General features: G+C 38.1%; 2 protein-coding genes across 3 annotated transcripts; both read right to left on the bottom strand.

The window, feature by feature from the left end:
* Window positions 1-25,763: 25,763 nt before the first annotated feature.
* LOC145074794 (staphylococcal-like nuclease CAN2) lies at window positions 25,764-28,087 on the bottom strand. Of its 2 annotated transcripts, XM_079021118.1 has the most exons (9): window positions 27,809-28,087; window positions 27,589-27,644; window positions 27,299-27,413; window positions 26,929-27,039; window positions 26,611-26,798; window positions 26,470-26,526; window positions 26,224-26,383; window positions 26,082-26,150; window positions 25,764-25,991 (listed from the first exon to the last, which is right to left on the bottom strand). In XM_079021118.1, exons 1-9 carry the CDS (start codon window positions 27,980-27,982, stop codon window positions 25,893-25,895), a joined length of 1,029 nt encoding a protein of 342 aa, XP_078877244.1. In that variant the 5' UTR covers window positions 27,983-28,087; the 3' UTR covers window positions 25,764-25,892. The 2 variants fall into 2 exon arrangements, with proteins under 2 accessions (XP_078877244.1, XP_078877245.1); XM_079021119.1 differs by lacking the exon at window positions 27,589-27,644.
* A 1,642-nt stretch (window positions 28,088-29,729) lies between these two features.
* On the bottom strand, window positions 29,730-32,036 carry LOC145074591 (staphylococcal-like nuclease CAN2). The gene is made up of 8 exons (XM_079020949.1): window positions 31,712-32,036; window positions 31,510-31,565; window positions 31,262-31,376; window positions 30,795-30,905; window positions 30,502-30,689; window positions 30,357-30,413; window positions 30,052-30,280; window positions 29,730-29,963 (listed from the first exon to the last, which is right to left on the bottom strand). The coding sequence occupies exons 1-8, from the start codon at window positions 31,883-31,885 to the stop codon at window positions 29,865-29,867; spliced, it is 1,029 nt and encodes a 342-aa protein (XP_078877075.1). The 5' UTR covers window positions 31,886-32,036; the 3' UTR covers window positions 29,730-29,864.
* Between the last annotated feature and the right edge of the window lie 31,545 nt (window positions 32,037-63,581).

The following is a 63,581-nucleotide window of genomic DNA, read 5'->3' on the forward strand; positions in this document are numbered from 1 at the left end:
GATGGGTGCCTCAGTACTTGATTTGGCACTTGAAGCCGATCTTCGAGATGACTTTGACTTAGCCAGTCTTTGTTTCACTGGAGCATCTCTTGGATTTGGCTTCTTAGCAGGCATTCCCTTCTTGCCCTTGGGATTTTGATTCTTGTCCTTGGAAGATTGATTCTTGGCCTTCATGACATTCCATTCGGCATTGTCTGAATGTGACCTTGAGGGGTTTCTTTGGAAAAATCTCCCTCTTGGCGCGTTCTGCCATCCTTGTAGGCAGTAGGGAACGTATGCACGATTAGGACAATTTCTGGAAATGTGTCCAGGTGTTCCCCAGTGAAACCAAGTATTTTTCTTCACTGTGAAGTTATTTATTCCTGCCCCTGGTGGCGTATCCTTGCCTTGTCTCTTGTTGTTCCCACATGCATACTTGCCACAAGAACTCTGTTGCGTTGGAATTGGTGGCCTGTATTTACCAACGACAGGTTGATTAGAAGCAACATATTTAGAGTTCAAGGGGTCGTTTGTTTGTTCAGAAGAACTCTCCTTGTTCTCATCCTCTGCTACTTTACCTGCACATGTAACTGAAACATCAGTATTTTCAACATTAATAACTCCTCCTGACACAAATCCAACTCGTTTGCCATATTGAAGATGTGCCTCCCTATCAATTTCTTTCTTTGTCATGGGGATGGATGTGTAGTTATGACTGAAAGGAGGAGGAACACTATCATACCCTAGACCCTTGTTTTGATTCCTTTTAAACTGCATGCTTTGGTCTATCATATTTGCAACCACCTCACTTGAGAAATCATATTTTCTAACATCAAATTTGGCGGTTTCTAACTTTCCTTTCAAAGATTCAACTTCAACCACTAGCTCAGCATTTTGTTTGACTACATAATCATAGTTTTCACATTTGTTACTGTAGTCTTCCTGAAATTTCCTAAAGTCCTTGGTTTTTGCTTCCAACTCAGCCTTCAGGGGTTTCTGTCCTTTCCTGAGTTGATATCCTTCATATCTCAGGTCCTCAACTTCTCTTTTAAATAAATCAATTTGATCCCGAAGAAATTTAATCGTATCTTCACATGATTGAGAACATGAAACTTCACATGAATGAGAACATGACACTTCATTGACCGAAAGGTTTACAGAACTCTTTAAAGCGTCAAGCTCTTCAATTACTTCAGCAATACTAAGACGATTGAGATCTTTCGTCTTCTTGATGACAGCTACATTCATATCCCACGATTTTGGAAGTGAATTCAATAGCCTTTTGTTTATCTCAGATTTGGTCAAAAAGATCCCAGCAATATTCATCTCAGTAGTGAGTGTGGTAAATCGCTGCAACTAAGCTTCGAGGGTTTCTCCAGTGATATAATCGAACATGTTGAAATTTTGTCTTAAAATCTCCTGACGATTCTCTTTCATGTTTTTTAATTCCCTCGTAAAGCACAACTAGACGTCAAACTTTAAATTTAAAAATGCCCCTTGACTATAAACCTCAAAAGTCAAATTTAAAAAAAATCAAACTTGAAAGTCAAACCGAAAAGTTAAATTTGAAATTTTTTAAAAAAATTAAACGAAAAAGTCAAAGTTTAAAGTCAAAAGTCAAACTTGAAAGTCAAAGTCAAAATTTGAAATAAAAATAAAAAATAAAAACAATTTTTTATTTATTTATTTTGGATGAAAAAAAAATTTAGAATTAAAAGAAATTGAGTTTTGGGTTAAAAGTGTCAAAATAGGAAAAGTGGTGCGACAGGGAGTGTTTATGAATAAAAAACGAAAGGAAAGATGCAAATGGCAATGTAGACCAACTGGTAAGCTGCTGGTCTTCTATGGAAGAGACCCGGGTTCGAATCCCGGCACCCCTTAATTCCGTTTCGATTTTTTAAGAGTGAACTGAAGACACTGCTGCCATGCGAGGTGCGAGGCGAGGACGAGGTGCGAACCGAGACGATCTAGACCGAGCCGCAAATTCCGAGCCGTATACTTCCAACCGAGCCGCAAGCTCGGAAACCCTAGCCGCAAACACGAACTCCGCCGCCGGCCGTGAACTGTTTCCGGCAGTAAGCTCCGGCCGAAAACCCTTCAACGATTATGTGAAAAACAACGATTTTTCGACTTTGAAGCTCCAAAACTCGATCAAAAGCCTTTTTAATGAAAAACACGAAGAACAACCCCCTTTATTTTTGCGAGATCTATCCAAAAACGCAAAAATATTTCGAAAATAAGATCAAATAATGCTCCAAAATAGGGTTTACGGCCCAAGAACTCGGTGTTTACGGCCGTAAGCTTGGACCGGAAACACCAATTATTCAGATTCCAGACGAAACAATAAATCCTTTTGACTGATACAACCAGGCTCTGATACCAATTGTAAGTCCCTAATCTGCCTGTGTATCAATCAGATCCGTTTGATGGTGCGGAATCCCAATCAAACGGATGATGTCAGATCAAATAGAAGAGAAGGAGAAGAAGAATAATATGAATCTCTGTATGAATTGATTAGAATTAAAGTTCCAGATACAATAGATTCACACACATACACTCCTTATTCTCTCTGGCCGTAAACTCCTTCTAGTTCATCAATCTCTACTCCTCACCCTAACACATCTATTTATACTTGGAATATGGGTCGGATAACACATGGGTCGTAAATGAGTTTACGGTCGTAAGGTGTTTACGGCCGTAAGCTTGGACCGGAAACACCAATTATTCAGATTCCAGACGAAACAATAAATCCTTTTAACTGATACAATCAGGCTCTAATACCAATTGTAAGTCCCTAATCTGCATGTGTATCAATCAGATCCGTTTGATGGTGCGGAATCCCAATCAAACGGATGATGTCAGATCAAATAGAAGAGAAGGAGAAGAAGAATAATATGAATCTCTGTATGAATTGATTAGAATTAAAGTTCCAGATACAATAGATTCACACACATACACTCCTTATTCTCTCTGGCCGTAAACTCCTTCTAGTTCATCAATCTCTACTCCTCACCCTAACACATCTATTTATACTTGGAATATGGGTCGGATAACACATGGGTCGTAAATGAGTTTACGGTCGTAAGGTGTTTACGACCGTAAGCTTGGACCGGAAACACCAATTATTCAGATTCCAGACGAAACAATAAATCCTTTTGACTGATACAACCAGGCTCTGATACCAATTGTAAGTCCCTAATCTGCCTGTGTATCAATCAGATCCGTTTGATGGTGCGGAATCCCAATCAAACGGATGATGTCAGATCAAATAGAAGAGAAGGAGAAGAAGAATAATATGAATCTCTGTATGAATTGATTAGAATTAAAGTTCCAGATACAATAGATTCACACACATACACTCCTTATTCTCTCTGGCCGTAAACTCCTTCTAGTTCATCAATCTCTACTCCTCACCCTAACACATCTATTTATACTTGGAATATGGGTCGGATAACACATGGGTCGTAAATGAGTTTACGGTCGTAAGGTGTTTACGGCCGTAAGCTTGGACCGGAAACACCAATTATTCAGATTCCAGACGAAACAATAAATCCTTTTAACTGATACAATCAGGCTCTAATACCAATTGTAAGTCCCTAATCTGCCTGTGTATCAATCAGATCCGTTTGATGGTGCGGAATCCCAATCAAACGGATGATGTCAGATCAAATAGAAGAGAAGGAGAAGAAGAATAATATGAATCTCTGTATGAATTGATTAGAATTAAAGTTCCAGATACAATAGATTCACACACATACACTCCTTATTCTCTCTGGCCGTAAACTCCTTCTAGTTCATCAATCTCTACTCCTCACCCTAACACATCTATTTATACTTGGAATATGGGTCGGATAACACATGGGCCGTAAATGAGTTTACGGCCGTAAACTCAGCCGTAAACATGACCATAAACTCATAAATATTACAGAAAAATACAATTGCCCATAAAAGTAAAGTATAAACCATATTTTGACCCAACAGTTATATACTTGAATTGATAGTAGCACAACCCTTTTGGGTTGCCTTCACTCCAACAACTTGATAGGATGACTTTTAGACAGAGAGGTTGAGTTTAATATTTGGAATAATAAATTGGTGTATAAAATGATTTATTAATATGTTATGAGAATAATATATTAATTAGAATCATGTTATTTAATTCATATCAAATTAGAAATTAATTTGGAATTAATTTTTGGATTAAATGAATTAATTAAAAGTGCATGGGCTGTTTTGGAATTTATTGATAGTTGTGAAACTGGGCTACTGGACCCCTTAAGAAGGAGTTGAAGAAAATTATAGGGATGCCCTATAAGTTTTCGTCAAAGGCCTTGAGAATGGGAAATTAGGGTTTCCTCCAGCAAACCCTAGCTTTGGGACTAAGCAACCTCAACTACATAAAGAGCATCACCCCTCACAATTTCATATACATGCTATCAAACCATAATAGAGTCGAATTCTTAGGCCTCCTCCTCCTCTCTCCTCTCATCGTCTTGCATAGAGTGTTTTTAAGCCATTAGAGGTGCCACATTTGAGGCACTTGCTCTCAAGGATTCAAGATCTTCAAGGATTTATTGTCATTGTTATATAACAATCAAGGTATGTATCTAAATCCTATTTTATGTAGATTTCGAAAATAGTATGTCACTCCTAGGATTTCTAGATTTGTGTTCAATGCTTGTATGTCTAATAGAGAAAACATAGATTCAAACAATTAGAGTTGCATGCACACATAAGATTTTTTGCTATGTATAAACCCCATCAAAAATCACTCCAAAAATGTCTTAAAACTTCTTAACATAACTCAATGGGACCCAAATCAAAACCCTAAGTCCCAAACTTCATCAAATGACTACCAAATCATGCATGAAAAGTTTATAACCATCAAGATCCAAACTTTATGACTCCATAACCTCAACAAGGACCAAATATGAAGCTCAAAGGTTTTGTAGTAACTTCTACTCACAAGAACCACCTCAAAGGGACCAAAACCATAACAAAATACCACTTAGCTAGATCTATGTGAAAGAGTTGTCAAAGGTTGAGACTTTATACCTCCAGAAGATACACCTAGGTGCACAAAGCCTAGATCCAAAAGCTACAATCCAAGCAATAACTCTTCAAGAAGTTCCTTCTTCTTCCTCAAGTACCAAAAACACACATAAATCACTTTGAAGCTCAAGAGTCGCTCAAATGGAGGCTAGGGTTTCATTCTTAGGGTTAGAGAGGATGGAGGATGAAGGAAATGAGGGTTGGGGTGAGTTAAGGTCTTTAAATAGGGTCCAAGAACCTAAATTAGGGTTTTAATCTAGCCTGACGAACGTAACGCGTTCCCTTAAGGAACACAGGGCGTTTCCAAATGCACTCACGTCCAAATTCCCGTGTACGCCATGCGTACCACCCTTGTACGACATGCATACCCGTTTTGGTCCAACACCCCTCTAACTTCAAATGGTCATAACTTTTGCATCCCTTATCCGTTTTCGACATTCTTTATATCCACGAAAAGGTAACGAGAAGCTCTACACTTCTATAAACTTTATTTAGTATGAAAACCAACCGAAATTAAATCTAAAATTCAAACCAACGCCTTTACCGATACTCTTGGGCTCCAAAACACAAACCGAATACCCAGATCATCCAAACTACATCATTCACCTCCAAATGAGCTCAAACTCAATTCTTCAAGGGCTATAAGCCTGCTAATATCCACTCCTTGATCACCACCCCGCAATGGGAAACGATTTGAAACAGGGTGTTACACACATGTGGGTCTTTTATATATATATATATATATATATATATATATATATATATATATATATATATATATATATGCATTTTTGTGAGTGTTCTTGCATTAATCATTTTTTTTATTTTCTTTTAGATTTGTAAGAATTTATGGAAAAAACTGAATATGTGAAATGATAATTTAAAGAAAATACGGAAATTTTGATACGAAGACCTAAATTTTTTTTGAAGTTTTGTAACATTTTTTATTTTTTATATATTTATTTTGTATCAAATATAATACTTTTACTATTCTATTTAGATATTAGTAAAATAAAAATGAGTTTTTTTTAAAGTTTACTTACAAATATTATATTATAAGAAATATGCAAATATTCACTTGAAAAATATGCATATATGCACGCAATACGTTGATTTTTTGGTTAAAAAAATATTTTTTTTTAACTATTCCACATTTATTTATAAAAATTTATTGATTTTTTTTAAAAGTTGCAGTTCTTTAAATAAATCGGTTTTTTTTTTAATTCATATTTTCTAAAAATTTATTGATCCAACGCTCCACATTTAATTGGCGACTCTTGGGAAATATGAGTTCTCAACGTATCTCACCCACCCACACACACACACACACACACACACACACACACACACACATATATATATATATATATATATATATATATATATATAGACAGAGAGAGAGAGAGAGAGAGAGAGAGAGAGAGAGATAGAGAGTAAACTACACAAATGGTCCCTATGGTTTAGCGTAATTTGCACGTTTGGTCCTAACTTATTTTTTTAACTCGGAGGGTCCATATTGTTTGTTTAACTTGGATTTAGGAGAGAGGTTAGAGAGAGAGTAGAGAGAGGAAGAAAAAGCTTCAAATGAATGTTTAAACACGTTTATATAGGTCTTAAAACTTGGACACGATGGAATTTTACCCGATACCGGCCTTAAACGGGGCTTTAGGTCGCACCCGATTAAGTTTCCGTCACCCGGCGGGGACGTTTCTAACCTTTTTGAAATAAATGTTTTCGGGCTAGTTTCATGAGTTCCTAAAAGGTTTGGACACTCATTGGATTATAATAAACATATAAATTTATTTAATTTAACCCAAAACGGAAACGAAACAAATTGATTAACGACGTATTTTACGGGTAGAACGGGTTTTTCGACAATGGAAAACTTCGGGTTGTTACATTATCCCCCCGTTAGAGGGAATTTCGTCTCGAAATTCAAAGAATAAGATATAGATCATGAATTTGGAATGAGACACGAATGGATTTGTTGCCTCGGATCTTCACTTTCTCAAGTGGAATCAGGTCTCTATTGGGCGTTCTAGCGAATTTTTACTATCGGGACGTGTCTTTGATTTGCACATTGACTCTCTCTCAATCTACGATATCAATCGGTTCTCTCATGGAAGTTCCAACCCTGGACGACTTCGGTTTCCTCAAAGGAATCACTAGGGTTTCGTTGGGTAGATGCTTCTAAGGATTCGAGACATGATGTACTGGATAGATGTTACCAAGCTCTAAGGGCATCCGAAATCTGAAGATTGCAGAATCGATTTCCACGAAGATCTCGAAAGGTCTGATGTGGAACTAAACTAGACATTTGAAAGAAATTCCCAGGAATTCTTCGGGAAAAACATTTAGAGGAAAGAGCTGCTAACTTCCCGTTTCTCAATGATCACAGAAACGAGGGATGCGTGGTAATTCATATCAGGGAAAAACTTTTGAGTTTTAAGACCTGGAATGATACGAAGGTTTGATGCTGAAGATCACGAGAACCGGGTCGAGGAAAAGATCTAGACGAGCGACCCTTTCGAAACCGAGGATAACAACATGAATGAGACTCGGTCATTTCATGTTAAACATAGCATCAAAGCATTTTCGTGAAAAGTTCCCCCCTTTAAAATCGAATGGAACAGAATAATCCTTCGGACTGAGGATTCAATCTATAGGTACGAAGTTAGTGTTCTCTATCTCGCGGGTTAGCCGTCTCGATTGTACTCGATTTCGATTACAAACAAAGGATTAAGTTTAGAAATTATTCGGATGGATAAATAACAGGTTTCCCTTTTTGTACTAGAATCGAAAAGAGTTGCAGGTATAAGAATTGTCAAAGAGAAGTATACCTGCGGCGACAGAGGGATCAGTGATTGTAGCTGATTTGGGGCAATTTCTTTTGAAGTGCCCTGCTTTGCCACAATTGTAGCATGCCGGACTGATTCCCGCTCCGGATGATTGGTTCGTTGATTTGGCTGGTTTTCTGCAGGTTCGAGCAAGGTGGCCCTTATTGCCACAGTTGTCGCAGATCCTTTCGCGACATGGACCAGGAATGCAGTGGTGGTAGCTGCACTTACCACACCAAGGATGGGTACCAGTGTATCCACTGGCGGGAGTTTGGGCTGTGGAACCGACAGCCGAAACAGCAATAGGGGCAGTAGCAGCATGGACTGCTACTGTTTGCTGTTTCTTAGAAGACCCTTGCGTACTCGGGGCCTTCCGCTTGTTCCAAGATTTCTTTTTGCTTCCGCCTCCACTGGTGACTGGCTCGGGGGTGGTAGCCTCCTCATCAGAGTTGTCTTCGTGATCGATCAGAATTTTCGCAAGACATTTAGCGCTGTCATAGGTGTCTGGCTTCGCAGCCAAGACATTCCCTTTGGTTGGCTGGGTCAACCCCCAGATGAACCTCTCAATCTTTTTACTCTCCGGGGTAACCATTCCCGGACAGAGTAACGCCAGATCATCGAATCTTGAAGTATAAGCGGCTATGTCGGAACCCTTCATCTTAAGGTTCCAGAGTTCGTGTTCTAGCTTCTGGAGTTCGCCCCGAGGGCAATATTCTGCGAGTAGAAGCTCCTTCATAGCTTTCCAACCCATAGCATTTGCTACAGGTAGAGTTAGGGATTTGACTCGGCCGTTCCACCAAGTCAGGGCCTTATCAAGGAAGGTGCAGGCGGCGAACTTAACTTTGTCAGACTCTGCGCAGACGCATATTTCAAAGATTGATTCGATTTTCTCGAACCATCGGGTAAGGGAAATGACACCTCCAGTGCCATCAAAGGATGTGGGCTTCGCGTTTATGAAGTCTTTATAGGAACCCCCTTTTTGGTGTCCCTGGCTATCTTTTGGGTTTTGGGGCTGGGGACCACCTCCTGAATTACCAGGGTTCATTTGCGACATGGCTGCTACCATTGCAGCAGTCAGAACTGTCTGAAGTGATGCAAGATCAAGTTGAGGAGGAGGTGGTGGCGGAGGAGGATTGCTGTTGTTCTTTGAGTTGGGTCTCTTTCTTGGAGGCATCTTGATCTAAAAAGATCAGGAAAGAGAGGATCATAAGTCCTCTGAATTGAATCAAGAGATATGGAACAGGGGATATCTCATCAAGACAGATATAACACTGTATTAAGCGATAAAGCAGGAAAGAGTTATCAAGACAGAACATTTTATCGCTAGAGAAATGATCAAGGAGCAACGCTTATACGAGGATTTTCTACAAAGGATTGACTCGAGAAATACTCCCATAGTATTTCATGATTTACTGCAACGACGACTCATTGTTTGGGGTATTGGGTAAGTTTTAGGTATGCCGCATACCACAGTCACTCCCAAGCACATGTTGGCCGTGTCTCGAATGAATATAGTTGGTTAGGCTATATTGACCCTAGACACAACTACATAACTACCCAGGTTTAACTGCAGCGTACAACACCCATTTATTTATGTTTTGTTCTACTTGTAGTTACGGATCTCGACGGCTCGGCATACTTAAATACTTTTGAAAATACTTATATTTTGTAGGATACTTTTAGTTCAGAGCACTTAGGCCCCTTAATGTTTATAGTTTTATACCATGTAAGGTTTGGTATACTCCGTTCACTATAAACAAGGGCTCTGATACCAATCTGTCACACCCCGAAAACCATAGGCGGAAACATTTCCGGGGTTGACTCCACGTTGAGTATCAAATCCAATGTACATAGTAATCACAGTAAACAACCATTACATTACATATATTTGAAAGTTTACATTTGTTTCAAAAGTAAATATACAAGTGTTATACATATATCATATGAAAAAAAGTTGAGACGAGTCTTCTGAGCACTCCGTCTTCTCCAAAAGATATCGCCGGGTACCTGTCTAATGTGGACCTGAGAATACAAGCAGTTTAAAAATCAGCATAAAGCTGGTGAGTTCATAAGCGGTTTTGTTTTATGAAAATGTATCAGTTTCCTTTAGTTTTCCGAAAAGGTTTGTTATCCAAGAAAATCCCATATTTTCTTATGTAAAGTTAGTTTGGTTATCTTTTGTTACAGTTCAATTACGCGATATATGTTAACCCCAGGAAAATCCCATATTTTCCTAAATGTAAGATTGATTGAATAACACAGAGTATAGTTTAATACACAAAACTATATATTGAGAAGCATGGGATTTCTATCCCGAATTAGATATGAAATACTATAATAAACACGAATTGTAGATAGAAAGTAGTTTGAAAACCTTGGGACTATCATCCCGAACTATACAAGATAGTTTGATATACTTGAAATTTTAGATTAAAAACCATGGGACTACCATCCCGAACTAGGTATAAGATTGTTTGATAAAACCATGGGATTACTATCCCGAACTAAATATAAGATAATTGGATAAAGTCATGGGATTACCATCCCGTACTAGATATAGTTTCAAAACCATGGGATTACCATCCCGTACAAGATATAGATTGAAATCATGGGACTATCATCCTGTACTAGATATAAGATATATACATACTGAAAACCATGGGAATAACATCCCGCACTAGATACAAGTTTGATAGACTGAAAGCCATGGGACTACCATCCCGGACTAGATATAAATTCTAAAATCGAAGCTGTGAATAAACTTATATTAATACATATTGTGAGTCAGGTAACCATGCTGATACGACAACGAGACCTCCTTGACGTTTGTCAGACGTCGGACGATATCCAGAATTTGTCACCCCAGGCGTGCCCGCCTAACTGTAGCTAGCAGTTAAGGTGTGGGATTGTCAGTCCCGAATAGATCTATTCACAAATTCCTCGCTCTCCCTCCAGGAGACTCTGGTTACACTTCCGGGGAGGATTTACTGATCATCCATAAAGGGTAGTGACAAACTCACAAGCTAGTACTAAACTATTCACAGGGTTCTCATACGATATCAAACATACAAAAGATTATGAAACATAATACATTGAATATAGATACATACAATGAAACTATCTGGCAATACAATCAAATGATACGGAGATAAACTGAATCAGACATAGTTTATCTAATAACTTTATACACATATCAGTACATGATAAAATGAACGCTAAAGACCCCAAATTATTCCCATAATAATTTGATTAGTTTGGTTATTTTCTTAACTAAAATCCATTTAGTTGTAATTGATAAATCATCCCTTATGCTCAGCATAATACATAAGGAGTAAAAGTGTTTATAAATTTGCCAGATATTATTTGAAACATATCAACGTTATGTTTTTGAAAACAGTTATAGTTTGCTTGTATTCCCCCCTGAAAACATTGAAAAACACGGAAAAAGCGTAGGGGTATGAACTCACCAGACGAGAAACGTGACGATTTCGGATGTTAAACGTTGGTACGGGACTTGCAAACGCACAAGGTTCCTAAATATAATACAAAGATACACATTTGTATCTAATTAGGACTTAGATTAATTGATTGTTAGGGATAAACACTTCTAGTTGCGGAAACACTCCATATCAAGTGTTTGGAAGGACCCGGGTGGCATTTGGGGACACATTTAGCTAGGATATTGAATTGGGACTTCAAGAGTAAACTCCTTAGGGAGTTTACGGCCCTAATGACCCCCTACCCATGAGTTTACGGCCGTAAACTCATGGTGGGGTGATTTATGGTGCAATTTGGCTTCAAACACTTAGGGAATAATTTCTAGGTTTGGTTTAAGGGCTTGGAATAATTTTTAAACACCAAATGGACATATTTAAGGGAGTTTACGGCCTAGCATAGGACTCATGGCCGTAAACTCCTATATACCCATGAAAAATTGTGTAAATGACTCCAAACAAATCACATGTGATTGCTAAAACTGTTTCAAGGCCTTACATGAATTTTTAGGCATAAAATGACATGTTTTTAGGAGTTTACGGCCATGGAACACATTCTATGGCCGTAAACTCTCAAATGATGAGTTTGGTTGTTTTTAAAGCCCTTAAACTATTTTTGGTTGGTTCTATGATTTATTCCAAGGCTTTTGGTGGTGTTGGATGGCTTTCTAACACCTTGAAAATGAATTTACACCCAAGTTGGAGGAGTTTACGGCCCAAGCACATGCCTTGGCCGTAAACTCATATAAATCCCCCAAAATTTATGTTTAAAGTGTTCCAAGGCTAAAGCAATTATTCTAGAAGTCATATCCATGTCTTGTTGAGGTTTAGGAAGGGTTTAAGGGCTTAAAAACCCTATAATTATGAGTTGACGGCCTAAACACCATCCTTGGCCGTAAACTCATATACAAGTCTCCAAATTATAGTTTAAGGCATTCTAGGTCCATTCCTTAAAGCCATCTAGCCATATCTAAGTCCCAAAATTGTTTAGGAGGGGTTTAAAGGCATAAAAACCCACTAATTATGTGTTTACGGCCCAAGCTCCTTCCAGGGCCGTAAACTCATCTACTAGGTCTTAATTCATGTTTTAATCTCGAATTTGAAGGCCAAATATGCTATACAATGAGTTTAGAAAGGTACCTTAGAGATTTGAGACCTTAAAATTGAGTTTTGGACCCTTAAACTTGGATTTAGGAGAGAGGTTAGAGAGAGAGAGAGTAAAGAGAGGAAGAAAAAGCTTCAAATGAATGTTTAAACACGTTTATATAGGTCTTAAAACTTGGAAACGATGGAATTTTACCCGATACCGGCCTTAAACGGGGCTTTAGGTCGCACCCGATTAAGTTTCCGTCACCCGGCGGGGACGTTTCTAACCTTTTTGAAATAAATGTTTTTGGGCTAGTTTCATGAGTTCCTAAAAGGTTTGGACACTCATTGGATTATAATAAACATATAAATTTATTTAATTTAACCCAAAACGGAAACGAAACAAATTGATTAACGGCGTATTTTACGGGTAGAACGGTTTTTTCGACAATGGAAAAGTTCGGGTTGTTACACCTGGCACTTGTATGTAATACCTAGGGTTTTGGCCCCCATCCCGACAAGAAAGACCATGATATGGCTCGTGGCATAATGGTAAGACTACAGTTGGCACATATCACCCTCTATGATATGTATGATTGTATGATATGCTCGATATGTATGGTATGTGGTATTTTAGGGAACTCACTAAGTTTTGTGCTTATAATTTGTGGTTTATGGTTTTAGGTATTCCCGTTCGAAAGGGAAGGGTCCGGCTTGATAGCAACGCATACACCTATATGTTTTGCAACTTTGAGATTTTAGGATTGTACTATGATAATTTTTTTGTCTATGAAATACTTTTAATGGTTGTTTAATTAATAAATGGTGTTTTAATCATTTTTAAAAAATGAAAATTTTACCTTGATATTTTGGGGCATGACAAGTTGGTATCAAAGCCTTGGTTTGACGGATTCATGCATACTCTTGGGTATGCCTGCAATCAAACTGAGAGTTTGGTGAAAATTTTCTTAAAGAAAATGTTTTATTAAAAAGGGTTTATAATCAAAGAAAGGGGTGTGATGTGTGAAATCGGCTGAGCTCAAGTAAGTGGTTCCCAGAATACCAACGCATGTTTATATGATATAAATGTGTGAATTGCATGCTAGGTTAGGGTTAAGGATTTGCTCAGAATTTCATGATAAGAGAGATGCCTTTATATGCCTAAGTGTATGAGCTTTTAGAACTGCATGCTAGTATGGTTTCCCTATAAGTGGATAGAGTGGCTTGATTAGTGTATGTTGGTTAGATTTTTCGTTGTCTGAATGCTGCTTACTTTGTGCTTTCGGACTCTTAGTAATGTGAAGTGGTTGCTAAGTGAATATGCTAAGTCATATGTGGCACAAGTTAAATAATCTCAGAGTGATGGATCTGACCCTATTTCCTGCAACTCTGGTTTACGTCCAACCGTTTTAGGGTTGAGTCTTTTACTCGAAGGATTATCTGATCTCTGTTTCATGTGACTATATTCATGAGGTAGCTAATTGACATTGGTGGGAAACTTTCAGCAGCTGAGGGTTGGGTGAGGTCGGGAACCTAGGGGAGCCTAGGATATGCTTCAGTGGGTTTAGTTGCGTTGTTTAGTGAGTTTTTGGTGCATCGTTTTGGGTAGATGACCTAGAGGATTCGGGATGATTCTTGAGGAAAGTATGGATAGGTGTGGAAGGTATTATTGGGCTCGTACTACTCAAAGCACGGGATCCATACTCGAACCAAGGAGAATCTCGAAGAATCTAGGAAGCTTGTGGGGTGAGGATTCCTGGGTATGATCTGATAATTTCCATGTTGTATTTCAGTTTGATGATGAGCACTCAGGGAGGAGGTTCGGGTTCTGGTTCTGGCTCAGGTGCAGGTACCGAGCCGATTAGCGAGCATATGTGGGAGTTCATCTGGTCTGAGATTACCCGTGGAATTTTAGATCAGAATCCTGTGATATTTGGTATGGTCAAGGAGGCATTCTAGAGATCTTGGATGAGCACTTGGGCGCGTTCCGTGATGAGATTATGGCTATTGTTGGAGCTCACACTCTTTCTTTCCATGAGTTACGTGCGTGTGGAGCTCCTACGTTCCATGGGGAGAAGGACCCCATTACTAGTAAGACGTGGTTAGCAGATAGGGCTAACGCGTTCAATTAGTTGTCGACATCTGAAGTGCTTGGCTGAACCCGAACTAAATTGATGTGTTCAATTAGTTGTATGAGTGCAGTCGTCATAAATCATGAAATCGAGAAACAAAATCTTGGACTATGAGATTGATTCTGATCCACGTCTCATGTCCATATGGTATATTTTAGAACAGAGGAATATTTGATCACTTATCTTAGAACCAATATCTGATTGGATCGGAGTTCATCAGTTGCTTTGAAAAGCACACGTTGCTGTCTGACTTAGAAGTTATACACATAATTTAGTTTTAGACTTATCCAAGTGGGAGACTGTTGGATTAGGTGTCTAAGCCAATAACTAAATTATTATAATCTTAAATTATTAGCAAAGTCCTTTTGGGTTGCCCTAAAATCGAGTAATTGACTGGAATGCTTTTTGGAGAGAGAAATTATTTTATTAATTTATTATATGATTAATAAATTAATTAGAAATTAAAATAAATAATTTATTAATATATTATGAGAACAATATATTAAATAGAAATAGTACTATTTAATTAAGAATTAATCTAAAATTAATTGGAATTAACTTTGGGATCAACTGGATTAATTAAAAATGGAAGGACTAAAGGTGACAATGTTAAAAAGTTGAACATTGACCGATTCTAGAACCTCCCTAGGAGGGGCGACGAATTCTAGATGGTCTTTAAGGATTATCTTGGGCATTAAGGAAGCCTAGAAATCCTTAGGGAGCAAGGAAATGAGATAAGGCTTATCTAAGGAAACTGCCTTATCCTAGCACCCCTAGTCACCTATATAAACCCCCTAAGGGTTTACAATTTTCGATGATCCCTATTCTCAAAGAGAATTTCAAAAATTTCTACCTCATCCCCTCTCTTCTTAAGCCTCCAATTTTCTAGGGTTTGGGTGTGAACCATCAGAGGCACAAGATTTCTGGTGCTTGCTTTCTAAAGCTTGTTTATGAAGGATTTAATTGAATTTTTTACTACAACAAATCAAAAAGGTATGTAACCTTAATTCTTATAATTTGATTATACTAGAAAGTCATTAGGGTTCCAGTTATCTTCTTGTTCATAGCATGTTAGATTCAAAGTGTTAAAGACATAATTGCATGTGTCCTTAAATGTTAAGTGAAATTTCGCAGGTACATAGTTATTGCAATCTATAAAACCCATCAGAATCAAGGTGAAAGAGGACCGGTGTAAACTTCTATACCAGAAAAGTGGATCAGGTTAAAGTTTCCGGATCTTTTAATATACCTTTCATCAGCAAAACACAATAAACTACCGGGTTAGTTAAGCAAATTATTTAATGATTTCTCAAGACACTTCGATTTTGGTCATATTCATACATATATTGCGGATTAAAACACAACCTTGTGTCAAAGTTTGTTGATATGGGTTGTTAAACCACTTGGAAAAATCTTTTCATTTGCAACTGTATTAAAAGAAGCTCAGTCGGTGTTCGAAAAATTGTCATCTCAAATATCTTAAACACTTTTTTTTTCCAGCTGTAATGTGAATCCATTTGGGTATGCTGTTTGATTTCAGAGGACTCAAGTAAAGACTGTTAATATAGGTTTTCTTTCTTTCTTTGTATGGGTATGTGTATTTCTGCTATAGGTTATTAATTATGAATTGTGGGTTACTCAATCGTATTGTATATTTTATCTATGAGACTAATGATTTGTGGGTGTTTGTTGTTTGTCAATTTTACCAGGAATCACTGGAAGTGTGTATAATAGTGTTCATTTGTGCAAAATTAGCAAATTACTCATGATCAACAAAGAGCATTCTGTCAGTTTGTTACCGATGCACCTCGGCTTCTTCTAGGTGGCTTGGCTGTGTTGAAATCTAAGTTGACCATTGTTAGAAATGTAAAAGCTTTCTACTTACACACTTTATACTCCTTGTTTTCTAAATTTTATTTTATAGTCATCTTTGTTATCAATATATCAAAAAACTTGGTTTATCATTAGCACATAGCAATAAAGTATGTATTATTTTTTAAAGCAATTTTAGTTTCGTGGTAACCCACTTAATCAAGCAAATAACCTTCAACTTGATTGTTTGAGTTATGCTCTGTCTAAACTGGTATTGAAAATCATTAAAAAAAACTCTAATAATCTTCTTTTACCAAATTGCTTAATCAAAATATGATTTTTGAATTAAACCATACTTTTTACGAAGTTAATGAAACAGACTCTTAATTAATTTAGAAAAGCAACATTAATCATAGTGTAAAATTCCCAATAAATTTCAATACTTCTCATAAGCTCGGAAGGGTAAAAACGTGTTCAATAAGTTTATATTTGAATTAAATCCTAGATCATAACCAATCTAATAATCATTATTTATTACTGGCGGTTGATTAAAACAATTACGGATTCTAATAACCAGTTAAGTAGAACGATCAAATATCAATTCAAGTGGCTAACAATAATTGAATCAAAATCAAACATTTAATTAAACACGAAACTGATCAAACTAAATAAAAATCACAACCAAAAATCAATCCTAATGATTAATTATACGAAAAGCAGAGTCAGTGTGAAACTGAAATCTAGGTTTTTAGCCTGACATAGGTAAAAACGAATTACAACCAGTATAAATAAAGTCTAAACAATAAATCTTACTAAACAAGAGAAACATAATGATTTAGTTTCTTCAGATCTTTGATTTTCATCGGAAACCCACAAAGATTTGCCAAAAAGTCGTCTGGAACCAAGTTAGGTCGTCAAAAGGGTAAACATGTACTATTTATATGTGTAGGCAAAAATCGGGTATGTATGGTTTATTTTGGTTGTCATTTTTAGACGAGTGTGCCAATAGTGACATTTTCTCATGTTGTACTTTTTTCTTGATTGCTTATTATTTGGTTTCTATCCTTGCTTGGCATGTTTTCCGTCATGGTTGTCTTTTCCAATGAAGCATTTGCACATATTGAATCACGGATTACGCCAATGATGTTACGCCGGCCTCTTCATCATCTTGAAGTTAGATGGGATTGTCATAGCCCCTATTTATACTATTTATATGTGTAGGCATAAATCGGGTATGTATGGTTTATTTGTGTTGTCATTTTTAGACGAGTGTGCCAGTAGTGACATTTTCTCATGTTATACTTTTTTCTTGATTGCTTATTATTTGGTTTCTATCCTTGCTTGACATGTTTTCCGTCATGGTTGTCTTTTCCAATGAATCATTTGCACATATTGAATCACGGATTACGCCAATGATGTTACGCCGACCTCTTCGTCATCTTGAAGTTAGATGGGATTGTCATAGCCCCTATTTATAATAGAGAAATAAAGAGCCATGAGTATTACTGAGAGTATTACCAATATTCTCTGATGCTTGAGTTAGGTTCAAAGGGTCAAAGTATTATTCAAGAATGTTAGAATAGTTCTTATCTTGCTTACCTTTGTGTATTGCCTTTCCTCGGATTATAAAGGGAAGTGTTTCCTTAAACATGTGACCGGGAGGTACTGTTGGTTACCGACTAGCTTTATTATATTTGAGTAGAGTTCATGGAGCTTTGTATCTTCATTGTATTTTATATAGTATTATTTTCCTAGAAAATCTAGCAATACATCTTCCTTGGGATTGTGTATCCCAGGTAGGTGTTGAGTTTTTTGTCTATTTGAAAGAAAGGCGTCTCATCCCACATTGCTACGAGGATAAAACTTTGGGTGGGCTCAAAGGTTATAAAAGGAGTCCAAGGCTTTAGTTTCAAAGAACCCCACCAAAATACACTTGAAGTATTTGGTTCTTTCTTTCTTATTTTTTTTAGAGTGTAGAAATTGCTAGTTAACACTTTGGGAAAATGTAGTTGTTTTTTGGGAGGTTTGTGAGATTAGTCTATGTGATTGTAACAATTTATCATATAGTGGATCTTTCTTTCTGGAGGCCAATGGTTTTTCTCCACTTTTGGAGTTTCCACGTATATTTTTTCGTCTTGTTATGTTTCACTATTATTGTTATTGGGGGGATTGTCGGGGATCTTTGAGGTCATTTTGCCACCGATAGGTGTGTCAAGTGTCACTTGGTATTGTATATTGGCTCTCTTTCTAGACAATATCCGACTATTTGTTGTCTGATTGCTTAGTTGATTTGTTGGTCGGGTAGGAAGTATCATGCCCGACTATTTTAAGTGGGGCCCTACATTATTGTCAATGCATTTTTTTTGTGGGTTAGAGATTTCTCAATTCGTTTAGTATTTGATCAATGAATCTTTTGGTTATATTCGGCCTGATAAAATGGGAAAATTGCAATATATATATATATATATATATATATATATATATATATATATATATATATATATATATATATATATATATATATATATAGCAACGTACTTTTTTTTACCGATATAGACAATTTACATTACCTTTTACCCATAATAGCAACATACTTATATTTCTTTACGACTTTACCTGTAATAGAACAAAAATTACATTTCTACCACCAATAATACTAATGTACGTGCATTTTTTATACATAAAAATATATGCCCATAATTCCTTATCCACAACAGCAAGATATTTGCATTTCTTTATCAATAATACCATTATGTGAAAAATAAATTGCATTACCAATATAAGTATTAGAATATAAGTATGTTTCTATTATTGGTAAGAAAAACTCAATGTAACATTGCTATTAGTGGTAATAAAAATGGAAGTATATCATTGTTATGGGTAGGTAATGAAATACGTTATCCATATCTGTAGCAGGAGATGAAATTACAATGATATTCCCTATTTACGTAGATCAAACATCAAATTTACCAAATATTACGTGAAAAGCAGTCAAAGGAACCCAAAAATACATAACTGACACATTTAAACTTTCATTCCGTGAAACTATTTAAAATGAAAGAATTATGTGGTGTTAATCACCAACAATGAAAATGTGAAATGTAGAATTTAACAAAGTTCATGAGAAACAAATATGCAATCCAAATGCTGAAAAAGATGGTGAATCTATTGTTTTTATTCACGACATCACTCAACCACAGTACTTTCGGTATTGAAAATAAATATATGATGCAAGATTGCTTCTGAACAGAATTATTGCTTTAAGAGAAATATCCAATCTTTAAACCCCCAGATGAGAACTGGTACCACCACCAACAACACCACAAACAAGAGCTTTAAACGTCGAGGCATGGTAGCATCTCTTCCGGTCTCCAGTGAAGGAGTGGCAACATATCCTTCCGAATAAGAACCACCACCATCAGAATCCGACTTGGGTAACGGTTTAGTATCAAGGGCTCTAACGTGGTATTGCTCGATCATGGAACCGAGTACTTATACAATAATGGGCACCGCAATTGTATATGCCAATCCCCTAGTAGTTGGTGGCGAGAGGACCAAATGTAAAATGATGTGCATAAAAGGCACCATGCATAGAATAGCCATCAACCAACAACGGTTGCTGACAAAAATGATTAAGACATATCACTTCAGGGGTTAGCTAGCCAGGTTGGTAACAACAGTGATTGCTGCCATTGTAGTTATAATTGGTGCAACACTCCAACATCAAAGTTGGACATAGTTATTAGTGGTTGGATCTTCATATGTTTCCATGTCATCTTAAACTCACCCTTCTTCTTGTAAGCTCTGCTTATCTCTTTGAAACCATACTTGAACCCTCCAACATTCGAAATAATAATTGTAGCTGCCAAAGGATAAAAATGTTATCAATGCATCTTTTCTTATTTTGTGTATTAGAGATCTTTCATTTATTTTATTATTTTATCAATGCATCTTTTGATTATACTCAACTTTGTTAAAATGGGGAAATTGTAAAACCAATATGGACAATATACATTACGTTTTACCCATACTAGCAATGTACTTATATTTCTTTATGACTTTACCCATAATAGCAACAAAATTACATTTCTACCATCAATAATACTAGTACACATACATTCCTTTATAGATATTAAGAACAACATACTTGTAATTCCTTATCCATAATAGGAAGATACTTACATTTATTTATCGATAATACTAATATGTAACATATAAAGTGCATCACCATTGTTAGTACTGAAATATAAGTATGTTGTTATTGTAAAAAGAATTAAAGAATGTTTTCTACTAGTTTGAAAAAGAAAAAAATGAAAGTATGTTGCTATTATGGGTAATTAGTAACGTATATTATCCGTATTGGTAGTGGGAGATGAAATTATGTTGTTATTCTTGCACGAAAAGAAGTCAAAGTAACCAAAAACATGACTCAACTAACACAAATTAGTTTTCATACATCAAACTATGCATTTTTTTTCTCTTGTTAACAGACAATGCAAAGGTGAAATGAAGAACAATAACAAATATCATGAAAAATATAATGTAATTCTATAGCTTAGCTGAATTCTTATCAGCCAGTGGAGTTCTTGAGCGGTCAACAAAAGGTTGACCTTTGACTTCAGGAACCAACTTTTTGTCGAGATCAATGATCTCACAGCATTTGGTCAAACCCTTGACTTGATATCCAAAAGTGGATACATTCTCCATTTCATCATTGGAATCCTCATTTTGTTTCATATATGTCTTACCTTCATCTTTTAGCTTTTGTGGCTCTATGTTCAAAATTTTCTTTGTTGCCTCTCTTTATTTATTTGTCCATTTGACTTCAACTTGCTAAAACTCCCACCAAGTTTTAGTCCAATACATTTCTCATTGGAAGTAAAAAGATTGAATATCTAGGATTTGTTAGTGCAAGGTTGTTTTTGTTAAGCAAGGGGGCTCTTTTTCCCAAAAGAAATCTCCATATTCCCTCTAAGTGATTGCTCGTGTTGGTAAAAGATTTAGAGAAAAAGGTACAATGTAAGTTCACTGGTCCAATTAAGGGTTTATCTGGTTGGATGAAATGGTGAATGACAGACTCATTACATTCCATGATCATGTTTCGTTGGCATGTAGGAATCATATGAGTATTCTAAATTATATCTAAATGCAAGGTGTATGGTTAACACTTAACATTATTCTAATATTACCTAATTATACTTTAAACACAGTAAAAGCTAATTATTACCCAAATGTGACTATAAACAAGAAAATATTATTCTAGAAGTTATAAAAATATAAGGTTATTTTAATTAAAATCATGAAATTTATAAAGTAATAAAAAAAATCATGGAAATTCTATAAATAAAAATGGATTATATTGTAATTTTGATTCCATCAAAGCCTCGCCTCATACTAAACCTTTTGTCTCCATAAAAAGGTGGTTCGCACTTTCCAAACAAAATCATATAAAATGATTGTACGATGATTCAATAAATAACAGCCAACCATATGTCTTTCCAACATTAGATACCCTTAACCCATGCCTATTTTCTGATTTTTTTAAAGCACATCCACAAGCAACATCTCCTTTTTGTGTTGTGATTTCTTGCATAAAACTAGTATTTGTTGCATACTTTTTCCTTTCTTCTTTTTAATTTTGACATCAATGTTGTCCTTCTTTAGTAGAGTTGGTATACACTTTCTTTATCAAGATGCTTCCACTTTTTGCATAGGTTTGAATAGCCCTAGGCTATGGCTTGTACTTATATTAAAACCCACCAAACCTTGTAAGATAGTTTGAGAGAAAGATCGAGAGAAAAGATGAAGAATTTTTTGTTTCTTCTCATTAATTGAGAGCACATCAATATGCCTTGATGTTGAAGATATTCATGAGCTTCATTGATCGAGCCAAATTCATATGCATTATTAGATCTTATCACCTTCTTTTTGAAAATTGGGTTTGTATCAAGGCAATGAAAGCTTTTATGATAGAAAACACATAACTTTTGTGTTTTAAGCCGTTTTGGATATTTAATTTGGCTTGTGTTAATATTGAGAATGAGATTGGAGATTTGTTTCTTTGTGAAAGAATTATAGAGAGGTAATGTTAGGAAATACATAGAAAGAGATGGTGGAATTGTTCATTCCACAGGAATGAAAAAAAAATCTATTTGTTGTCCAATAGAATGGATCATTCCTAAAGAATATGATTCCTTCTTTTTTTTTTCTTTTGCTTTTAACTCTTTATCTAGGGTGGTGTTTTTTATATTCCATCATGCAATGTAATGAAAGATTGCGATATAACCTATTATTATGTATGTAAATTTTAGTGACATTTTTTTTTTATTAAATTACAATCTCTAAATATTATTAAAAGAGAACCCTTAATTCACCAATGAAGCAATCAGGACCCTTGATTGGATTTCAATCTTATGTTTTCCACCATTAGATTAGATTGCTGACATCATCTTTTTCAAATAAAATTCAAAAACAATTACATTTAATTATAGAATCTTTAATAATTATAGAATTTTTAAATTCAATAATTATATTATCAATTACAACATATCATTCTATTTATATACGAGATATTAGTTTTTCTAATTAATATTATTCATAATTTAACTTCCTTATTTATAGCTTGTGGCTTCAAAATTTAAACCCGTTTAGTTTTATTTAATTCTATTTTTAAAGAACTCATTAAATAAGCATATCGATAATTTGGTCATTAACCTATAAAAACTAATATAATCCTATTAAATTAGCAAAATATTTAAGAGTCAAAAATAAAGTCAATATTATTTATAATTTATCTCCTGGTACATCACACATAAAATATATCAACTTGAGATAATGGTTTTGAATTTAAAATCATTAATTAAGCAAAACAATTAATTTGAAATTTTGATTCAATATAAATGATATCATTTTTTTCCAGATGAATAACCGAAAATCTCCAAGATAATATTTTAGGATCCCATTTTTTTTGGAAGATAATGATTTCCTTATTGAAAAACAACCTATATATATATATATATATACACACACACACACACACACGCTTATATTGAAGTTGTTATTCTTACGATTTTGGATTGAGTCGTATGATTTACACTGTTCTTCTTCAACGGTCTTATTCTATAATTCTTTTTTATAGGTTCTTTCTTTACCCTGTTCTCCTTCTTCTTCTACAAATTTCTTGTATTTACTTTGTTCTTATTACTTGTTATTACTGTATTCCTGTTGAGAGGTCATGGAAAAATTAATCAAACTACTTTAAGTATATTAGTTTCATTCATTTAGTTATAGAAACAAAATTATATCATTTATATTAATTTTTTTAATATGCTGACCTATGTTTGTCAAGAGAAAGTCATAAAAGTCGTTTTAACATATGATGGCAAAACTCGTGGAATGGACCAAAAGCAAGATGAAGAAGTTTTTTATTGTTACACTTCAACTTGCATGAACAAATACATATATATTGTTCTAAGTTTTTCAAAAATTCTTTTATACATATTATTATACTCTTTAGTTAAATTTTCTAATTTTATATTACTGTATTTGTTTATATCAATGACTTTAGTTTCAAAATCAACATTCAAGTACTCTTTAGTTAAATTTTCTAATTTTATATTACTGTATTTGTTTATATCAATGACTTTAGTTTCAAAATCAACATTCAAGTACAAGACTTTACCGATGTGGTGTCACTTACGTTATTTGATCGTGACACGAAGAAACTTCTGGAAAAAACCGCACAAGAGTTGCTTCAAAAGTTTAATGAGGTATTCGATATTAACTTCATTTATATAAAACTAATTTTTTACCTTTTGTCTATCTATTTTTATAACCAATTTTTTTTAGTAGGGTAATATGAAGATTTATCCATCTACTTTGAATGTACTTTTCGATAAAAAAATTGGTGTTCAAATTCAAATTTCACATTATAATTTGAAGACCAAAGTTGATGGTTATGCAATCTCAAACTTCACTGTTGATAATACAATCATTGTTGAATTGGAAAAAAAATTAATATTGAACAGAAAACATTCTTTTACGAAGAATACTACAAACATCTCTAAAAATTATTAAAAGAAAACTCTTAATTCACTAATGAAACAATCAGAACCTTTGATTGTATTTCAATCCTATGTTTTCCACCGTTATATTAGATTGCTGACATCATCTTTTTCAAATAAAATTCAAACACAATTACATTTAATTATAGAATCTCTAAATTCAATAATTACATTATCAATTACAGCATATCATTCTATTTATATACGAGATATTAGTTTCTCTAAGTAATATTGTTTATAATTTAACTCCCTTGTTTATAGTTTCTGACTTCGAAATTCAAACCCATTTAGTTTTTATTTAATTCTTTTTTTAAAACTCATTAAATAAACATATCAACAATTTGATCATTAACCTATAAAATCTAATCTAATCCTATTAAATTAGCAAAATATTTAAGAGTCAAAAATAAAGTCAATATTATTTATAATTTATCTCATGGTATATTCCACATAAAATAAATCAATTTGAGATAATGGTTTTGAATTTAAAACTCATAAATTAAGCAAGTCAATTAATTTGAAATTTTGATTCAATATAAATGATATCATTTTTTTCCAGATGAATAACCGAAAATCTCCAAGATAATATTTTAGGATCCCATTTTTTTAGAAGATAATGATTTCCTTATTGAAAAACAACTTATATATACGATTACATTGAAGTTGTTCTTTTTACGATTTTGGATTGAGTCGTATGATTTACAGTGTTTTTCTTCATCGGTCTAATTCTATAATTCTTTTTTCTAAGTTATTTCTTTACCCCGTTCTCCTTCTACTTCTACAATTTTTTGTATATTACTTTGTTCTTATTCCTGTTCTCCTTCTTCAACCTATTAATATAATATATATTTAATTTATGTTCCTTATGTTCCACATTTAATGTGGGTCATAAACTAGTTTTATATTATAACTTATTTGGGGTTTAATGAGCTTTAATTGAAATTTTGATAATATATAGAATAATAAGAATAGTATAAAAACTATACCTTATATCTACCTATTCTAATAAATGAAACCTAAAAATGACATATGTTAATATTTTAGAATGTCTTTTTGACACGTGGTATTTTTCTATAATTTTTGTTATTTCCTTTTTTTGTAACAAATGAAGTTCAATTCAAATTTCGAAAATATAAAATCATATCCTAATAACATTATTATGTTTATTTTGCTTAACAAATTAATTCATAATTACTTACAATCGACAATATCTTTTTTTTTTTTACATTTATTATTTTTTATCTATATAAAAATTTTAAATATACCAACCGTAGTTTCCACGGGTTATAACCTAGTTTACAAATAAGATAAAAAAAAATTCAAATGAAAATTCATTCAATTCCTACATCCAGCCAACCAAACATCGTCATGGAATGTAATGACTCATTCCATTCCCTTATTTATTCCATTCCATTCCATCCAACCAAACTAACCAAACTATCTGTGTTCACGCCGATTCTTCCTCCATTCCCATGGCATTTCAGGATTCGATGAAGCCCACAACCCAATTCTCTTAGCTCTCGCACTTTTCTCCCACTAACATCATCAAAACCAATTCCCCCATTTCAAACCTCAAAACAAAACCTCATTATTTTTCTTAACACAATCTCATAAAACTAAACTCACCTTCTCTAATTCCGGCCTTTTGTCATAGGCAGTGTAATGCCATGCAAGTCCTTTCTTCAACATTAACTCCTGTGGAAATTGGAATCGAGTTTCCATATTAGTTGCTTTACAAATTTAGGCACTAAATCAGCATCAAAATCACCTGTACAAATATGCCATTACAGTAAATATCCCCAACAAAACGCCCATATTGATCCTCATCAAAAATCAAAATCTTCAAACACTTCCCATCAATTATCTTCACCAATTCATCCTTCGCCTCTTTCCCATAAGGCATCGCACTTTCAGGTGCATCTATTCCCCTGTTTCCATTTACTCATATCACCCCAAAATACAAACGCTTCACAAAATTAATTTTTTATAATCCAAATATGGAAATATGAAATACCTTAGTCTGATCCTGTATTTTCGTGCTAGAATTTCCTCGTTATTGATATGTAGCACCCTATATCATATAATATAACATTATAACCCAATTCAGTTATTGTTGTCAAAGTTAAAAAGCTAGATTTGTGTCACATTAATGTACCCATAGCCTGCATCTTTGATTTGCTTCTGCAATGCATCTGCTTTGGTGTAGTTCTTGTGGGCCCGCGCTTCGTTGCGTTCTACTGCCGCCATGTGTACTTCTTGCGGGACACGCGATGACTCTGGTGCATCTGAGGTACTCACATAGACCGTTACAGTGTCTCCGTCTGCTACTGCCCTTGCATCCACCTTTTTTAAATTAAATCAAAATTTGCAAAATTATTATCAAGTTTAGAGTGTCAGTGTCAGTGTCAGTGTCAGTGTCAGTGTCAGTGTCAGTGTCAGTGTCAGTGTCACTGTAATAGTATGGAGTTCTTACGGGAAGTGTGTGTAATTCGAATTTGAGACCGTCAGCAAGTGGTGGAGCATCACCCGCGGTGAGTTCAACTAGCGAGTGCGGAAGTGGGAGACCGTAGAATGATAATATACCCTTTAAAAAGAGAAATACAACTTTCAGGGTTATTTTTTACGACAAGGAAAAGAATGGTATTTATGTCTTGGAGACATTTTTTCTATCTTTTTGAGTGACAGAAAAACTTTTGGCTTTTTAACTTTTATCCAACAACCTACGCACAGTTTTCATTGCTTGTCCATCCTAACAAAATAAACGTCCCTTCATGCCCATTGGCATAAGGCTAAAATGGACAATTTGCACTACCTTAAAAAAAAGTTTTGGTTAAAAAAAGAACCTCGATATCAGGTCTTTGGTGTCTCTGTAGGGTGCGAATTACAAGCCTAGAAGCTTCCTCAGGTGTCTTTGGTGGAGGTTTTGATTCCCTCCATGCCTTCGATAGTTTCTTATACCTTCAATTCATTTGTTCAAGTGTCAAAAAACCAACTAATAACGATTAAAAAATTCCACGCCTTTTTACATTTATACCCCTAGGTCCTAAAACTAGAGTTGAGTTTTGATTTCGATTATTTGAGTTTGAAAAGGTAGAAAGTGAAATGTAGGGGTAGTGATTGTTGGAAATTTTACCAATTGGACTGAGCTTTCTTGGATGAACTCACATGCTTACTCAGACCTTCAGGAACCTATAAATAATAAAGATCGAATTGAGTTTTTTTTTTCAATAAATTGACTCCAAGTAAAAGCTCAGATGGATTTTGTTGATAGGTTTTAGAAACAATTTGTGGTGAATTATGGTGGAAAAGGGGTGATTGTGATAGATCTATGTTACGAGAGTGAAGTGAGGTACCTGGGAGGTGATTTCGAAGTGATAGAGGTGCTGGGCAAGGGCGGAGACACCGACGCTGGTTGAAGAAACGCCGTGGTGGCCAAGTTGTTGATCACCAGCACCGCCGTATGTAGTGGTGGTGGTTGGTGGCTCGGAACAGCATTGGCCATAAAGAAACCTCAATGCATTTCCCATTCTCTTTTAGTGTTCGTTTTCTTGCACTTCGACTTTGGATATTTTCTGAGCGAGATAATGGTAGAGAGAGAAAAAGGGGTAAACGAAATTTTAGTGGGTAGAATTTGCTTAATATTGGTGTTGTTTTTTGAGTTTTATACTATTTTGGTGAAGTTAAAAGGAAAACCGGACATTTTTATCATTGTGCTTCCTATTTATAGCAAATTAGAATGTTAGAATTTGTTATAGTTTTTAAAATAGGATGTCTTAATAAGAAAATGTTGGAAGTATAATGTTTTAACCCAAAGAAATGACAAAGATGGGTAAAATGGTCGTTTTTATTATTCCGCATAAAAATTCAGAGGTTCCAACCAAACAAGATGTTAAATTTTAGATTTTAAAAATTCAGACACTCATTGAAATTCAGACCTCTCAAGAATTCAGATCTTGCCAAACAATCTTAAAAATAACTAAATGTAATCAGGTGAAAAACAAAGGAAGAGAAAAGCAAAAACCGATATCTACAACTTTGCTTGATGTTTAAGCTTTATTAGAAGGGAAATTCCTAATAAAAAACGTCTAACATACGTGCCTATTTATACTAGTTTAAAAGATTCTTTATGCTAATAATTAGAAACCTAATTGGAGTCTAAAACATGCACGAATAAAACTTAAAAGATTAATAAAAAAGGAAATTTTCCTATGCCAAAAACTGATTAACCCAACAATGAGTGTCTGCCACGTGTCTGTATATGATTTGTCGTGACCTTTCTAATATAAACTTTTTTTTTTTTATAAATTAACTGGGTTTGATACACTTTAAGGTTTAAAGCCTTCTGATTTGCTTATTTAACGTGTGGCTTAGGTGATAAAAACCAAAATGAAACCTAAAAGAATTGAAATAATCGTATAATATTTATTATTAATTTTATTAATACGATAATTACTAAAAAAATATAGAATAATATGTTTTGGGCTTTAACGGAACCGCGACATCTTGGGCCGCCATATGTTTAGACTTTAAATATCTTGTTTTGTCTTTACAATTCACTAGTTTTAAGGCTTAGACTTTATTAGCATTGTAAAGTTGTAATTGCCATTTGCTACGGTAATTATTTTCAAGTTTTCATTATTATCACTTATTAGATTTATGTATTGGAATTATATCGACTCAATCATTTTAGGGGCTCTAAGAAAACAAAAAAATTGGGGCTCTTCAGGTAAGCAAATAGATTTGAACCTAAGGCCTTTGGTTTGCTAAACCACCGCTTTTACCACAAGGTCATGCTTCAACTTGTCTTTATAACCCAAGAAATACATATATATACAAATATAATTAAGAGAATAAGTTTTAAAATTGGAGGCCCTTTAGAATTGAAGGCCCTAAGCCCTTGCTTAGTTTTAGAAAACATTTGAGCCGCCCTGAGCATATATACAAAGTTATGGTTATGTCATTATTTAGATTTGAAAAGGTTTTGCGGGTTGCCACATGGCATATTGATCTATGTGGATTATTATTTTTTATTCTTTTTAATCTTTTTTATTATTATTACTATTATTATTAAACACAAATACATCCCATCCTCCATTACTAAATCATCCTCATATCATGGTATGAGTGATAAGGTGGAATGATACGAAGGTGGTATAAAATGAGATGATGAAGTTAAATGGTATGAATAAATGAGTTGTGTGGTGATACAATGTATTAGAGATGAAGTGGCCCCCAATATTAACAAGTGTAAGATTCGAGCATAAGACAACTCTATTTTGGAACCATACCTTGTATTTACATACAATACAAAAAATACATAAGAAAATTCGTTTCATTCATACACCCAATCAAACATGATTATGGAATGTAACAATTCATTCCATATTATCGCCATTCCATTCTTTCCAACTATCTATTTTCGCGGCGATTCTTCCTCCATTCCCATGGCATTTCAGGATTCGATGAAGCCCACAACCCAATTCTCTTATCCCTCGCACTTTTCTCCCACTAACATCATCAAAACCAATTCCACCATTTCAAACCTCAAAAAAAAACCTCATTATTTTTCTTAACACAATCACAAAACTAGATTTACCTTCGCTAATTCAGGTCGTTTATCATAAGCAGTGTAATGCCATGCAAGTCCTTTCTTCAACATTAATTTTTGTACAAATATGCCATTACAATACATATCCCCAACAAAACGCCCATATTGATCTTCATCAAAGATCAAAATCTTCAAACACTTCCCATCAATTATCCTCACCAATTCATCCTTCGCTTCTTTCCCATAAGGCATTGCATTTTCGGGTGCATCTATTCCCCTGTTTCCAATTACTCATCATATCACCCCAAATCCAAAAACTACATGAAATTAATCTTGTGATATATACAAAATACCTTAGTCTAATCCGATACTTTCGTGCTAAAATTTCCTCGTTATTTATATGTAGCACCCTGTGACATGTAACACAATTCAAATAAAAAAAAACGTTCATGTCAAAGTTAAAAGCTAGAAATGATTTGTATCACAACAAGTATATACCCATATCCCGCATCTTTGATTTGCTTGAGCAATTTATCTGCTTTGGTGAAGTTCCTCTGGGCACGTGCTTCATTACGTTCAACCGCTGCCATTTGTATCTCGGGTGGAACACGTGATGACTCTCGGGTATCTGAGGTACTAACATACACTGTTGCACCGTCTCCATCTGCTACCGCCCTCGGATCCACCTTTTTTAATCAAGTGAAAATTTGTATAATTACTAAGAAATTTAGACTGTGATTGTTACTGTCACTGTCATTGTCATTGTCACTGTAGCAGACAGTTGTTCTTACAGGAAGTGTGTGTAACACGAATTTGAGACCGTCGACAACCGATGGAGCATCACCGCCCGTGAGTTCAACTAGCGAATGAGGAAGTGGGAGACCGTAGAATGATAATAAACCCTTATAAAAAGAAATAGAACACAAGTTACAAGTCTTTACATAATTTATTTAGGTACTACTGGTTTATTTCGGTTTTGTTTGTTACACTGGACAAAATTTCTAGGGTTATTTTAACGAGATAATATTTATGTCTTTTGTACAAACAAAAAATTTAGAACCGACCTTTTTGGATATCACAAATAGGTATAAATTTTGTCCTTTTGACATGAGTCATAAATGTCATTTTTTGGATAAAATAAATATAAAAGAACATAGTTTTTTTTTTCTCATTATCTTAGTCCCAATTTAAAAAACTGCAATCTGTTAACTTGTTCAATCTTAATGGTTTAAAAAAATGTATCTGGTATAGAAAGAACCTGAATATCAGCTATTTGGCGTGTGTGTAGGATACGAATTACAAGCCTGGAAGCCTCTTCGGGTGTCTTTGGTGGAGGTTTTGATTCCCTCCATGCCTTTGATAGTTTCTTATACCTTCAATTCATTTGTTCAGTTGTCAAAAAAACTAACTAATAACGATAAATATTCCATGCCATTTTACATATATACCCCTAGGTTATCAATTTTGACTTTTTGACAAAGTGGGAACTAGGAAGTGAAATATTACCAATTGGACTGAGCTTTTTTGGATGAACTCACATGCTTACTCAGGCCTTCAGGAACCTATAATGAATCAAACGAGTAGTGAATTGAGTTTTCTTAACCATGTAAATGGATTTTGTTCGAGATTTTTTCAGAAACAATCGGTAGTGAATTATGATCGGAAAAGGGGAAGTTGGTGTGAGAGTGAAGGTAGTATTAGTAAGTACCTGGGAGGTGATTTCGAAGTGATAGAGGTGTTGGGCAAGGGCGGAGACACCGACGCTGGATGAAGAAACACCGTGGTGGCCAAGTGGTTGATCACCAGCGCCGCCGTGTGCAGTGGTGGTGGTTGGTGGCTCGCCGCAGCATTGGCCATACAGAAGCCTCAATGCATTTCCCATTCTTTTTAAACTATGGTTGGTTATCTGCTACTACTTTGGATTTTTTCTGATATAATGATGTAGAAAGATAGTGAGAAGGAGAAAGAAGGGGTGTAGGAAATTATTGGAGGCAAAGGACGCAAGGAGCATTATAAAAGTAAAAAGTTTCAATCCAAATGATGAAAGCAGCATCTCAAAATAAGATGTTTTTTCATGATATAATAATATCTATATTCAACAAAATAATCGGTTTCAAATACTATTAAACCATCCGTACTGTTTTTCTTTAAATTAACACTATTTTTAGTTAAGAGTAGCTTCTTTGAAGCTTCTAAAAGGCCACCCACACTCTAGCACAAAAAGATAAAGAGTTGTTGCATGTCAATTTAATAGATTTGATTTTAAGAGAAAAAGAAATAGCATCAGCCAATCAAAATATTTTTTTTTTCATTTTTTTCACCTCTCTCCACCAGCTTGACACCTCATTCTTAACAACTTGCTTAACACCTTTTAGGGAATAGTGTGTAACACTCATAACATATCTTAGCATCTCTAGGGAATAGTGTGTAACACTCATAACACATCTTAGCATCTCTCTTAACGAGTTCCACTCTCTATAGCCTAAAGTGATAGTGAAGTTTAATGTAATGTTTTGTAGGCTACTTTATTTTTTACTTTTTCTTTTTTTTATTTGATAGTTACGAAAGTGCTTCTAATCTAACGGTATTAATTGTTGTCTTCTTTTTTGAGGTTGATGGTACAAGTCTCGTCGTGAACATAAATAGAATTAAGTGTTAGTTTATGATTAGATTAGGTCTCTCGACCCAAAAAAATCGACTCTTATTTTTATTAAATCAAAAATATTTTATAAGTTAATTTTTTAAAAAGTTATTTAAATTAGCATTTCTACACGTTTACTGAATATTTTAAAATCTTCTAAATATATTTTTTCTTTGTTAATTATATGAAAAAAATCAATATTCTAAATGTTTTTGATATCATTTTACACATTTCAACTAATTAATTACATAGCTTTACGAAACATCATTTTTTACATACTAACTTATAAGTTTGAAGCTAGCTTTTCTGCTTGACTGCTAAACATCGGCGTATTTGACACAAAGTGTTTGGGAGCTTCTAGTGTTTGACAAAATGTTCCGTTTTAAAAAATCTAAAAGTTATCTCACGTAGCGTTTAACAAAAATGTTACCAGCTACCAGCTTTCTTCTTCTTTTTTGTTTCTAGAAAATATTGGTAATCTCTAAGATCATTTTTTTCGGTTTTATATAAATTAACTGTAACATCCCGAGTCCAGGTATATCTTGTGAACCTTGATCCTTTGAGTTATTGTCTATTTTGGCCCTTATTATAAAAAGAGTGAAAAACGAGTATGCATGGCGTACCTGAGGCGTACGCTTAGTGTACTCGTCAGCGTGCATGTGACGCGAAGACCACCTAGTACGTTGGGCATACCCGTAGGTACGCTGGTCGTACTAGGCCCAGAGTGCAAACCCTAATTTAGGGTGAGTTCCCTATATAAAGGATATGATGGCCTCATTCCTAGCCACCATTCCCAGAGAGAAAACCCTAAGAGAGCCCTAACCTCGTTCTAGAGCATGTGTGTGTGTGTGTTTGAGCCTTGAGAGTTTTTGTGTGGTTTTGAAGAGAAGAAGAGGCCTTGAAGAAGAAGGAGTTGGAGTCCAAGCTTCCAGATCCGAGCAAATCTGAGTAAGGAGCTTCTTGTTGAGGTATAAAGCTTTAGAATTTGCCTCTCTTTTGTTATGAGCATCTTATTTGAGTATTTTAGGGTTTTGTCCCCAAAAGGTGGAGACTTTATGAGATCTTGAACTCCATAGACTAGGACCAACCCCTTTTGGGCATATAAGTAGTGTAATGTCATAAAAATTCAATCTTGGATGTTGAAATCACTCCATGCATGAGTTATGAGCTTCCTTGAGGCATAAGAGTGTATATTTTGAGGTTGGTGACCTTTTCAGCCATGCAAAGGCTTAAAGTCACTGACTTTATGGGTTAGGAGCTATTAGAGAGTGTGGATCTATGAGATGAGCCAAGGTCTTAATTGTTTAAGACCAAATGAGTGAGAATGAGGAAACTAGAGAGTACGTTGGGCGTAAATCCAATACGCGTGGCGTAGAGGTTACGCATCCCTGATACCTTCATGGCAGCCGAGTACGCGCAGCGTACTCCCTGCCTTTGACTTTTGTTGACTTTTAGGGTTTGGTCAAGTTGTGAACTATTGAGCCTATGGAGGGGTAAAATGGCTTTTTACCTTTTTGTGAGTGTAGAAGGGTGAGTCTAACTTCTTGAAGACCAATATTAATTAGGGATAATTATTATGTGATAGGCGGAGGCTAGGCCGGTGGGTAGAGTTCGAGATTTCCGAGTGTGAGGTTTTCACTGCTAGCTTACGAGGTGAGTCTTCTCACTATACTTACCTTGAGTGGTAATTTATGTGTGACCAGAGGGTCTTATGTGTATGTGCTATGTATTGAGATATCCTGTTATTTGTTCTGTGATATGCTTACTATATATTATATTGAGTTGTAGAGTTGAGGGACCAGAGGGTCCACCTGAGTTGTGGGACCAGAGGGTCCCACTGAGACACATCGGTCGGAGGGTCCTACAGAGTTATAGCCTCGAGTGGCAAAAAGTGTTGTATGTGGTATTTTGGGGAACTCACTAAGCTTTATGCTTACCGTGTTATGTGTTATGTGTTTCAGGTAGTTCCGAGGATCGCGTCAAGGCACCGACATGATTGTACACACTGACGAGAGATTGTTTTTATGATTATGGGATTGTGTTTTCTTTGTTGGCATTTAAGACATATGTGATTTTGGGAATTATGAAATGAGTTATTTTTTGTTTTAAAAATGAGAAAATTTGTTTGAAAATTTACGTCGTTACAACTTACAAGTTGGTATCAGAGCCTTGGTTTGAGGGATTCGGATGCACCCTCGGGTGTGTTTGGACTCAAACTGAGGATTTGAGAAAGATTTTCAAAAAGAGACAAATATTTTCTAAAATGAGATAGATTCTAAGAGAAAACGAGCCGGAGCAGTGTGTACAATCAGCCAGAGCCCGAGCGGTGATTTCCCAAAATACCCTCATTTTGTGCTACAATATATTTTTATGAGATATGATGCATGCTAGAGAATAGGCTAGGTAATTCATATGTTAGGACTAGGGTGGCCTAATTTGTGATGCCTTAGCCTAGGGATTTCTACTATCAATGATTAGCTTTGAGTATGAGTATTTAGCAGGAGCGAGCCAATGAGAAGGTCTTTTGTGAGAGTAGCTTGTGAGGCATAAATTACTTGTAATTGGGATCCGGGGAAAAGGAATTGGGGTGAACACTGATGGGGTGTGGAAGTTAGTATTGGGCCCGTACTACTGGAAGCACCAGATCAGTGAGCAATCCAAGTAAGAATCCTTAGGATGCTAAGAAACAAGTAGGGGAGAGTGATCGAGTGTGAGTATGATCGAGCAAGTTTCTGATAATTTTGTGTTGTATTTCAGAGACATCATGGTGGGAACTCGCCACAATCCTGGGGACAATGGGAGTACCGATGAGGAGATACGGAGGATGATCCACGAGGAGGTGACTGCAGCTATCCGAGCAAAGATTCCAGAGATGTTTGGGTCTATCAAGACCACCTTGATACAGACGTTTGATGAACGATATGCTGCTATTATTGAGGCTACTGCTGTCGTGGCCACTGTAGCTGTCGCAACTGCTAGGCCTCAGGGGGTGATTCGTTGTTGTTCCGGGAGTTTAGCAACACGAAGCCACCAGATTTCGATGGGACGCAGGATCCAATCGCTGCGATGAGGTGGATCTCTGATATCGAGGGGTGTTTTTACACGTGTTCATGTCCCGACCACTTGAGAGTTCGGTTTGCACTGAACCAGCTTCGCTTGGGAGCGAAGGACTGGTGGAAGTTTGCGACATCTGGTTTTACCACTGCAGATCATGTTGAAGTGACATGGGAGAAGTTTGTTCAGATGTTCTGAGACGAGTATGTTCCCCTGATGGAGAGGGAACGTTTGGCGCAGGAGTTTCCGTCTCTTAAGCAGAAGACAGAGTCAGTGACTGAGATTTCGAGGATGTTCCATGAGAGGGTGATGTTTTTCCCTGAACATGTGTCCACCGAGCAGGCACGTGTGAGCCCACATTTGAGCATACTGAGGAGGGATATACGAGAGTTCGTGGCAAACTCTTCGTACAGGACATTGGTCAAGTTTCAGGCCAATGCCAGGAGGAGGGAGATTGAGCTTGATTTGCAGACCAGGGAGGAGGAGGAGGAGTCCCGGGGTAGGGACCGAAGGCTAGTGCAGTCGAAGTCGGCGACGAAGCGAGCCAAGCCCGCTGATACCAAAGTTGGGGGCTAGAAGAGTCGCACTTGTAGCAAGTGCGGCAAGATTCACGAGGGTTCTTGCCATTCGAGGATTTGCTATAAATGTGGCAAGGAGGGGCACATGGCGAAGGATTGCCCCAAGGGATTCTCGGTTTGCTTCCATTGCAACCAGACCGGCCACCAGAAGGCCGAGTGCCCTCAGCTCGTGCAGGGATCAGCCCAGGGATCTGCACCTACTTCTGTGCATGCTACTGAGAGCCGGCTAGTGAAGGCCGAGACATTGAGGGATCGTCGGAGACCCTTTCAGCTGACAGCGGAGGAGGTCCGGGCAGCACCTGACGTAGTGGCCGGTACATATTCTTATATTATTATGTTGAGATATTTTGTGCTTATATTGTGATTGTGTATAGGTACTTTTCTTGTGAGTTTGGTGCCTACCATGGTGTTATTTGACTCGGGTGCGAGTCGGTCTTTCGTATCATTAACTTTTAGTCGTCACCTCAGTATCCGTCGAGAGGCGTTGAGTCAACCTCTGAAAGTTTCCATAGTCGATGAGCATCTGGTGCTTGCAACTGATATGATCCGAGGATGTGTGCTTGAGATTTTCGGAGTTGAGTTTCCGATAGATTTGGTGCCGATCGCGATGAGGGATGTTTGTGTCATCGTGGGCATGGACTAGTTGATTCGATTTGGAGCTGTGATCGACTGTGAGCGTCAGCTGGTGACTATACGAGACCCTAGTGGGGGAGTACTTACAGTATATGGCGAGGGGTACTAGATTTGGATCATCGTTCTGCTCTGCTGCCAGGGTGAGGCAGATTTTGCTGCAGGGATGTATGGGGTTTCTGGCGTATGTGATAGATACGCGGGCTACAACGGAGAGATCGAGTTCTATCTTTGAGGTTCCGATAGTGTGCGAGTTTCCAGATGTTTTCCCTGATGAGTTGCCTGGTGTGCCACCCGAGAGGCAGGTAGAGTTTCAGATTGATTTGATGTCGGGTGCGGCTCTTATTGCCAAGGCACCCTATCGCCTTGCACCGCCAGAGATGCGGGAGTTATCCTCACAACTGCAGGAGCTGCTGGGGAAAGGGTTTATCAGGCCGAGTAGCTCGCCGTGGGGAGCTTCGATCCTTTTTGTTAAGAAAAAAGATGGTTTACATCGGATGTGCATTGATTACCGGGAGTGGAACAAGATGACGGTCAAAAACCGTTATCCACTTCTGAGGATCGACGATCTGTTCGATTAGTTGCAGGGCGCATCTTGGTTTTCCAAGATCGATTTGAGGTCTGGGTATCATCAGACGAGAGTCCGCGAGGAGGATGTCCCAAATACGGCCTTCAGGACATATTATGAGCACTATAAGTTCATGGTGATGCCCTTCAGACTCACCAACGCACCTGCAACGTTCATGGATCTAATGAACCGGGTGTGTAGGCCCATGCTGGATCATTCGGTGATTGTGTTCATCGACGATATATTGGTGTATTCGAGGTCCAGAGAGCAGCATGAGGAGCACCTGAGAGAGATTCTGAGGTACTGAGATCGGAGAGGCTCTATGCCAAGTTCTTCAAGTGTGATTTCTGGCTACGAGAGGTCCAGTTCAAGGGGCACCTCGTTAATCAGAATGGTATTTTGGTTGATTCGACCAAGATTGAGGCAGTTATGAAATGGGAGGTGCTGAGATCCCCCACTAAGATCAGGAGTTTTCTAGGGCTGGTCGGGTACTATCAGAGATTTCTCCAAGATTGTCGTCCCTCTCACCAGTTTGACCCGGAAGGGCGTCGCGTTTACTTGGGGTCCCGAGCAACAGACCTCATTTAAGACCCTTTGCCAGAGATTGTGTGAGGCTCCCATATTAGCCCTTCCGGAGGGAATGGAGAATTTTGTGGTTTATTGCGATGCTCTATTGTCACAACTGGCATTTTGCTAGGAAATTCTATTCTCATGTAAACATCATTCATTGTAAAAGCTTATACTTTAAGTGAATACTATACTCTATGCTCGTTCAAATACATCTCATATGTTCAGATAAGGGTTGGAAACCCTAGAAATCCCGACTTAAGTTCATTATGGACTAGGATTCTCTTATTGGGCCTAATGGACCATTAAACTTTAAAATTGTTCATTTTGGGCCAAGTCTACCTATTTGGGCCTAAATTTGACCCATATTCATGAAATTAGGGTATTTTGGGACATATGGGCTAAGAATGATCCATCTTATTTCTATTGGGCCATGATGGGCCATAACTAGTTTCATAAGCCCTAATGGGCTGTAAACTACCCCCTTGAGCACCATTGGGCCATGAACTCTCATAAGGGCCCAATGGGCTAAAAAATATCAATTGGGCTCCAAAAATTCGAACTAAGTCAAGGAATGGCCCAAACTATCTCATATCCTTTCTCCTAGCCCATTCTCGGCCTAACATAAAAAAAGGGAAAATACCTTGGGAAATAAGGAGTGACACTTCACTTTTGTACAACATACATCCAAGGAGATTACCTCCCATATATCCAAACTCTTCCCATCACTCCTATAAGTCAGCCCCTACCTTTCCCTCTCTCTTCTCTAACCCTCGGCCATCTCTCTCTCACTCTAATCTCTCTCTCTTTTCAAACTTAACCATTATTCTCTCAAGCACACAACACTTCTCCACCCATTTTCTCTCAAGAAAAACCATGGATGCAAGGGAAATCATCAAGAAAATCATTTCAAGTTTCACATAGTGGTAAGATCTTACAAACCTAAGTAACATACTTCATCTATAACCTCATTCACTCCTCTTACCACCATGTTTTCGTGGATCATTCTTCTTATAGCCATCTAAGTTCGAAAACCACATCAAGGATCTTGCTAGGGCTGAGATCTTCATTTCATTCTTCATCAAGAACCGAAATCTTCTCTCAAATCTTCATCAAAACCAAATCGAAACCTCAAGGTGAGTTCATACCCCCTACTTTCAAATTTTTATTGGGTTTTGGGGGAGAATACAAGTTGCTTTATGTAGATCTATGTGTATATGCATGAATATGTGTGTTTTTCATGACTTATTTGTTGATTATGTGCTATTTACTTCATAAATCTAAAAATATGTTAAGAATATTAAGGTTATCACTTGGATCTACATGAAAACCTTGAGAAAAGTATGTGTTATCACATATAATACATGTAAACTTGTAGATCTGGAATTTATGCACTTAAAATAGCAAAAGGGAGTGATGTGTTCAAAGATCTATAAACTAAACTCAAAATTCAGCCCTTGGCAAAAAAGTTTTGGTCTAATCTCGAACTGTTTTGGCCACCTTAATGATAATATTTTTCAAAACTGTTTTACATGCAAAATGTTCAAGTTTATACCATTAAAATGACTACTCTCACATTTTCATACGATTTTTCTATAATTTTTGGCGAATTTTACAAAACTGCCTATCAGATGTGAAACAATTTCGGACCAGCCTGTGAAGGTGAGCAATTTCACACATGTTAGAGGCCATTAAAAATTATGAGAAAAATTGCGAACAAAGTAGAAAAAATTTCCAAACTTTCAGAATTTACGGATCCAAATTTCTACTTTGTACAAATTTTCCAACAACTAGGTCAGAAAAGCCAAAAACCAGAAAAATGTGTGTTTTCGCAAAAATCAAGCCAAAAATGATATTTTTGACAAAAATGGGTTTAAAATATTATTTTTACCACAAACTAGTCATAACCACAAGTTTTGAACAAAATGGGGACTAAATTGTTATTTTCACAAAAATTGGGCCTTAATTGTAAATTTTTGGCTTATTGGGCCAAGAACGACATTTTTACAAAAAGTGGGCCTTTTATGCTATTTAATCTTCGCGTAAATTCGATTAAGGATCTAGTGAGTTTTGTCGGTTGACACCTATTAAGTGTTCGATCATAGTCTGTAGTTATAATCAGAGTTTCTTTGAGGGAGAGCGGGGTTTTGTATATAGATCTATACGGGGATGACACCCCACACCAGAGTTGTTCGCTACAGTTAGACTTCATCGGTCTAGGGTGGCTATAACCTTATTCAATTTTTCAGTCGGCGTTCACTAACGCCAAGACAGGCGAAATTGTCATTATTTAGTATGGTAATGACGGCTCACTTAGAGGAATTAACGTTATGAAGTTTGCGGAAGACTATTTTCTTTTATGTTGGATTACTTGGAACCTTACTCACACTGGTACCCCCACCTCGGTGTTGGTACGACAGCATTATCTATTTTCTGTTATGATTGGATTACTCGAAAACTTACTCACACTGGTACCCCCACCTCGGTGTTGGTACGACAGCTTTAACTATTCTTCTTTTACGGGCAACGTCGGGTTGTCCGGGGACATTCTATTTATATTCTCTTCAATCACTTTTGACGTTCTATTAAACAATAACACACAAGCATTAATACAAAATCAAACATAAACATACCAACTATTTTAAGAAAATACAGGATTTTCTTGTGATTACAAAGTTATACAAATCATTTTCTCAAATATACTTATAACTCACCAACATTATGTGTGTTGACGTTTTCAAAATAACTTGTATTCTCAGGGACTCATTAAGCAGAAGAATCAACAAGAATAAGGGATTTTGTTTTGTGTACTGTTAAACATCCTACATGGAATGTTTTGGTAATGTTATTTAAAAGATTGTACTTGATGTAAGCAATGGCAGTTGTATTATATTATGCATGGTAATGATGATGTTATGTTTCATTTATATTCACTGTAATGATATTTCAAGATGAAGTCACGCACAAGCCCTCAGACGTTTCCGCCGTCTGGTTCGGGGGTGTGACATCTATTTTTGGCATGTGTGCGGTACTGATGCAGAGAGGGTACTTGATAGCGTACGCATCGAGGTAGTTAAAGCCTCATGATACTAGATATCCCACCCACGATCTAGAGCTGGGGCCGGTGGTGTTTGCCCTCAAGATCTGGCGTCACTATCTGTATGGGGTTCGGTGTTCCATATACACGGACCACAAAAGTTTGAAGTATCTTATGGATTAGCCCAACCTTAACATGAGACAGGGAAGGTGGTTAGATGTGGTGAAGGATTACGACTACGAGATCCTGTATCATGCGGGCAAGGCTAATGTGGTAGCCGACGCCCTGAGCCGTAGAGTAGAGAGCACCCCAATCCGAGACGTGTGTTTGAGGATGACAATGATGAATCTAGTCTTAGATATCATTCGAGAGGCCCAGGAAGAGGCTGTAAGACCGGAGAACCGCAAGAGGGAGCGAGTGATTGGGCAGGTGTCCGAGTTTGTGAAGGACAACCGGGGGCTTATGACCTTTCGAGGGAGGATTTGGGTGCCCTATATGGGCGGAGCTCGATGTACACTAATGGAGGAGGCACATAGATTGAGTTTCTCGATCCACCCTGGGGCCACTAAGATGTACTTGGACCTGAAGAGAGATTATTGGTGGCCTTGTATGAAGAGAGACGTTGCTTGGGTAGTCGAGAGGTGCTTGACCTGTCGTCGGGTTAAGGCCGAGCACCAGCGTCCTCATGGCATGTTGCAGCCACTGGAAGTTCCCTAGTGGAAATGGGAACAAATTTATATGGATTTTATCACCAAGTTGCCAAGAACCATGCGAGGTGTCGACGCAATTTGGGTGATTATGGACCGGTTGACGAAGAGCACTCACTTTCTTGCCATCAGTGAGAGCTCTTCTGCGGAGAGGCTGGCAGAGATATATGTGAGAGAGGTGGTAGCTCGGCATGGGGTGCCGACATCTGTAGTGTCAGATCGGGATGTGCGTTTTACTTCCAGATTCTGGAAGAAGTTCTAAGAAGAGTTGGGAGTGCGATTGCATTTTAGTACAGCCTACTACCCACAGACAGACGGACAGAGTGAGCAGACGATTCAGACGCTCGAGGACATGCTTCCAGCATGTGTTATGGACTTTGGTGGAAGTTGGGACACATACCTACCCTTGGCTGGGTTTTCTTACAACAACAGCCACCATTCCAGTATCGGTATGCCTCCTTTTGAGCTTCTTTATGGGAGGAGGTGTCGGATCCCCATCTATTGGGGAGAGGTGTGACAGCGAGTGATGGGTAACACTGAGATAGTGCTAAAGACAAATGAGAAGATTCAATAGGTCAGGCAGAGGTTACTGACGGTTCAGAGTTGCTAGAAGAGTTATGCGGACAGGCGACGATCCGAGCTTGAGCTTCAGGTTGGAGATTTCGTTCTCCTGAGGGTATCCTCGTGGAAAGGGGTGACACGGTTCAGGAACAAGGGCAAGCTGGGGCCCCGATACATCAGCCCTTTCAGGGTTACCGCTAGAGTGGGTAAGGTAGCGTATCATTTAGAGCTACCTGCGGAGTTGAGCCAGATCCATGACACCTTCCGCGTGTCCCAATTGAGGAAGTGTGTGGCCGATGAGACGGCAGTGGTACCACTAGAGGAAATTCAGGTAGATGCGAGCCTGAATTATGTTGAGAGGCCAATTGCGATTATGGATCGAAAGGTGAAGGTTTTGAGGAACAAAGAAGTACCCCTGGTTCAAGTTCGGTGGGAAAATCGGAAAGGGACCGAGATGACTTGGGAGCCAGAGTCTGAGATGCGGGAGCAGCATCCGGAACTATTTGAGGAGCATGACTTCGAGGGCAAAGTCTGATTCTAGTGGGGTCTCATGGCATAAAGGTGCCAACTTTAGGGCCATGAGAGCCCCATGCACATTGTAGGACACTTTATATGGCTAAAAACCCCATGCATGTGCATCAAGTTTGGAACTTTACGTATAAAATGGACATTAGGAGGCCAGATCAATGGTTTTGGTGTGTTAGATCTCATTTAAATCGACTGTATGGAATTGGTCAAGGTTAGACTCGACGAGTCGGTGACCATTGTACACCAAACCCTTTCTGTGAATGGGTAAGTGTCAGGAAGGAAGTACCTTGTTGGTTTAGACGCGAAAAGGGACCTGGAAGCCATGGGACTCGGCGAGTGGTATGAGCAGACTCGGCGAGTCCATAGCAATCTCCCAATCTCTGAAGATGGACTTGACGAGTTGTTCATATAACTCGGCGAGTCATAGACTGGACAAGTTCTTATGTTGGAGATGAAATCGACGAGCTCATGAAGGAACTCGGCAAGTCGAATGAAGATGGTCCCGATGTTATGATTGAAGGAGAACCCGTCGAGTTCTTGCTAGACTCGATGAGTGGGTCGGGGTTTGGGTCGGATTAGAGAAGCATGGACTCGATGAGTTGGTAGGCCAACTCGGCGAGTCAGGTCAACTGAATGTTGACTTTTACTTGGACTTGGTTGGGGGTAAAACAATCATTTTACCCTAAGAGTAGATATCAGCTTTGACTGAGTATTTTGTGGGGATTGTAGCCGGAGGATTTCCGGAGCAGCAGCAGGCAGAGACTTCCCATACACTTTGACAGCAACTACTTGATCGAGGTGAGCTACCTTCCAGTAGCGGTGGGTCTACGGCCACAATGCCAGCCCACCAGTAGGAGTTGTATGTTAGATGATTGTCATTGTGATATCATCTAGGTTTGCTACTACCTGATATGTTATATGCTGGCATGATATGTTATATGTGATAGTAGTAGAGCTCGGTTGTTAGAACCGAAGGGTAGGTCAGACACCCCAGATATGTCTGACAGTGTGTGATGATATGTTTATATGCTGTCATTATATGTTATATGTGATAGTGGTAGTAGAGGAGAATAGTCCCCAAGTTCGGTTGTTAGGACCGAAGGGTAATTCGGACACCCCAAATATGTCTGATAGTATTTTTATGTTATGATATATGTGATAGTAGCAGTAGGGGGTGGAATAGTCCCCGAGGGTCAGTTGTTAGGACCGATGGGTAGGTCAGCACCCCGGAATGGCTTGACATGGGTAGGACGGCACCCCAGAACGGCCGTACGGGTAGGTCGGTACCCCAGAATGGCCGTACCGGGTAGGTCGGGCACCCCAGAATTGCCCGACAATATGTATGCTATGTGATTGTGTGGTATGTGGTACGATGGGGGAACTCGCTAAGCTTCGAGCTTACAGTTTACAGTTTTGGTTTCAGGTACCTCTTCAGCGAAGGGGAAGGAGCTGGCGCGGTAGCGGCACATCATACACACACTCTTTATTTTCCGCACTATGGATATTCTGGGATTGTACTCTGACATGTTATTATTTTGTGACTTGGGTTTTCAGACATGATACATTGTTTTATGAGACGATGTAATTTCACGGTATTTTCTCATGAACGTTTTTATGAAACAGTTAATTTAAAAAGAAATTGTTGGACTTAAAATTTGGGTCGTTACAAAATGTCATAGATTCTTTGGAAAAACTTAGCCATGGATTTTTATGTGGTGGTTGTGATAGGACTTCAAATATCCATTGGGTATCATGGTCGAAAGTTCTTACCCCGAAAGCGGAAGGTGGACTAAGGGTCGGGTATTTACGAGATCAAATTATTGCCATGTTTTCCAAATGCTTGTGGGGTGTAAAGACAGAAACGAGACCATTATGACGGGATGTAACCTACAACATTCATGTTATCCGGAAAAAATTTGTCCAATATTTTACAAAGAGTTCAAGTTATGGTGTCTAGAGTAATATTGATAAGGTTACATATGGTCTTGATGATTTAAAGTATAAACATCCACTCAACTATAATATTATCAGTGGTCGTTGGTTTGGGGACACATGTTTTCAACAATGTTTCTCGTCCCTTTCCATCGAGGCTGTGAATTCGGTTGTTATCTAGGGATGGAATCACAACATAAAACACATAAGAATATCATAAATGGAACATTAAATTAGGATTTAAAGAAACACACAAACCCTAACACGAAGTTAAAAGACAAAGAAAAAAGAAACTACCTCTGTAACATCCAAATTTTCAAACCAAATTTTTCATTTTAAATTTACATAAAAACATTGTTAATAAAAACCATCTTAAGAAAATCACAAGTGTCAAATATAGATAATCATCAAAATATCAAAGTGTCCCAAAATATCTGGAATCATAAAATGCAGGCGAATTTGTACAATCAAGCTTTCGTCTTCCCGCAATTATCAAAAGTACCTGAAACACATGTAATCAACAACTGTAAGCTCAAAGCTTAGTGAGTTCCCCAAAATATCACATACAACACAGCACAAAATAAACAACTGTGGATCATCAACAACCCTGGAGACTACCCGAAGTATCAATGGGCAAACAACATGCCATGTGGGTTATCAACAACCCTAGAGACTACCCAAAGTCTCGGCACACACAACAACACATAGAGCTAGCTTGTCAACACAAATATTCTACCACACAGTTAAGTATAGTAAGGAGACTCACCTCGCACAGATGACTGACAGAGCTCACATCCAAACTGTTGGAACTAGACTCCACCTATCAATTACACCAAATAACCCTAATTAACAATTAAGGAAAATTTACATACTCAACTAGTCCCAAGCCAAGTCAAATCCACCATTTGGAAAAAAGACCATTTTCCCCTTCAAATACCAAAATCCTCACAAATTTACTAAAAGGCACACTAGGTCAAAAGTCAAAGAAAGTCAAAGGTCAACTCTTTTGACCTTACGTGTGGCGTACTCAACTCTATGTTGGGCGTAGAGCACAAGGTTGGAAGACAGGCTTGTAGTTGGCTACGTTGGGCATAGCCAAATTTACGCTCAGCATACTCGGCTAAAACCCAAACTTAAATTTTAAGCTCTTAATCAATAAGACACTTTACCCCAACCTCATATTTGACCCCTAAAAGACATCCTAATCCATAAAGTCTCTGACTTTATGACTTTGCATGGCTAAAGAGAGCTTAATCCCAAAACCCTAACTTCTAAAATCACCAAAAAAAATCCATAACTCATGCATAGATGAAAGGAAGGGACCAAGCTTGCATTTTTATGACACCATGCACTCAAAAACGTCTGAAAGGACAACTCAAATGGTCTGGAGTAGTCCATACTCACAAAGACCAAGGTTTTGAGACAAAATGAACATAAACATAAGCATAAACAAGATTTAGCAAAGCAAGCCTCAAGGTATGAACTTTATACCTTCTAGAGATGAACAATGAGGTGTAGATTATGGATCCAATAGCTTGTGTGCACCACCACCTCTTCAATGATCTTCCTTCACCACAAAGAACACTCGAAAATTAGTCAAAGGCTTCAAAAGTCACTCTCAAGGGCTAGGGTTTTGATATTAGGATTAACATGAATGGAGGTTGGTCATAAGAAGGTATGAGGGGGAATAAGATGTTTAAATAGGGGAGACAACCCTAAAAATTTAGGGTTTTGGGGTAGCACGAGTACGCCTGACGTACTCACGTGTACGCCTAGCGTACTTAAACTCCGTTGGGACCCTTCATTGACTTATGCCCAACGTAGAATCCATGTACGCCCAACGCAAGGGCTTTTTATGCAAACAATTAAAATATTAAAGGTTAAAAATGGAAATACATGACAACGGGTGTTACAACGTGTAAATGCAAGATTGTGAGAGAATTAGACCAAGGCTTCATGCATGAACTTCAAACATCACAACTCCATGGATTTAAGAAGAATTATCGATCATGAAGAAGGGAAAGGATGGCTAAAATGTGATTAAGAAGAAGGGGGCTTAAATGTTTACAACTTTGGGATAGAATGGCAACTATAGTCACTCCTTACAAAGATTCCTTCAAAATGGCTCTCAAAACCACTTGAACTTAGAATTTACTCACATATGGTCCTTCCCCATAAAAAGCTATACAAACTTGGTCCTACTCATTCACTCAGTCAAACGCAAGTTTCACCAACCTAACACAAATGACCCTTCTTTACAAAAAACTATTCATTCGACACTAAAGTTCTTTTATATTTTAAATATGCACTAGTACGACCTATTACTATTATTATCTTTATCATTTGCTCACATTATTGATTATTTAACATATTTATTTATTTATAATTTAATTTAATTTTATTATTTATTTAATTATGATTTGTTAAAAAAAATTACCATAAATCCAGAACTTCTAGGCCTGAAAATAAGAGGTTACAAATATAGTACATGTTCATTTTATTACCATTAATATTTTTGCTCCCCTTACCATCTTCCCATCCCACCATTAATTAAACATGATAATTGATAGTAAAAAGTGAAAACTAAAGGCACACACAAACACACTAACATTCTATTGTCTATTTCTTCGGTTAGCCATCGAGCAAGCCACCAACGATGCCGCCCACAGCTCGTCACATGTTTTGAGAAACACAATCTACCCATCTCTCTTCCACACCTCTTTCCTGCTGGAAAACACATCTCTCTTGCTAGAAACACCTATCTTTACGTTACCTCCGTTCACGTTTTGGAAAAGGTTTCCCATCGCCACCATCAACTACCGAAAATGTCGTCGTTTGACTTTGGTTTTGGTCTACTGTTAGCGATGATGATAGTGGTTCTTAGATTCGATGGTGGTGGTTGCATGTATGCGTAGAGTGGTGGTGGTTATCGAAAGTAAATGGGATGGAATAGGCTATGTGTAATGAGGGATAAATGTGAAAAAGAATACGAAAGATTGGTGGAAGAGTTTTCTGTTTTTCATATATTCTAATTAGGTTACAGTAGAACATATTTATACAAGAGATTTCTACCAAACTATTAATTACTTAGCCGTAACTCTAGGATCTGGAACAACTACAACAACAATTATCGACACATGTATGACTTATCTTCTCCTAGTATTGCTCTCGCCAACACTCCCCCTCAAGATGGAGAATGTATGTCTAACATTCCCAGCTTGCTAAAAGAGCAATGTAATGATCTTCCACACACCGCTTTAGTTAGCATTTCCGCTAGATGGTCACTCGAGGTAACATGTGGAAGCTCTACAGTCTTTATCTCTAAATGATCCTTTATGAAATGCCTGTCAATCTCAACATGCTTCGTCCTGTCATGTTGCACCGGATTGGTTGCAATCTTCACTGCAGCTTCATTGTCACAATACAACTTCACTGGAAATCTTTGTTCAATTCCAAGATCACGCAGAATCCTTTTTATCCAAAGCAACTCACAAATACCATGCACCATCCCTCAAAATTCTGCCTCAGCACTTGACCTCGCCACAACCTTCTGTTTCTTACTTCGCCATGTAGTAAGATTTCCGCCAACAAACGTGAAGTAACCAGATGTAGATTTTCCATCATTTCTATCTCCTGCCCAGTCTACATCTGAGTAACCAAATACACCACTGCCTTTATTTTTTCCAAAAAACAAGCTTTTTCCTAGAGAAGACTTGAGGTACTTCAAAATTTGATACACTGCATTCATATGGTCTTCACTTGGTGATTTCATAAACTGGCTAACTACACTTACTGCATAGGCAATATCCGGTCTTGTATGGGATAAATAAATTAAATTCCCAACCAACCTTTGGTACCTTTCTTTATTTGTCGAGACTTGTTCTGATGAGCTAGAGAATTTATGATTTACTTCTATTGGTATGTCTACTGGCTTACAGTCCAACATACCAGTTTCAGTGAGAAGATCTAGAACATATTTTCTTTGACACATAGAGATTCCATTTTTAGATCTTGCTACTTCGATTCCAAGGAAGTACTTTAGTGGCCCGAGGTCTTTAAGCTCAAATTCCCTCTCTAGAAGTGACTGGAGTTTGTTTATTTCATCAGGATTGTTTCCGGTGACTACCATATCATCTACATACACAATCAAGGCTGTAATCTTTCCGGTGTTCTTCACAAATAGAGTGTGATTAGCATCACTCTGTTTATACCCTATTTTCTTCATAAAATTAGAAAAACGTCCAAACCATGCCCGAGGTGACTAATTCAAACCATACAATGCCTTCTTGAGCTTACACACTTTCCCATTATAGTTTATTCCTGGAGGCAAATCCATATAAACTTCATCTTCCAAACACCCATTTAGAAAGGCGTTCTTCACATCAAATTACTTAAGTGCCCAATCCTCATTTTCTGCAATTGATATCCCCGTAATCAATGCCGTATTTCTGCGTATAACCCTTCGCCACAAGTCGTGCTTTATACCGATCTATGTCCCCTTTTTCATCCAGATTTATCGTGAATATAAACCTGCATCCCACCGTCTTCTTTCCTGGAGGGATTTCCACGAGGTCCCACATATCGTTTTTTTGTAATGCCTCCATCTTGTTGTTCACAACAGTTTTCCACTTAAGGTCCTTCAAGGCTTCTTGTATGTTTGTAGGAATAGCGACAGTTGACAATTCCTTCACCAGCAGGTCATGTGAGCTTGCTAATTTCTGTTGTGAAACAAAGTTACTGATTGGATACTTTGACTTTGCCCTCATATCAGGTTCATAATGTTTCTTCGGTACTCCTCTATTGATACGAAGAGGTAATCTTGATTCCCTTTCTGTTTCGGTTTCCTGCACAACATTTGTTGGAATAGTGTCAAAGGCTGCAACTATATTAGGCAAGTATTTGACCCGATTGTGCATGGTCCTTTTAGGTTGCCTTCACCATAGCAACTTGACAGGATGATTTATTATGAGAGAATATATATTATTAATATATTATGAGAATAATATAAGGAATAATAATATTGTTATTTGATTAATATAAGTCATAAATTAATTAGTATTAATTTAGTGACTTAAAGAGATTAATTAAATAAGAGGGTATAAACTGTCAATTGTTTGATAGTTGCACTTTGGGCTGTAAATCCTTAAGGATAGAGGTTGAACAAATTCTAGGGCTTGGGATAGCCTCAAATTCGTCCAAGGCTTATCTTTGGTAAGGATTAGGATTGCTTTGAGTAAAGATTATCCAACTAGGGTTTAAGGGTGAAACCCTAGGAGCCTTACAAGTATAAATAGACCCCTAGGGCAAGGGAAATCGGCACCTCTGCTAAAGCAAAGAAACCCTGGCCGATTTCTAGTCCCTCTCCTCTCTCTCAAATCATCCACTTGCTAGTTGGTGTTTGTAAGCCATTAGAGGAGTGACAATTGTGACTCTAGAGCTCCAAGACAACAAGATCAAACAAGAGATTCAAAGGTAAACTTCTAGATCTGATTTTGTATTGTTCTTATACCTAATTAGTCATTAGAAGTCTTGGATTGAAAGCATGTTTAATTAGAGAAACCTAGATCCAAGCATTAAGGTTTGCATGTGCACATAGGGATGTTCATATGGCCAAAACCCATCAGTGGTATCAGAGCCTAGATTGGTTTCTATTAAATTGCCGCTTGATTGTTTAAATCTTACTTGCAAAATTCGAAATTTGTGTTTCTGAGTCATGGACTCGGCGAGTCCCATAGTGGACTCGGCGAGTTGGCCTGACTCGGCGAGTCCAGAGTGGGTACTCGGCGAGTCTGTGCGTCAGGAAGAGCCAAGTTCGGGATTTTTTGATATTTATCTTATGGAAACTTGCCTTTATCATATTAGATCAACCCTAATCCTATTTTTTGATATATATGACTATAATTTTGATCTAATTAAAGATATTTATCTATTAATAAAATATTTAATTTCCTTATGTGATAATTAATTATTTTTTTGATTAAATTGGTAATTTTCTTGCAAGAAATCTTTAAATAAATCAAATATGGATAATTATGGAATTAATTGTTAATTAAGATTATTTGTTATTTGATCCTCTATGTTTTAAATGTTTAAAGCTTGCCCTCAATTTTTGAAATTTATGTTTTGTGATTAAAAGTTTTAATTTAGACAATTTACATTTCAAACCCTAGATTTTTACAAGTTTAAAATACAACCCTATACTAATATAATTTTACAAGATTAATATATATATATATATATATATATATATATATATATATATATATATATATATGTGTGTGTGTGTGTGTGTATAACTAAAATGCTAGTCTTACCGTTAGTAGGCCTCATTCACGAAGCCGATCTATAAGGTGAGTATAAGGTTGCGGCCTATAAAATGGCGCTTAATGGGTGTACACTCACACCCACCGCTTGCTAGATCGGTGGAGGGTCGTTAGCCGAACGGGTAGGATAGGGCAACCTCATCCTCTCATTAAAAGTATAATATGAAATACAAAGTAACTACATGTTTTATAAAATTTCCCAATCTTAGTTACTTTAGGAAAAGTGAATTGATGCAATCCCATGAAATTACACTTTGCACCCTTGCTAAGAAGTTAGTGGAGCGTGTGTGGTTTACCGGCACACTAATTGGTTCTAAGCAAAGGTGGCAAAGGGTGATTCATTGTTTATCATAGTTCGATGGAGCGTGTGTGGTTTACCGGCACATCGAATAGATGATCATTACAATGAAGGCACCATGTGAATTTGCATGGTAATTCACACCCGCTTTGTGATCCTCGGTATGCCAGTCACAAACAAGAGGGGCATATCGAGATTTAAACATGCCATTGAAAAGTTTCAATGAATCTCATCTAAACCTAGGAATTCTCAAATACATTTAGAACTTTGTTGGGCTGAAGTTCTGTTTTGTATTGCGTCTTTTGGGCTCGTAGATTAGCCTAGTATTCTCCGGTTTGGGCCTGTCCAACCGAGAGCCTTTTATGTATAGTATATAAGTTATCGCTTGCATGCATATTAGGTTAAGATTTAAGATTCAAGATTTCTGTTTTAGTGTTCCAGAGTTTACGAAATTGTGCTATTGTAATCTTCCAATCCTTTACAGTTGATGTTCTTAATCGAGCTCTTCTAAGGATTTTGTTTAATCATTCGACACGTTTGATTCAAGCTGTTTGTTCTTATTATTTCGTTCTGCCTTGTTATTTATATTGTGTTCTTGCGTTTCATATTCATATACTTGTTCCCGATCTAATCGATCTTTATAGATTAAAAGTTATTATTTTTAAACTCATCAATTGGTATCAGAGCAGGAGGCTGTGTAATCGATACACTTCTTTTCTGTGAAAAAGATTTTCATTAGGGTTTTCCGCAATCATCGATATTTATTGAGCCGTCATCTTAATTGACGTATCTTAGTATTTATTGTTTTGCCCTAATCTGCTTTATTACAAGTCTGATCTTTGAACAGGTTATTACGATCATTATGGACGCAACGCAATCAAACCCTATTAATATTTCCAACAGCATTGGTTCGACGACAAAGATTCCAATCTTATACACCCATGACTATGAAGTATGGGCACATCATTTTGAAGATTACGTGATTGGATCGGAGGACAATGGTTTTCTCATATGGGAAGCCATTATCAATGGACCATTTTCTCATTCCGCGACATCCAGAGTTATTAAGACGCAAAAAGAATACAACGATTTGCTCAAGGACGTGACGAATATTGCGCAGGATGAGAAAGATAAATTCCAGTGCAATATTAAGGCACTAAGGTTGATCAGATTCGCCCTTCAGTCCGACACATTCAGACTAGTCAGCTCATGCACTACGGCGAAGGAAGTGTGGGATAGACTTCGCGAACTGTATTCAACAGACGAAGATCTTGAACACTCCATCCAAACCTTGCTTCTATCTGAGTTTGGAGAATTCAGGCAAGGGGCCGAAGAAACCGTGACCCAGACGTTTGATCGCTTCAATCATCTTCTCAGCAAGATGATCAAACATGACATTGAAAGGAAGCTCATCGAACAAAAGGTTACTTTCTTGAACGGACTGAGATCGGAATGGAGAGCAGTAGTGTCTACAGTCAAGGCCCATGAACAGTTTAAATCATACTCTTTGGCGAAACTGGTGGGTATTCTAAAGTCCCAAGAGAAGATTGTTGTTCAAGAGAAGAATGTTGTGTCCAGTCTTGGTTCGTTGGCCCTCCTATCTAAAAGTAAAGCCGTGATGGAGGATGAAGAGCTCAACTTGGAAGAATATGACCTCACAACTGAGGATTATGCCATGATGGTATCCAATCCTAAGAGGTTCATAAAGAAGAGATTCCCCAGCAACAAAAACCGAAACTGGCAGGGGAGTTATAGCTCTGAAAAGGCAAACAATGAACCGAAGGCTGAGGAGTCCAAGAAGGAACCGAAGGCAGATGGCGATTTAGGAGTAAGCTGCTTTTACTGTGGTGGCAAGAACCACTATGCTAAGGACTGTGTTCTTAAGAAGATGGCTGAAAAGGACGATGGAAAGGATGAGGAAGCCATACTGCAGAAGAGGTTGGATGAGTTGAGGAAGAAAAAGTCTACCGCTAACCCTTCTATTAATGCTCTTATTGTGCAGGGTTCGGTTAATAACGATGAGTTCGGTAGCACCGAAGTTTGGTCTACTGACTCAGAAGACGAAGAAGTGAGGAAGCCTACTCATGGAAAGGCTTATATGGCTAAGGAGGAAAGCAGTGGTGGAAAATGCTTCATGGTGTCAAGCGCATCTCAAATGAGGGGATACAATACCGATGGAGGAAGCAATGGACCGAAAGCGCAAGAAGATATGTGCTTCACAGCCAAACCACTCAGCCAACAGTTCAATGAGCTTGATGAACTGATAAAGAAGGTACAATCTGTTTTTATTTCATCTAAAGTACCATCATCCTCATATGAGAAAGAACTAAAAAACGTTAACACAAGAATTTCTCATTTAGATAGTAGCTTAACTCAAACTAGAGTCACCAATTCTAACCTGACTGATCAATTAAGCAGGGTGGCGTCGAAGAGTGAGGAGCGGCGTATGTGGATTGAGTTAAAAGAGTCGGAATTAATTAAAGTCAAAGACGAAAACATTTATTTGCAGAGAGACAATTTGAAATTGTTAAAACAACGAAATGTTTTTTGTTTAATAGCTAAACGTTTATATTCCAATATTACTCAGCTGCATTTGGACTGTGAGATAGGCAAAAAGATCCACCGTATGATTTTACCATTCCTAGAATTTAAGGAGGATGAAATCGATGCTGAAGCTTACAATTGTGAGAGTGTGATTTCGTCTGATGATGTCAACCCAACTTATCAAATTGGACTGGACAAAATTGAGTCCTTCATTAAATCCAAAGACCATAAGGACATGCTCAAAAATCTGTTGGACGAAAATGATAGACTTAAACTGAGAACCGAAACCATACAAAAGTTTGACTCTCTAAATGCCAAAGTAAGCTCAGAAAATAAAATTGATGTTGAAAATGCATCTGAGCTTAACGAGGACGAAAACATGAGTGAAATTTCTGTAGAGGATACGGTTGACTGCTCAGAATTTGTGAAAAGCGAAACTGAAAACCACAAAAATCTTATTTCTGAAAATTCTGTGGAATTCGCTAGATTGTCCCAACAAAAGTCCCCGAAATTAGTAGAAAAGGCTGTTGTCTATCAAAAGGTCAGAACCACTCCGAATCAGGTATACAAAGTGACTGGAGTAACCGAACTTCAGACAGCTGAACTCACGGCTATTGTTAACGAAGACAATGCTGATGGCTGTGATGAGTTCTTCTGGGAAGCTCCTATTGACAATGGAAACGAAACCGTTGGCCTATCTGAAAGAACCTCTTGGATGAAGAAAGGGAGATACATACCTGAACCCTTGAACAAGCCTGATAATTTCAGTGAACCAAGCACAAGTGGTACAAAAGACACTCCTCAAGAGGTTGATCATTCAGTAAAAGAAGACATTCCTTCAACGCCAACAGCTCGAAGTGAAACTTCATCAGATACTCCTTCCACTTCCTCAGGACAAACTGAATCTTCTTCAGATATTCCCTCTGCTCCCTCGATTCAAAAGGAATCAGCAAAGGTTACATCAAAAGCGAAAGCGAACGTTCATCATCAACCTAAACAGATGAGGGATAAAAAGATAGAAAGGAACCTAAGATACAGGAAAAACCTTTCTGAAAGGAAACAATTCTGGCACTCCCAGAATGCATACTATTCACACAAGGACAAGAATCTGAAGTATGAAAATAATCTCGTAAGAAAGCCAAGATTCGGTTCGCAAGAAGATACCAACCGAAAGCCAAGGTTCGGTTCGCAAGAAGATACCAACCGAAAGCCAAGGTTCGGTTCGCAAGAAAATTCTAACCGAAAGCAAAGGTTCGGTTCTGAAAAGGATTTCAACCGAAACCAAAGGTTCGGTTCCAAGAACAACTCCAACCGAACTCAGAGGTTCGGTTCTGAAGTCAGAAGAGAACAAGACTCAAAGGTTAAACCCACCCACGATCAAAAGCAAAAGGGTCACCTAGAGTCATCAGCAAGGAAGACACCTCCATCCAAATCCAAATCCTCTCTTCCTAATTCTTCTTGTTCATCTCCATCTTGTTCTAACTCTAATTCCATGGGTTCTCAAAAACCACGTCCATCTGCTGAACAGAAGGAAAAGCAGAAAGTCGGAGAATTCAAACCTGAGTCTAAAGCGAACAAATCCAATCCTAACAAAATAAAAGTTTTCACCATTAAAAGGAAAGATGAAACAACATTAATTAAAAGAACATATCTCGTTGATATCTCTCTAACTATTCCTGTTCCCATGAAAACCTCACATGGACCCAAGAAACTTTGGGTTCCTAAATCTGCTTAATTTTTGCAGGTTATAAGTGACGAGCAGTTTGACGAAGAATGGTACATCGACAGTGGCTGCTCGCGTCACATGACAGGAAGGAAGGAGGAACTCAGGGAATACAGATCTCTTGCAAATGGTGGCAACGTTAAGTTTGGAAATAACTCTTTCGGCACCATAAAGGGATATGGGATGATAACGAATGGTGACTTTACCATAAGAAAGGTGGCTTATGTGGAAGGACTTCAACACAACCTCATCAGTGTATCTCAGCTTGTTGGAGGTACAGGTCTCAAAGTTTCATTCGATGATGAAGGTTCTGAAATCATAGAGAAAACAACAAAGAAAGTGATTCTGAAGTCAGAGCGAAAGGGTGAAATGTTTCCGCTGAACATGAAACCCATCAAAGGAAACCCAGCAATTTGTCTGCTATCTAAGGCTCAATCCGACGAAAGCTGGTTGTGGCACAGAAGACTCTCTCATCTCAATTTCAAAGATATTAACCGACTTGTCACTGGAGGTCATGTTAGGGGTCTTCCATTGCTCAAATTTGACAGAGAACATTTATGTGCTGCATGTGAAATGGGAAAGCAGAGTCGTCAAAGTCACCCATCCATTGTTAACACAAAAGTTGTTGAACCACTCGAATTGCTTCATATCGATTTATGTGGTCCTTCATCTATTGAAAGCATCGGTGGTAGCAAGTACATTCTTGTTGTCGTTGATGACTTCTCTAGATTTACATGGGTGTTCTTTCTAAAGCTCAAATCTGAAGCGACTCAAAAGCTGAAAGTGTTTATCAAGCAAATTGAAGTCCAGCTCAAGAAGGTCGTTCGCAACATCAGGAGCGACAATGGTCTCGAATTCAAGAACAGGGAGTTTGAAGCGTTCCTTGCAGAAAAGGGAATTAGTCATAATTTCTCAGCTCCCTACACACCACAGCAGAATGGAATAGTCGAAAGACGAAACCGATCTCTGTGTGAAGCTGCCCGAACTATGTTAAGTTTCGCTTCCTTACCTCTATATTTTTGGGCTGATGCTATTTCTGCTGCTTGTTATACACAAAACAGGTCCTATCTCAACAAGCGATTCACGCTCACACCATATGAGATACTAAACAACAGGAAGCCCAATGTGAAATTTTTCCACGTTTTTGGCTCAAGGTGTTTCATCTTTAACTCTAAAGAACACCGCAACAAGTTTGATGTCAAAGCCGACGAGGGAATCTTTCTGGGATACTCACTCACTTCAAAGGCGTACAGGGTCCTAAACAAACGATCAAGAAGGATTGAAGAAACATACTATGTGACCTTCGACGATAGCTATGTCAAGAAGCTACAGGCCATAGATGACACTGCCAGGGAAATCTTCCCTCAAACTGGTCAAGTCACAATCTCAATCGCCAATATGTACGAGAATTTTCTGGATCTCTTTGATGAACCGGAAAAAGCTTCTCTCTCAGAAGCAAGGGCAGCCGACAACAAAATAGATCATATGAAGCAGATTGTCGAAGATGCTGCAAGAAGAATGCATGAAGGAGAATCGCCTACTGATGAATCTCCAACCAACAATGCTTCAATCGAGGGGGAGCCAAGTTCTCTTGTCGAGGGGGAGCCTAGCTCACAAGTCCAGGGGGAGCCAAGCTCTACTACTTCAACCGAAGGTCCTTCATCAAGCGAAGGTAACTCTCCAACCGAAGATGCCCCTCCAAACGAAGGTGCTTCAATGGCTGAAAATCCAGCACCACAAGAAACCCCTGAACCTCATGCTTGTCAAGACTCATCAATTGAGGGGGAGCATGATGATATGACGCTTGATTTTGATAGCCAATCCGAGCCTGAAGAGATGATCAACGCTGAACTAGATCCATCCTTTGATCCGAATTACCCTCCTCTTACAAAATGGACCAGAGATCATCCTATCTCTCAAGTAGTTGGTGATGTATCTGAAAAGGTTCTGACCCGATCTCAACTGAAGGCAAAACAGACATCCTTATTCTCAAAAGTTGAGTTTTGTATGTTTAACTCATTTGTATCAAAAGTCGAACCGAAGACAGTGAACACTGCCCTCGATCACTCTCATTGGGTTCAAGCGATGCAAGACGAACTGAATGAGTTTGAAAGGAACAAAGTCTGGCGCCTCATTCCAACTCCTCCAGATGCTTCGGTTGTTGGTCTTAAATGGGTCTTTCGAAACAAAATGGACAAGGAAGGTAATGTCATTAGAAACAAGGCTCGCCTGGTTGTCAAAGGATACTGTCAGGAGGAAGGGATAGATTACGAAGAGACGTTCGCTCCAGTCGCTAGGCTAGAATCGGTTAGAATATTTCTGGCCTATGCTGCTCACAAAAACTTTGAGGTCTTCCAAATGGACGTCAAGTGCGCATTTCTCAATGGAGAACTTGAAGAAACGGTGTATGTGGAGCAACCTCCTGGGTTCGTAAATGAAAAATATCCAAATCATTGCTACATTTTGGATAAAGCTGTGTACGGCCTCAAACAAGCTCCGAGAGCCTGGTATGAAACGCTTACAAAATTTTTAAAGATGTCCAAATTCAAACAAGGTTCGGTTGACCCAACCTTCTTTCGCAAAAAGGAAGGTAACCACCTTATGATAGTTCAAATTTATGTCGATGACATCATCTTTGGCTCTACGAATCCCAGCTTAACAGCTGAATTCAGAAAGTTGATGGAGACTAAGTTTGAAATGAGCTCAATGGGTCCTATTAATTTTTTCCTTGGTTTAAATATAAGACAGGGACCCGAAGGCATCTTTATCAATCAGGAAGCTTACACGAAGACTCTCCTAGCAAAGTTTGGCATGATGGGAGACTCAAAAGTCAAAGTCCCTATGGCATTCGGCACCAAACTTACCCCTTCACTGGATAAACCGGCTGTCGACATCACGCTCTATCGTCAAATGATAGGCTCACTGATGTATCTAACTGCTAGCAGGCCTGATATCATGTTTTCTGTATGTTATTGTGCTCGATTTCAGGCTAACCCACGCGAACCTCACATGCTGGCAGTGAAGAACATTCTACGCTATCTCAAGCGAACCGCCTCCTTGGGTCTATGGTATCCATCCAACTCTGGCTTCTTCGTTCAAGCCTATTCTGATGCAGACCTTGGAGGATGTGGACTCGACCGCAAAAGCACAACTGGTGGCTGTCAATTTCTTGATGGGAAGTTGGTCAGCTGGCAATCCAAGAAACAAACATGTGTGTCGCTGTCTACTGCTGAAGCGGAATACATTGCCGCTGCATCCTGCACATCACAAGTGATTTGGATCCAGAGTCAACTTCGAGACTATGGACTCAATATGAAGAAGATCCCTCTATATTGCGACTCTGAAAGTGCAATTAGGATCTGTCATAACCCGGTGCAACACTCTAAAACCAAACACATAGCACTGAGGTATCACTTCATCAAAGATCATGTGGAAGATGGAAATGTCGAAGTTCACTTCGTAAGAACCACTGATCAACTGGCTGACGTCTTCACCAAAGCTCTTCCAGAAGCCTCATTCAATAAAATTTTGCAAGGCCTAGGTATGATGGAATCAGAGTCAGTACCTCACACTACCTCTCAATCTCAAACGTAAGAAGCGAAACCAACCGAACGTTCGGGTTCGGTTCAACCATTTCACTCGCTCATTACTTCAAAGGTAGTTTTTCTAAGTTGTATATTTCTTGTGCAAAATTTGTTTTTCTTTATGTAAAAAGTTTTTTTTATTGCATATCTAAACTCCTTGGTTTCTTAAAATTTTCCAAAAACCGAAACCTCCAGAAGGTTCGGGTTCGGTTTTTCAAAATTTTCAAGAACCGAAACCAACCGAAGGTTCGGGTTCGGTTTTTCAAAATTTTCAAGAACCGAAACCAACCGAAGGTTCGGGTTCGGTTTTTCAAAATTTTCCTGAACCGAAACCAACCGAAGGTTCGGGTTCGGTTTTTCAAAATTTTCCTGAACCGAAACCAACCGAACGTTCGGGTTCGGTTTTCCATTTTTTTTAATTTTAATTTATTTTTATTTTCTTTTATATATAACTTTCAAACACTCCAAAAATATGTTTTTATTTTTTTCTGTATGTTCGTTTTCCTATGGGGATATATTTGCTGAATTACTTAAGTGTCCCTAGAAGCATGCTGCTGTATGTGTCCCAAGCCTCATAAGATTTTGAATAATTGCCTTCACGACTTGGTATACACAAACCTTGTCTTCCCAATAAGGCTAACTTATTTATTCTAATCGCGAGCTACCTCACACTCTTCTCACATGAGTTAAGAGTCTCCTGCTTGGTCCTTTCTTTCACAGCAGAGGTACTATGTCTTCTTTCACCATCCCCATTACACTTCTCCATAACATTCGTTTCATCACTGTAACCCTAGAGACTCTCAGAAACTACCACTGAGGTTTATGGTTACGCAACATCTGTGTTTATGATCTTAGTTTCGTGCCACTACGAGCTGAGTGAAACCCAAAATTCAACACCAAAGAATTGACGGTGACAAATTAATTTGATCAAGTTTTTACCAATGAATTGACGAATGTACCTTCATGAAATCTCAATTTCTTTTCTTTTTGCGTGGTTCCAATGAAATTGTTACACACCATAACATTTCTTCCCAAGGGATCCAGTTTTAATTTTTTTATCTGAGATTTTATACTTATCCAAGTCACTTAAAAATCAACTCCAACCTACTTGTTCAACAGACTACACTGGTCTCACAAGTACTTTGTTCACATTCGTTCTTATATCAAGAATTGAATTGATGAATCAAAGCGAAACCACCCTTATTTTATCTTATTAAAAGAAGCCTTTCAACATTTATTAATAAATGTTTGATCGTAATTCAACGGGATTCCACACTAACACTTTAAGGTCTCTCTTGATCTTGAAGGAAGAGATTCGTGCCCGGGATCATCAGTTTCGTGTCATAATTGACATCACAGATTATTCCAAAAAGAGTTGCTTTATTTCCTTATCTTTTACACTCTTTGCACGAAAATCCTAGATTTTCAAAAATTCCGTTACTAATTATTTTACAGGCTGGATAATTAATGGATGGTTCATAATGAAGTTGTGGTTACCAAAAATCCACGTGGGCGTTTTATTCAAAAGACAGCAGGTTAAAAAGGGGAAAAGACAAAAGATGCTGACGCGGCGGAAGTTCAAAGGATAGAAATTCAAACGACGGTAAAAAGGCGGGCGCGTGAATTTGAAGAGGCCGCGCTTTTTCTGACACTATTGGACGCGTGTACAATATTGAAGCGTCATCCATCAGGCATTAATGGCGCGTGTGGAAATGGAAACGGTTCATCTCTCTGAACCGGCGCTTATTGGGCGGCGTGATCCTAGGAAACTGACACTCTCTCTCCTACGTGATCATCGCACGTCCCAACTGTCACCAATCTGTCACTCAAATACCCTTCCATATTCCCATAAAAGATTTGAATCGATCTTTCTCTCTCCTATCACCTACTATAAAAACCCATCCAGACCACCTTTTACCTCTTTACTGCCCCATAATTTCCAAAGCAAAAATACTTCCAAACTCTCTCCCGGTTATCTTCTTCACCAACCTGCAACAATGGCTGAATCCTCTTCCGTTCATGCTACTTCTCAGATTCTCCCTATCAGACCTCAACAATGCCTTGTCATTGATCTGAACCCACTAGCCTATGATCCCTACATGTCGCCGATTATTGAATGCCTCAAGTACTCCCAACTTGCTCCGGCATTGTCCAAGATTGAAACGGTGCCAATGGTGGCTCTATCTCAGGTCTATGCGACGGCCTACTACGACAAGGGCGTTGACAGGATCTTTTTCGAAGTGGCGGAACACAAGACGTCGATTTCTCGTTCCCGCTTCTGCTCTATGCTTGGGTTTGCTGCTGACCCATCGCGTGTTCACCCGGAGACAATTCCGGTTGGTATGCTCTACAGCATGTTCTACAACATGGGCTACACGGAAGTTCTCACCTCCGTTGCCAGATTCAAGAAGTCATGCCTACCGCCCCAATGGAATGGGTTATTCACAGTTCTCTTCAAGGGACTGTCAGAACGAAGCTCAGGATCGGACGGGGCTAGTCGTCTTTTCCTGTCAATCATGTATGGGGTATACAACGGGATCAACCTCGACTACGGGTTTGTCCTTTGGCAGCAGCTGATTCAGAGCCTTTCTTCAACTTCTCGACACTCTGAAGTGTCGCTGGCCCGGTTCTGGATCTTGATCACAAGATGGGCCATGGACCGGTTTGACGTCCAAACTGCTGACGGTGCACCGATGTCTTCGATTGGTACGTTCCACACCACGAAGATCATCGTATCTGCTGCATCGAAATTCTCCTTCATTGGCTCTATCCCGGAGTCGATGTATGGTAGTGTGCCATCAGAAAGCAGTATGATCAAAACGATCAAGGAGTTAGGGCCATCTGGTCCAAGGGAACTGACACCGGACATGCTGCGATCAATTCATGATGCTGACAAACCGGTGGCAAGGGGTAAGAAGGCAGACAAGGGGAAGAAACCATCAAAAGCCCCAAAACCCACTCCCAAGAAACGCAAACAACCGAAAGCTGCTTCCTCTCCAAAACCGAAAAGGAGGAAGACCCAACCGAAACGGACGCTCGTCCTTTCGTCAACCTCCAGTGAATCCGAAAGTAGGAGTTCGGACTCTGAGGGGTCACAAGGAGGCGAATCTCCACAAAGAGGCAACACACCCCCTCGGTCCCCAACCCCGGAGATGGAACTTCACCAATCCCCAGTTCCTTCCCCTCCACCCACAATTCCTATTTCCATTCCCACCATAACCCCTACTATACCACCAACCTCATTCCCTATACCACCACCCATATTCACCACCTCAACCGAAACACCACCTGTAACCGAAACCCCTCCCGTAACCGAACCTCCACAAACCGAAACCCATACACAACCACCACCCGAAACTAACCCCCCACCTACTCAACCTGAACCAACCAAACCCATAACACCCCCAGCTTCACCACCACCTCCATCTCCAGAAGACGCCTCCGATGGCGATGATCAATACCTCGGTGGTGACCATCTGAACTTTGATTCGGTCTACTATAGTCCGTTTCAAGTTCAAAGTGATGCGGAGGATGATGCTCCTGAAACCAAGAAGCATCTCCGCGAGCTGAACGAGAAGGTTGATCAACTTCTCGCCTCCTCTTCCAATCAGCAGTCATCCTTATCTGAAGCTGCCCTTCAGAGGATAGTTGATGCCTTCTCTAGGGCTCAACATGACTCAGTGGCCTCTGCTACTGCTGCAATAGACGCCTCCACCCGAGCTTGTGAGGCTGCGACCGAAAAAGTCGATAAACTATTCCATGACGCTACAATCCTGCTGCAGTCTATGCAGGAAAGCGCCGACGCCACCAAAACAACACTGGAACCACTTGTTAATCAATTGGCCCAGTTTGTAAAGACGGAGTTATCCTCGTTCGCTACCCTCAGACAAAACCTTAGCGACGACAACTCGGCACTCTGTGCCTCCATTGAAGCCCGCTTGGCAAAGCTACAAGAGGATCTTGCGGCTGAAAATAAACTGATGGACGTCCTGGCAAGTAAGACTACTGCCCTCAAGGTCAAGAGCACCCAACTTTCCAACTCCGAACAACAATTGGAGGCTCTTCGATCCGAAAGGGAAATCATCAAGACGTGTGTTTCGGATGTCCACGCCGCTCTGTCAAACATCCTGGAAGCACACGACCCCATCCTCAATCACTCGGTAAGGCGTACCCTTGCTGAGAAACTCTCTCCGGCCATGGCTCTCTTGAGTAAAATTGAAGGCCTACCCAGTTTCGTGTCCATTCCAAAACAAGGGGGAGATGAGAAGAAAGGATCGAAACCACCTCCTTCCTCTAAAGCAAC

Source organism: Lactuca serriola, chromosome 9, assembly GCF_051521515.1.
Source record: "Lactuca serriola cultivar US96UC23 chromosome 9, Lser_US96UC23_V15, whole genome shotgun sequence".
Taxonomy (NCBI): domain Eukaryota; kingdom Viridiplantae; phylum Streptophyta; class Magnoliopsida; order Asterales; family Asteraceae; genus Lactuca; species Lactuca serriola.

Coding starts and splice junctions, on each gene's coding strand:
- LOC145074794 (XM_079021118.1), bottom strand. CDS start 27,982: ATGGGAAATGCATTGAGGTTTCTTTATGGCCAATGCTGTTCCGAGCCA. Junction 27,040..27,298: donor ACCAAAGACCTGATATCGAG/GTTCTTTTTTTA, acceptor CTCTTTTTAAAG/GGTATATTATCATTCTACGG. Junction 26,384..26,469: donor AAATACAGGATCAGACTAAG/GTATTTCATATT, acceptor AAATGGAAACAG/GGGAATAGATGCACCTGAAA.
- LOC145074591 (XM_079020949.1), bottom strand. CDS start 31,885: ATGGGAAATGCATTGAGGCTTCTGTATGGCCAATGCTGCGGCGAGCCA. Junction 30,906..31,261: donor GCCAAATAGCTGATATTCAG/GTTCTTTCTATA, acceptor TCTTTTTATAAG/GGTTTATTATCATTCTACGG. Junction 30,414..30,501: donor ATCAAAGATGCGGGATATGG/GTATATACTTGT, acceptor TACATGTCACAG/GGTGCTACATATAAATAACG.